Raw genomic sequence first — 71,739 nt, forward strand, 5'->3', positions numbered from 1 at the left:
TGTACCATCCACCAACTGTATGAGGTGTTCAACTACACAGACCCAAAGATTTATGTGGGCAGCCTATGGACCACAGAGCAAAACCAAATAATTATACATCCTTCTTAGGGTATGTGACTTTTTGTTTCCCTTCTCTCAACTGTGAGTGTTAGCTTGCTTCCTCCCCGGTAGTTCTGTATGCTGAAGTAATTTACTATTGTGTAGTATCCTTTCTATGCCAATAGATCCAGTTGCAGTACTTGTCTTTGATACAGACCTACTTAACCATGACATGACGATCAAATACTTTTCCTTTGCCTTCAGATACCATTCTCTAATTCTGTCTTTTTATCCGACAACATTTCAGCCTGGACAGAAAGAGGTATGAATCTCTGGAGTCGCTGGCTGTGAAGGTCCTTTCTGATTGGAAAAGGGCTTTTCTGCTTACTGTAGTCCTACCTGGATGAAGATCAGTAGTCATTACCTATTAGTGTTGTGATAAACTGAGTTTATAGATGATATGGCCACACATTGATTAATTCACCTGCGTGCAGCTAACTAGGGGGGAACTGCACAGGTGCGCGTAGGACAGGATAGGAAACCCAGTTCTCTGGTTTTGGGAGCAATTGCCTTGTGGACGCTGCAAGGAGAACTCCTTCGTTGTGGTAAAGCTACAGCAAGAGCTGTTACCAGTATTGTTGGGCGGAGCCCAAAGAACAGTGGGTGTATCGATGCACAGACTAAAAGGCAGGGTAAGTTAGGGAAAACGTAAGGGTACTGGGATGTCTGTTCATGGGTTCTGCTAGCTCTGCTGGGTAATTGGTTGATATTCTATGTGTTTAATAAATGGATTACTGTGAACTACAAACTGTGTTGTATCCAATGCACACTGTTATGTTTGTGCTTTTCTAATGACCAATTTCTGTGTTCTATATTTGTGCTGTTCTAATAACCAATTTCTGTGTTCATGCAAGTGACTGATTGAACGTGCCTGGGAGGAATTCTCACTATCAGTACAGCACTTTGGTAGTACGCCCAGAACCTTGTTTTGAGAACGCAAGGGATATCTCAGTTTCAAGGTCTCAGCTTGGAGAGGAAGCCTTGTGAGGTATTGGTCGGTCACATGCATGAACCAAACGTTAATGATGAATTAATTATGAATGATGAATAAGCTAAATCGTGCAAATATAACTTGTCTGTGTAAGCAGTATATAAGAGAACTAACGGGACTGCCCCGGGAGAGTTAACTTCAGACCGGTACTTTATGCATCTAAGTTTGACTGTGACCTCTTCAGCATGCTGTTAATGAACAATGATCCATTTAAGTGTGGATATCAAGTGTCCCTGTGTAGAATTTCCAAGAAAACTGCGTAGTAGGTTTAACTATAGAATGAATCATAAAGAGAGGGGAATCTCTAAGGGCACACTGTTGAGTGTATCTTTCCACTTATTTGGAAACTCTAGTTTCTAGTGAATGAGTGATCTTTACATCTTTCTTTCCATGGGAATCACGATTTGCTTTATATCCTGCAGGAATCGGTGAGTGGTATAAAATTACTAAAAGCACAGCATTCCATGTCATTGAAAATGTCAACTTTATTTCGAAAAATAACTTTTGAATAATGATACATTACACATATTGAGATATTCCATCCATGTACAACTTACTGTGACTCTACAATATACAGATATCACAATCTTTAGTCTTTAGATCCCAGTCCTGACAAAACATGTAGGCCCATCATGCATATTGACAGCATTTACTGCCTCTCAAGTTGCAACAGATGTATTTTCTACTTGATTAGAGTATTTAGAAGTACATGAATTCCGTATGATACAGCTACAGCTGTGCTACATGTACAGTACTACAGAGTCCATTATTATTTTAATAGGAGTACATGTTGACCATGATGAATAACTCATTGGTGTTGTACTATACTGTTGTTCACATTGCTGAAATACATACTGGATAACTAACTGTTTTGTTCTTTCTGTGGGATTAGTATTTTCAAAAAATGTGACGACCTCCATTCCTGTTGTAAACAACGCTGGACAGTTTTGAGCATTTGGAATTGACTTCTGCTGTATTTGAATTAGATGTCAAGGCTTTGAAGCCATTTTAATCATCCTTTTCAAAGTTTCTGTGTTGAACTTTGCTTCTGTAGTTACCCAGTGAGATTTCCAAGGTACCATGGCACTTGCCTGTCTGTTATCAAAGGAAGCTCATGGTGACGTAACTAAGGTTGCAAAATTCCAGTAGCTTTCCCAGAATTCCCAATTTTTCAAGGAAGCCTGTTGGGAAGATTCATGGCATTACGAGGGAAAAGCAGGAAATACGGGAATATTCCAACCAGGATTTCTGGAAAACCGGAGAATGTAACCGTGATGTAGAAAAGCTAAAATCACCGTTAGCTTGTCAAACCAGACTTGCATGTCTCAATAAATAAAAAAATGTCTTGAAGATGAACATATGCAACAGCAGCCTCTGAAAAAATACTGTACATGTTGCAGTGATGCGAAATTATTGTTTTTTTTCTTTGCTGTTTTTTGTTTTTACATAAATGTTTGAGAGGAACATTAAAAAACCTTGCGGCAATGCATCACAAACGTTTTCTAGCATCCTCAAAGTGTTTTTTTTTTATCATAAGGGATCTGGAACCCCTATCTCCAAAAAGTATACATTTCCATCATATAAACATAGGAATTTACAGAGGCATAACTCCCCTCCTGTACATACACAGTGACTGTACACAATTAACATTTGTTATATACAGCACATTCACACAACATCACCACGATCTACTATCCCTGTATAGTGCATGCACACACAGCCTCTTAGGCCTACACTCAAAACAAGAAGAGAATTCATACAAAATGTGTTGAATAGTTAAGTACAATTCTCAAATATGTATGATATGTGTATGTTTCACATTTGTTCAAGGGGGCATGATAACCAAAGCGATAGTTCACCCAAACACAAAATTACATATTGGTTTCCTTACCCTGTCATGGGACCGAAATTAGTATTTTTCAAGCATCATGTTCAAATAATCTATGCGACTTTGTTGAGTTTGACAAGCGACTTTAGATACTTTCGAATTATTTTTACATTTACATTTTCATTTTAGTCATTTAGCAGACGCTCTTATCTAGAATTTAAATCATGTATTGATTTGGGCATGATGCGCGAATAATATCGGTCCCATGACTTGAATGGGATTTGTGCCACAAATGCTAAAATGCTAGCATGTTGAAACAGTGGCAGGGAAACTAAACCAAAGGATGCATTGCTGCCATAGCTTGTCCATAGACGGCTTACAGTGTAAGGAAACCAATGTCATTTTGTAATTTGGGTGAACTATCCCTTTAATTTCACCCCAGAATATTGTCTAGGCTATTTCTTAGTTGGAACAACCATGTCAAAGAGTTGTTGTTTTCTCCATCAACACATAGTACTGAAATGTCACTAACATAACACATATTTAGAGAAAGCATTACAATATGAATTGAATAGAAAAACGATTATAGTACAAGATGAAATCATTTGTATCGTATTCATGTACATTGTGGAGTACATGCATGTCTGTTCTCATATAAATACCAATGTTCCCTTATCTGAAACAATACAATCCCTTAGTTAGAATTGTATCTCAAGAGAGATGTCTATGACCATCCCTCTTTTTGTTTTCTTTTCACTCCTCACTCAACGTTTTGTCATCCATCACAAGTGTTATTTCTCACATCCCTCCTTTCACACTACTCTCTCAGTCCAGTCGAGAATCTGTGCAACTTCACCTTCCGGGCATTCTCTTCCCACTTCGGGCCGTCTGTTTCATATCTGGGTAGAAAACAAAGACGTTCAGTGTGGGCAGTGTTACAAAAGTGTTGCCTCTTCACCTCTATGGATATCTTTATTACACATGTACGCTGAGAATAGATCGCACAACAGCTGCTAAATCAGTTGTGCTTGTACATGCACAGCATGCTTCCAACATGTTTCACTACGCTTTAGCAATATTTTGCGTCAGAACTTTCTGTACCAACAATGGTTATCTGGGCCACTGGAAGTCCAGTTTGTTCTGATGGCCCAAGGCGATCATGGAGTTCCTGTTTCTTCCTGGTAGGTCCACTGGTCCCAGGTCAGGGCTGGAGGGAAATGGGTTATTGTTATTGGTGTGCTCCAATGCTATTACAATGAGCAATGCATTAGTTTACACAACGCTTGAGAACAGTATGGTTTTTCCACATACATTTCTTTCCAAGAGAGGGTCTCCCTTTTGATAAATTCTGCATATCTCTATATATCATTGGACCACTCTGAAATACATGTGGAATTCTCCAACTCCTCCTTGCATACCTCAAACCTGACACTGCAACCCCTCCGCTATTAGTCTGGGTCCGTGCCCAGCTCCCTCACTCTGAGGAGTGCCCATCCAAGTTGTGGAATACGTTGAAGGGCACAACAAATAGCTGTTCTTTCCTCAAGCTCTTCAACTCCCACCAGATCCTTATGTTCTACAACCCTCAAACAGAATAATACCACAATTCATCCACTGACACAGCCATCTCGCATGAACAAAATAAAATAAAATCTTGAAGTGCCAAGAACCTGTCATAGTTTGGTATTCGTCTAAAGTCGCTAAGGCTGTCAATACTTTCTAACCCAAAATGTCCACGTCTTTTTGTCTACTCCAAATATGTTGGCGTAGATTCCTGCTTGCAAAAAAAGCTGACACTGTTAGAGGGGGCGAAATGTGTTTTGTTTAACAAATGTGGGAGGTTGGTTTGTTTTCAGTGGTTTTGAGCTTAGGCCATTTAAACCCAGCAGTGCTAGTCACCATTTACCACCAGTGGAGAGAGCCAGTGAACTTGGGAAGTATAATTTTACAAACTTGTACTCAGATAAAAACACTTAAGCTTGTCATATTTGCATTAGTCATATTGAAATAAACGGTGCGTAGTCGCTCCCTGACACTGAAGAGTGCATCTGCTTCATTTTGACATTTTCGGGACGCTATTTAAGATAGATTCCAGTGGTCGTGGGCTAAGTTCTCCATGGCGTATGCTGAATGTTGTAAAATAAAACATTAAAGCCGTGGTTATTACTCAAGATAATTTGCCAAGGCACATACTTCTGACAGTTGTGTTGACTGAGTAACAATATATTCTGGTTAGTGGTACATTTTATTCTCAAAATCAATTTGATTTTGACGTGTTTAGCTTGGCTGATAATTTGTCACAGGGGAAAGTTAAATCGCTACTTACAAGTGATGTGTTATAACTGCATTTTAAATAGCAATATAAAAGTAATTTAATTTAAGTAATTTTCTCTAAATGGTAAGATGATATGAGTCGGTTGGGCATTTTCAGTATTTTCAGTGTCCATATTCTTCCTAGGAAGCAGTTGAATCATTCTGCAAACACAACCCATGACCTACTGCCAAAGACAGTCTTAACTCCTCTTTCTGCGAAGACTAAATTATCTAGAAATAATAGGCACCTACAAAATATGAAACTAAAGCGAGCTGTGATTAATTACAACTTAACCTCTCCTTCCTTGTAGCATGATTAGCTCAAGATTTTCAAAAATCCTTGAAGGAGCAACAAGTTCCAACTGTTCTTTTTAATTTTATGAAGTTAAAGGAAATCCTAGTGTTAGGTGCGTGTTTGTTTACATATACTGTAGTAAGAGATACAGTATTTAGAGTAGACTGAGTGTTTCCTTCATGAGAGAGCGAGAGAGCGGGGGTGGGTGGTGGGGAGTGGGGGGTGGGTGGGTGGGTGGGGAGTGTCCTCACCGGTAAAGCTGTGGACAGGATCTCTTGAGGGAGGTGGATGTTTGTCCCAGTCTGCTCTGGTTCCTCAGCTTGGTCTTCTTCACCAGATCCTTCACTCTGCCCCACGTGTAGTTCTCACTCAGCTACACAACCAAACACACATCTCTCAGCATTAACGAATAGGCGCTTTACCCACTGTTTGGTCGGGTAACATCGAGTTGCGCTGATGTAGATATTTGCACAGTAAACAGGGGTTGAGGGTATTGTGCAGAGCCAGTGAGTCAGAGGAGGGATGTTAGAGTGACTCACCCGTCTGTGTGGGGCAGAGAGACCCTCTGTACTGTCAGAGAGATAGGAGCGTGTATCTCCCTCTGTGTAGCTCATCCGATTCAGGCCCCTCTTCCAAAGGGGCACCAGGGGCTGGCATCCACCCTGGTCACTCTCTATAGAGAGAGAGAATAAATGAATCAGAAGATCTGTTTATACCTGGTTCTAGCATGCATACTTTGTTCTGATCTTGTCCACATTCTGATTGTGCCCACATTTTCAGACCGGTGTAGACTGGAGATGATTAAAATACGCATTGTGATCTGATTGTGATTTTTCTGACCACCTACGAAGGTAGTCCGGTACGCATTGTGTCTGGAAACCTTACAAGTGTAGACGGATCTGGACAGTGAAACCGTTTAATGCAAACACAGTGAGACATATTTTAATACCATGTGTAGACATATTTCTGAAAATGTGGGCACAATCAGAATGTGGGCAAGATCAGGACAAAGGACGCATGTTAGCACCAGGTATAAATGAGGCTAGAGTCACAAGGGTTGGAACCACTCGCTGCTCATAGTGGGGGGAATCTGTTATGACACATGGTGATGTGAATCAGCAGTCCCAGAGGAACCCCTTCTTTCAACCTGCCGCCACTGCCCACTCAACCTCCCCACGTCCTCAATCTGTTATCGCAGTACCATTCGCCATCCTCCTACTCCCCAGCTCCAATTTCCTGAATCCTGCTTATCGGAAGAGCAAGAAATTCCTGAATCCATGGGACTCTATATGTTCCCTCCATTTAACTACCTCATCAGTATGTTTTTTTTAAACATTAGATCTTTATCAATCCAAACGCACAGATATTTGTAGGCTGGAACCCGCTCGATGAGAGAGCTGTCCAATGAGTGAATATGTAGCCCTTTCGAGATTTTTTTTTGTGAATTAAAGAACAACATATATTTAGTTTTGCCCGCATTAAGTAAACGTTTTAAATCAACGAGGGATTTCTGTAATGCAACAAAATCAGATTGCAGCTCTGAACATAGCTCGGGCAACACTCAGTGCAATGGCATACATAACCGTATTGTCTGCATAGTGATGAATATTACAGGATTGCATAGACCAATATTATTTATATAAATAGTGAAGAGAACAGGTCCCAATACCGACCCTTGCGGTACACCTTTCATAATATAGTGGCAACTAGACTTGACACCATGAGAGAGCACACATTGTGTCCTGTCGCAGTGTTCGTTAACTCTTGAGGTCCAGCTTGTATTCAGAAAGTTTAGTAAATCTGCCTTTAGTTTTAACGCACCACAGTTACGGAATATCTTACAAAACAAATTACACCTGGATTCCCTGGTGCCTATAAGGAAGTTTAAAACTCTGTTGTTAAATTGGTTTACTGAAGTGTGCAATCATTTCAATGGACTATTATAACTTGTTGTAATAACCTGATGTAATGTATTTATAGCTATCTTGTGTCTTATCTTTTGTTGTTGTGTTGATGGAATCTCTGTCCTCAGGTCACCATTACAAATGAGACACTGGTTTCTATTGGTCTTCCCTGAATAAATAAAAGTAGATAATAATAGTCAGCCCACCTGAGGGAACGTGAGCCACTCCGAAAACAGGAGAGTAAAAACATGATGAAAAGGTGAACATTGGGCGAGATCACACCTGGGGTCGTCGCCCGGTCACATTTTGAAAACCCCTAATGATTTTTAAATAAACCCAGAAAATCCATTTCAGGAAAACTTTGGGCAAACATTACTATAAATTGGTCTTGTGACTGAATGATTACCGCAGGAGCAGGTTATCAAGTGCTAATCTACCTGCCAATGAAATAATACACTATGGTTTTCCGAGGGAAACAAAAGGATTGGGCTGGAAACATCTGATGAGATTACAGTCAAACTGGGACAAAATTACTTTTGGAGAATGTGTGGAATATCCATTGGATTTTGCGTGAGGAGAGATGCCCGGATGTAGATTATGGGTTGTTATCATGTTATTAAGTAGTTAACTGACCTCCCCTGGCTGTGAGTCCTGTGTGGTGTGTGACCTCAGGGATGGTGGAGAGGTCAGAGAGGGTGCCGCTCACGGAGGTGGTCAGGAACTCACTCCTAGAGTGTCTTTTCTGTTCATGGAAGGCCAGGCCGGCCGTTCCACAGCTACAGTGCTGCAGGAAGAAGTCCTGGGGGACAGACAGGAAGAAAAGGTACAGGACTGTGAGTAGGAGGCATATGAAATGTATTTTACAATATCCAAATCTAGTTTTGTTGTTTTTCTCACTCGTTGGTCAAGAATGGCCCTCCAATACTGCATACTTGGCTCAGCCAGCAACCATCTGTTACAAATTCAGGAGAGTGAAAATGTGTTATGGCCATCACACTCTTGTATTTCTTGGCCTTATATGCTACCACATTTTTTACAAGAGTCTTTGGGATATCTGAGTTTATTGTTATTGTTTTAAACCTACTTCAACTTAATAACTTACTTTAATTATTGTTTTCATACATAGTGTGTATTTACTATTTCTTTTCCAGATTGAGTTGGGTTTATGCTGACCTAACCTCAAAGATAAACTTCTGAACTCAACATTAACTTGTCCAAAGTAGGCCTTCCAATCTATGTGCCATGCCGATACATGTATGGTGATTCAAAGAACAATGAGAGACACTTTCCGAGTCATTGTGTAAAGTTGGAATTTGTCAGGAAAATGTTCACATCCGTTTATCCCAGCTGAGGAAACTCTGGATGTCACATCCACGCTAACGTTTAAAAAAATCACATTTATAACTCAAACAACGCAGGCACCCAGCAGTAGGATAAACGGAATGAGATGAAAGCCTGGAGATGAGTGTTGTTTTTTCCTGCTTCATAGTTAACATTTAAACGTGCAGTGTCACTTCTACAGTAGGGGGATTTTTCATCATGTGAAGGTGACACACTCGCCACTTGCACAACTTCAGAACCCAGGACCGATACTCAGGAGGCTCATTAGGGGAAGTCACTTCCTAATCTTGTGCAAAATAATTTCCTTCTCCGCACTGAAGTTACCTCTAACCTGGACACAAGGTGCAAACTCTACACTAGAATAGAATCATCTCTGGGCAGTGCTCTCTTCCAGAATTCCTTGTTGGAACTCTGATTAGCCTGTTACGAAACCACTGGATGTTTAAACATAAAAAGGGGTAAATAGCATGATGAATGACCACTGAAGTCACACTCCATGGCTTTGTTTTTGTCTCACGGGACTTTGACCATAGTCTGCCTTCCCCGCTGGAACCACGACCACACTCTCCCCTCGGTGAAGACACTGCCTCTACTGAGAAGGGGCTAGGCCCAGGCTCCTGGCCCTGGTTCCATGGGCGAAAACAGTGTGGTCTTTGCACTCTCCAAGGACCTACCCCATCTGTGTGTGCTTAGCCCTTAGAAGGAGGCAGCCCACATTTGGGGACTCAGAGGGCCGGCCACACCAGGCCTTTGACCTCTGACCTCTGAGAAGAGGATTAAACTGTTAAAGGCATTATGCCCCTGTGCACTCGGGAAAAGGGAAGGTCCAGAAGACTCCGGCCCTGGAATGTTCCCTCCATCAAATCCCGTTCCTCAACAACCCAGGGACAGCCTGCAGATGGCTCCATTGTCTGAGGTAGTACTGCTTTGAGGATAGGGAAAGGGGGAGCTTGAGTCCGTAAGAGTGAGCTCATGTTCATTGCTCACATTAGAAACTTGATTACAAGTCATCGTCCACTCTAGTATTGACTCTTGCATCTCAGTTCATCACGAGAAACCCCAAAGCACGCGGGTCCTGGTAGAGAACAGATGAAGCTAGAAAAGAGGGCTCTATGTAGGTGGTAATTGGCCATTGTCTCATTGATCTCTGTGTTTATAGTGAGCTCAGCGGTGACCCTGGTGTTGATTTGAAAGGTGGGGTAGATGTGTGTAGGCACAGGGAACCATGGGTGTCATTCATGGAGCTTAGATGTGCCCCAGCTGACTTGCTCCTCCTTTTGATGTGTCATCTATGGGGTTCAGCTTGTGGCGTAACCATAGAAACACTCACAGCAGGGGAAAAGACCAACCACTTGGGAGGCCAGCCGGTGTGGTCCTAAAAATCTTCTTTCAAGTCAGGGTTTGGCCCAGAGAGAAATAACAACACCAAGTTATCTGGACAAATATCATAATCAAGGTGAAATCATGTCAGAATTTGATCACCTCAAAGAATAGTAAGTTCTGCTAAGAATGTTAAGAAATAGCTTTTGTAAGAGAGGATGCGTTTTCTTTGAATGATAACGTTTTGGGATCTCTCTCTCTCTCTTACTGTGCCCCTTTCCCCCTCTCTCCTTCTTTTTCTTTTCCTCTCTCACTCTCTCTCCCCTATCTATCTCTCTTTCTCCCTCTTTCTTTTTTTCTCTCTCTCTCTGTCTTTGAAGACTTTGTAGTGTATGCTCCTGCTGGGCTCACCCTTTGCTTCAGTGGAAAGCATTTCCGGCCCCCAGGCCCAAACTGACAGGGATAGTTTGGAACCAGCTCTCTCTGAAACCCCCTGAACATAGCCACTCCGGTATTGTGCCAAAGTCTCAAAAGGAAAGGGAGGCATCCACACAATGCCAAAGTACTTTTCTTTAGAAGCACAGGCAACTGTCACAAGAGAGTGGGCAAAGTTGAATACAATGCAAGGGTTGGGATAAATCTTGTGCCAATGTTGTTATTTTTCATATTCAAGGTCAGGTTTTCTTATGATGTTGAGCCGAAAACAAAAACATAAAATTGAAGTAGCTTTGGGACTCTGTGAACTCTACGAGCCTCATTTTCTATTCAAGTGTGTTAAAATGCCACCCATGTGCCCATGTTTTACCATACTGATGTTTTTTAAATGACAACAATGCCACAACTTTTAAAAATCCATAAATAATTAAAAAAAATGTCTCTCTGGCGTTGGTAAGATAACATTCAGAGCAACGCATTCATCCTGTTTGGGAACGGAAAGTGAGCGCAGGGAGAGCTGGCCTGGGGATTTTATAGGTTACACATTGTTAACTGAGCAGAATTGTAGTTATTTTATGAGAGTTTACTGGAATACTACTCTAAAATGGTGCTTACTACAGAAAAACAAGAAAGGTAATTTGCCCTATTTTACTGCTGACATTGTGCTTGCATTTGTACATTTTCATAGACAAAGGTTTAACAAACAAATGTGGCTATCTAATTTTGGACAGCTGTGAGAAAGTGATGTTACAGATACAGTACATGGTTAGCAAACATGGAGTTATTTCAGATATAAACAGATTATTCTTTTTTATTTAAACCAATTCTGGTAAACCGTCTCGTTTGCACGATGTTGTTTGGGTTCAGATGTAGATTTTTCAGGTTATCATCATGAATGATGCATCATTGGCCCAGCCACAGACTAACTTCTCTGCTGTCTCTAAACAGGTGACTGGAAAGCCCCTGATGTCTGTTATTAATAAACATAAACATACACGTGCCCCTTTGCCATAATACAACAACCCCTTTACCGTGCTATAAGGACCACTTTCCCGTGCTACAACAACCCCTTTACCGTGCTATAAGGACCACTTTCCCGTGCTATATCGACCCCTTTACCGTGCTATAAGGACCACTTTACCATGCTATAACGACACCTTTACCGTGCTACAACAACCCCTTTACCGTGCTATAAGGACCACTTTCCCGTGCTATAACGACCCCTTTACCGTGCTATAAGGACCACTTTACCATGCTATAACGACACCTTTATCGTGCTATAAGGACCACTTTACCATGCTATAACGACACCTTTACCGTGCTATAAGGACCACTTTACCATGCTATAACGACACCTTTACCGTGCTATAAGGACCACTTTACCATGCTACAACAACCCCTTTACCGTGCTATAAGGACCACTTTACCGTGCTATAAGGACCACGTTACCGTGCTATAAGGACCACTTTACCGTGCTATAAGGACCACGTTACCATGCTACAACAACCCCTTTACCAGGCTATAAGGACCACTTTACCGTGCTACAACAACCCCTTTACCGTGCTATAAGGACCACTTTACCGTGCTACAACAACCCCTTTACCGTGCTACAACAACCCCTTTGCCGTGCTATAACGACCCCTTTACCGTGCTACAACGACCCCTTTGCCGTGCTATAACGACCCCTTTGCCGTGCTACAACGACCCCTTTACCGTGCTATAACGACCCCTTTACCGTGCTATAACGACCCCTTTGCCGTGCTATAACGACCCCTTTGCCGTGCTATTAGGACAACTTTACCGTGCTATTAGGACAACTTTACCGTGCTACAACGACCCCTTTGCCGTGCTACAACGACCCCTTTGCCGTGCTACAACGACCCCTTTGCCGTGCTACAACGACCCCTTTGCCGTGCTATAAGGACCACTTTGCCGTGCTATAAGGACCACTTTGCCGTGCTATAAGGACCACTTTGCCGTGCTATAACGACCCCTTTGCCGTGCTACAACGACCCCTTTGCCGTGCTACAACGACCCCTTTGCCGTGCTATTAGGACCACTTTACCGTGCTACAACGACCCCTTTGCCGTGCTATAACGACCCCTTTACCGTGCTACAACGACCCTTTGCCGTGCTATAGGACCCCTTTACCGTGCTATATGGACAACTTTACCGTGCTATTAGGACAACTTTACCGTGCTACAACGACCCCTTTGCCGTGCTACAACGACCCCTTTGCCGTGCTACAACGACCCCTTTGCCGTGCTACAACGACCCCTTTGCCGTGCTATAAGGACCACTTTGCCGTGCTATAAGGACCACTTTGCCGTGCTATAAGGACCACTTTGCCGTGCTATAACGACCCCTTTGCCGTGCTACAACGACCCCTTTGCCGTGCTACAACGACCCCTTTGCCGTGCTATTAGGACCACTTTACCGTGCTACAACGACCCCTTTGCCGTGCTATAACGACCCCTTTACCGTGCTACAACGACCCCTTTGCCGTGCTATAGGACCCCTTTACCGTGCTATATGGACAACTTTACCGTGCTATTAGGACCACTTTACCGTGCTATATGGACAACTTTACCGTGCTATAGGACAACTTTACCGTGCTATATGGACAACTTTACCGTGCTATAACGACCCCTTTGCCGTGCTATAACGACCCCTTTGCCGTGCTACAACGACCCCTTTACCGTGCTATAACGACCCCTTTGCCGTGCTACAACGACCCCTTTACCGTGCTATATGGACAACTTTACCGTGCTATAAGGACCACTTTACCGTGCTATAACGACCCCTTTGCCGTGCTATTAGGACCACTTTACCGTGCTATAACGACCCCTTTGCCGTGCTATAACGACCCCTTTGCCGTGCTACAACGACCCCTTTACCGTGCTATAACGACCCCTTTGCCGTGCTACAACGACCCCTTTGCCGTGCTATAACGACCCCTTTGCCGTGCTATAACGACCCGTTGCCGTGCTATAAGGACCACTTTACCGTGCTATAACGACCCCTTTGCCGTGCTATAACGACCCGTTGCCGTGCTATAAGGACCACTTTACCGTGCTACAACGACCCCTTTGCCGTGCTATAACGACCCCTTTACCGTGCTATAACGACCCCTTTGCCGTGCTACAACGACCCCTTTGCCGTGCTATAACGACCCGTTGCCGTGCTATAACGACCCGTTGCCGTGCTACAACAACCCCTTTGCCGTGCTATAAGGACGTTACTAAATGTGTGCCCCATATGTGTTCCGGGCGGCAGGTAGCTTAGTGGCTAGAGCGTTGGGCTAGTAACCGAAAGGTTGGTCGATCGAATCCCTGAGCTGACAAGGTACAAAATCTGCCGTTCTGCCCCTGAACAAGGCAGTTAACCCACTGTTCCTAGGCCGTCATTGTAAATAAGAGTTTGTTCTTAACTGACTTGCCTTGTGAAAATAAAGGTAAAAAAAAAAAAAAAAATGTTTGAAGACTGCAGTGGGCTGGACCCAGCTGTTCTATTTATTAAGTACAATACTCCTCCAGCATGATTTACAGCTCCTACTACCGTTCTGAAACCGCTGGATTAGCACTGGGACCTAATGGTGAGTAATCAGTCACTTCAAGGCATGGCTATCTCTGCACCACCTGGACAGCAGTCAGCTGCAAATCAAAGATCAATGGTCTTAGGTCTGTGCCCTGCACGACATACAGCTACGTTCACAATGTTTTTACAACATTTGTAGGAGCTTTGTATCGCTGACAAATTAGCTAGTAACTGAGATAAATCATAATACCGCAACATTAGAATATTCACACGGTTAAGGACCCCTTTGTTTGCTATAACTCATTGAGAGAGAGATGGTTTGACCATAAGCAGGCTTTGTCTCAGTACTTACTCTCTTTGCCCTCCCTGATCTGACAAGACTAGATATGTCGTGCAAAAGCTACGTGGCAGAAGCCTATCTTTGATAAGTCCAATCCGCACAAGTCCAATCCAGATGTTTTAACCTGGGATTCTTCCCAGGGTGCTCACCAATGACCAGCAGACACACTCACTGTGTGAGTATGCTGATGAGGATGATAGCGTATAGTATGTGTCTGTATGTGACTCACCTCTTTGGTCTTGGTCATCCTTCCATCCTTTTGCAGCCCACAGATTTGCTTCTGCAGCCTGAGGTTGTGTTCCTGGAGCTGACCAATCTTCTCAATGAGCTGGCAGATGTGCTCCAGGTAGCCCAGTCCGGAGCCAAGGGGGTTGGAGCTGGCCTGGTGGATCTGAGGAAATAGAGACCATTTGGTTGGTGAGTTTAGTCATTAGGGCTCTGTAGGGCTACAAAAATGAAACTTTACTGCTGAGAACTAGTGGTCAAAGGTATTTGGTCAAATGATTCCAGAGGTTTATATCACCATGTCATTCCTGATAACCAGATTAAAGAAAGGGCTACTGATTTACTGATCCCTAATCCACAAAATGTTCCTGTGTGATAAAAATATCTTTACGTCCTCTGAAATTCTTGGGTCCAGATATAACATCGACCTTAATGGTGACCCATATATCGGTGGATTTAACAAGGTGACGTTTGATGAATGGTGTAACCTGCCAGGCAGGTTCTCCATCCACTCTGATATTCAACACATTTTCATTTTATTCCATTTTTATCATAGTCCTGTTTTTTTGTGGGATATTTTTTTGACTTACAAAACACTGTTACATGTGAACCATGTAGACGGAGTCTGTTTTACTACTCCGAATCATTGTTCAGACTCGTAAATACATTCCCCCGCTGCCGCGTGGGCCACTCGTCTTCACCTAGCTTCCTGTCATCGTTGACCGGGAGGAGACGAGTCAGAAAGTCTGAAAGGGATTACGTGCGACTCATATGAATTCATCTTAGGGTCTCGCCTCATCGTGACGGTGTTGCATAATCTATCGACATACCGTAGTGGCAGTGCATACGTTTCTAATCGTCTGATGGATGGTAACGGCGGGTGGTGGTTTTATTCCCATGGTAGTTATGAAGATGTTCAAATTTAAACATCAAATTGCCATTGGCTGGAGATGGGTAGGGGAAAGGTCTGCGATGACAATGTGAGATATAGTGCCTTTGGAGGGGTGGAACAGAGGTTAAGTCATTGCCTTTGGTGTGGGAACACAAAGTCAGGTGTGTGCCATTTATTTGTTTGTTTGTTTTATGGTGTGACCTTTAGCCCGAGAGGCGCAGATGCTCACGTTTGCAGAAATATGAAAATGACATTTTGAGCAAATATTTATACAATCGTCCACCATTCCACAGTGTCCAAACAAAAGCAGGAAGTAAGCTCAGGTCGAAGCCTTTCTCCACCCAGAAGGCTTTTCCGTGCCACTTCTGTGAAACTCCAGTAAGGGCCGTGTCCACTAATGGAAACGCAGGCCAAACAATGGGACAAAAAGTCATAACAGTCAGGAGAACTGACATCACTCATTTCCTCCGACGGAGAAATTAACCTTCTACCCATGACACACGGTCTTGACTTACTACTCATTTCCCAGACAGTGGTTTTGAAGCATTACTTTTTGTCAATGGCTCATGGAGACGTCCAGTACTGTCCTAGCTCTCCCCTTATCTCCCCAGATATGCAGGTGTCTGGCCAGGGCCTCAGCGATGATATGTCGGGTGGACAGTGAATTGGTGCCTGTTCCTGGAGCCTGTAGCCTGGCCATCCCAGCTCTGTTTTACAGGGGTTCAATTAAGATAAGGAGGAGATTCCTCCTAACACACAGTAAGTCATGGGCAGAGGATATGAGACAGGCAGTCATTAGCAGTCTTCCTGGCAGAGGCGGTGATGGAAGCAGGTTGGGACTGATCTTATCACCCCTCCATGGCCCTCCTGGTCCCCCGTGGGTCAGGGAAGGGGACTAGAGGGGAAAAGAGAGAGGGAAGATATGCCCCCACTCCCTTCCTCAGAACTTCCTCTGGCCCCTTATGTTGTGAGGAGGTAACAATGTTTCAGACGTGGGAATCGCTGACGTGTGGAGGAAATGCCAGGCTTTGGCCTAGTTAGTGAATTACTTTTCACTTGGCTCTTTCCTTTAATGTTGTGAGAGTGTGAAATAGAGAGAAAGGAGAGGTGCATGTGTTAAAATGGCATTTATGGGCAGGTCCATTTTCCAAAGCAAATACACAAGACCATCCATTGCCTTGACAATGAGAAACATATATGAAAAAAATAACTGTGGATTATTTTTCTATTTTTCATATCATACAGTATCTAATGATTTTATTAATTTAGCAGACATTTATCCCAAGCGTCAGCATACATGGGAATCAAACTCACAACCCCGGCGTCGCAAGTGCCATGCCCTACCAAGTGAGCCAGACGCAACATAGAAAATATGAGCATGATATGCCAACATATCAAAGTTGTGGAAAACTGAGACTCTCCTCGGGTCTTGGTTCTGGACATTCCACTGCGTCTACTGCATCAAAAAATACTTTCCTAAACAGGACAGCGTTGGAAAGGAATTAGCCGTCAGATGTGGGATGCACACAGAGATAGATTGAAAGACAGAGATTGGGAGAAAGACAGAGAGAGGGAGAAAAGTATGTGCTGTACACGTTTACTCGTTTTCTATCCAGAAAGCCCCATTCATTTTCAGCACATACAGTCTGGGGAGAGAGTTGAGATAATATTCTTGCCTCTCTGCTTCGTTGTTTATCTCCCAAGCCACTCTCTGGGGAACACTATGTGTGTCAGTGCTGGCTCTGTCAAACTTTGACAGGAAAAGGGGATCTTGAGGATTTACAGAGAGACAGAATGTATGACGTAATTCCGATAAGGTAAAAATGCCGACAAGGTAAAAATCTGTCGTTCGGCCCCTGAACAAGGCAGTTGACCCACTGTTCCCTGGTAGGCCGTCATTATAAATAAGAATTTGTTCTTAACTGACTTGCCTAGTTAAATAAAGTTGAAATAAAAACATTTGATGGGTGGTGAGATTAACAACCCTAATGATGCTAGCTACCTGTCTCAATTAGCCACCAACCACACCTTACCAAAACGCTGGTCTACCTCAGTAGCTCTTACTACCTGCCAACAATAACCAGAATAAGTCCTTGGGTGTCTTGCATCAATTCAGGAGCTATACGTCTCATGTACTCTACAGATGCCTTGAGCCAAAGGGCATAAAGGAACGAGCACCACAATACACACAGACCGGCTCATCATGAACAGATGAATCAGTGGAATGCATCTGAAGCCCCTAGGAAGTGTGCTTGGTACTGTACATTATGTGCATGTTTATGGGCTGCAGCTGGGGAATTCGACAGGACCACCATTTTAATTAACCCGGAGTTGCCGTCTTCCCCGGTCTTCATTATTTTATGACACCATATTCCACAGTGTTCCACACATCCTTCAACGGAGGGGAAAATATGCTTTGAATACCCTGTGGTTCCTCCTTTGGATAGAGGCACGCTGAAGATCAGACGGATAGCTAAACACATCCATATGATAAACCTCTTCTCCTCATGGTGAAATGTGTCTGCGCTGCACTCTGCACTGCCCTGCAGCCCTGTCGCTATAGTAGAAGGCACTGTTATTGGTTACTAACTTACATTACTGTTTTCATGTTCAGCATGCGTAGGGAATGATGTTCTTTTCAAAACATTTGATTGACAGACCATCTTGAGGCCATCATACCACTTACAACTATAAAACAGGGGCAGAGGGAGAGAGAGAGAGTCTTTGATGTTTTTGACTGAGGGTGGGGTGGGGGGGCTTCCAATATCTAAATTCCTGGGGCCACAGAGCCCCATTTGGCAGGCAAAGGAATGGCATTATTAGCTGTGGTGACAAGTGATGATGATGATGATGAAGAGGTTTACCGCCGGACTGCCTGTCAGCAATACACCTCTAAAGTAAGCCACGGAAGGGCCCCCAAAAATAACCGCCACCCGCTGGTAGCCGGCTGTTCCCTTAAAGGGGCCCTAGAGGCTATCAAAGGGGCTTTATCTAGGTAAATATGTGAGTAATTTGAGCAATTTGACACCTGTTTGATGCGTCCAGGTAGACCGTCCATCTCTGGGCCCAGGGAGCGGCAAGACCCAGATGAGAGAGAGAGAGAGAGAGAGAGAGAGAGAAGGGAGCTGGCTGGCTGGCTGGTTCTCCAGGACAATATCACCACAGTCATCTGCACAGTCACTCAGCACAGATGAACAGGTGCTGTTTGACATGCGGCAGCATGAAATAGGCCCCCGCACTGTAACACATGCCCTCTCCACCTTTCCTTTCAGTCTGTAAGCTACTAGGCCCTGTGTTAAGATTCCCCTGCTGTATGCCATAATACAGCCTTGTCTTCACTGGGTCTTTGAACGTGACATTGTTGTGAAAGGTCTTTGAGGGAGAGATGGGGAAGTATGTGTTAAGAGGTGCCGGCTTTGAAGTATGGCCTAGTTTTTCTAATTTGGCCACCTCAAATTCTTGAAAAGATTAGTTTGCTCATTAATATTGGATTGTTGAACATTTTGTGTATCGTGTAAAGGATGTGAGATCAACTAACAGCTCGTGTGTCATCCAAGATAGGATCTGAGGAGATACCCATCTGTGTCCTGGGAAATTGTCAAAAGGTCACAGATGTCATGGGCATCACTTTCACCTTGCCTTGCTTGACACAGCACACCAAACTGTCCACGGTAAACTTTTATAGCTCACGTATCCCTTATTGCCTAAATAAATGGATGACTAGGCTACTTACAGTGAAATAAATGTTACGCAGATTTTTGGGGGAGAAGATCAAAGCATCTCAGACGAAACGCTCATCTTCAGTCAAAACCAAAATCGACCAGACATTCAGATGAGAGAGCATTTGACACCGTATCAAAGACAGAGCTGAGAGCTGATAGTGATGTGTACAGCAGCGCGTCAAACAGGTTATTATCGGTTGGCAATCCTCTACAGCTGTCAGGTGCAGCTCTACAAGACAACACTGTTTTCTCGTTTGGAACATGAAAAATAAGATATACATTTTTTCCAAACATGAATGAAAGCACAGCTGTCATTCACAAGCTTTCATTAGGGAACGTGCCTCTACTGGTCCTTTTGAACGGGTAAAGTAGCTTTTTGTTGCTCAACTATCTCACTAAGGACAAGTTGAGGTCATAGCTATCTTTTTATTTGTACCTTTATTTAATGAGGCAAGTCAGTTAAGAACAAATTCTTATTTTCAATGACGGCCTAGGAACAGTGAGTTAACTGCCTTGTTCAGGGGCAGAACAACAGATTTGTACCTTGTCAGCTCGGGGATTCAATCTTGCAACCTTTCGGTTACTAGTCCAACGCTCTAATCACTAGGCTACCTGCCGCCCCTATAATGGAGGTTCAGTATGAGAATACTGTATTTATTAATTTTTTACCCATAATTAGAGATTTAAGCTGTGCTGTTTGTAAAATCAACAAGCACTTATGTTATAACAGCGTGATGTTATCTTATTGCAATAATGTGATGAGGTGGTCTAATCTAGCACCTACTTGTAAACGCAAAGACAAAGTTTAGTCATTTCTCTCGAAATACACCCAAATTCCCTGAAATACTCTCCTGCCCATAGAGATACTTTCCTAGAGCCGTGTTCTCGTTAGAGGTTCCATGATTAGCTGCTGACATAGAGACTGGGAAGGGTTGGTAATCAGGGATAATTAGGGAGCGTAAAGATCTTTGTTGTCCACCACCCAAAATCCATCAAACTACTGAGGGCATCATGTTTAAATTAGTGAGAAGTCACTAAAGTATCCCTGGTTTGAATCATTTTAAGAGATGTGTGTTTTTCATATGAATGAAAAATGAGGTCCTTGATTCTGTTCAAGTAGCCAACACACTTAATGCTGCAGATGAAAGTACAGAGATGGCATAGCTACAACACATTTCCCCATCAATAAACCTTCATCTTTTATACATAAAACAGAATATAAAACATTGGGAGTAAATACCAAGTGTGGGGGGCGGGGATATCTTTACCTCACTCAGTCTACAGCATTCCTCCATATACTCCTCTAGGCTGTCGCTCGTCGTGCTTTTCCTCAGAGGACGCTGCTCAAAGTTAACTCCTGTCATATCATCACAGGCCCCTGTAGAGCACTGGCTCTTGGACCTTGTGTTCTCTGAGTTGATCCCGTCAGTCACAGCCCTGTTCTCACCCAGCGCCTCTGAAACCTTGTCACTGTCCTCAGCAGTGTCCTTCAAGGCCCTGTGTTGGGCCCTCTCCATATGTATGTCCTTCTTAGTTATATGAAGGTCTACCCTCTCAACCTCTGTGTTGAGTTCAGCCCCCAACTCCACAGTATTACACTCCAGCACAGCATTGTCTACAGTCGTACATGGTGTGTCTCTTATATCCTCTTTTTGTTTGGTGTCAGAGCATTGTTCAATGGTGAGGAGTGGACCTGGGGTAGGGACAGGAGTATTGAGGTTACAGGAGTCATAGGAGGGTTCCCGGCTGTGGACCACAAAGCTCTGCTCTGAGCCGGTGGGTGTGGACGGAGAGTTGGTTCCACTGGGCAGTTCCACTCCAGAGTCCTCCGACTCAAACTTGTACAGCATGGGAAGCTTAGAGTCTGAGAAAATGTCAGAGAGGTAGCCTGAGTTTGACTCCATCAGGGGCTTTCCAGGCATGTTATCCAGATCAGCATTCCCCTTCAAGCCTTTGACAGGCTCTGAGATGTCCTGCTCAGATACTGACATGGAGATAGTGGATGAAGAATCATCAGCGTTGTTGAGGAGCTTCTCATGGAAGTTGTTGAAGAGCTTCATCTTGGTCAAGACAACCTCATTATCCAGCACATTGTCCCCCTTCCCTGTGAATAATGAAAAGCACAATTAGTAAAGCAGTTTTTTTTTTGCGCATTTACCCGAGTTGCCTATTTCGAGTGTTCCCACAAGTGACTTGAATTTCACTCACAATTATCCCCAATGAAATAAAAATGTATGTGAGTGTACGCCAGTTTTCAAGTGTTGCATAGCAGTCCACTCTAAGGGCTACAACAATACCATATGCCAGAAAGCTTCAGGTGCACTGAAGGGACGGTGAAGCAAAAAGTGAACTCTTTCAGATTACAAAATGTACTTTTCTTGACCAGAGACATAGAATACCTGAGAACGCCACTAACATCTAATTACAACATCTCTTTCTTAAGGACAGTGGATGTCAAGAGTAAATGTAAGACTGGAGCCGCTCAGGTATTTGAAATAATCTCTTTTCTTGTGTAAGCAGGAGGATGGTGTTTTTGTTCCAAAGGACTCACAGTTGCATGTCCAATTCCTTTGACCATGAATGACAGATGTACTCTCAAAATATACATCTAAGAGGTATTTGAGGATCTTCCAATGAAACCTGAAGGTTTTACACAAACCAGCATTCTTTAACCTGGGCGTACACAGGACACACACTATTTAAACGTGCCCCACACTGGACTGTCCAGCTTGTCCAGTTTAATACTATGATGGGGTGCATTCATATGTGACATCTCCTCTTTCTCGACACGGGCAATCTGATACTCCTCTGTGTCAATCAAACATTTCCCCCCCTTACTTTGAATTCCAAAACAACAAACTTACATAACACCATCTCCTAGAGGTCTTCATGGGTCCACACTAACCCGAATACCCGAGACCCAACCCGAGCTGGTCCAAAATTCTAACTTTTCCTTCCAGTCAATGTCGGGTCCTGTTTGATTGTCATTGGGTCTATGTAACTACAGCTGATAGACCTGAATAGCCCCGAATGAACCCGAACACGGCTCTGCATAGCCTATAGCATATTTATTTGACGCTAATAGGGTGAATGTATTGTTGTATAAAAGGCTTAGCCAACATATTGTTACGTTCCCCAGTTTCTGTGTTGTGGTTTGTGTATTTGTATGTATTTCAGGAAATGGCTTCCTGGAAACCCCCAAGCAGCTGATTGGTCGACCTCATGGCTAATTGGAGCTGACCCCGCCCCCCGTCAGGATACATTAGACTCATTCTACAGCTATAAAAGCCAATGTTCTGTTGCTCAGAAAAGGAGGTGATTGCTGAGCGAAGAGAGATGAGGGTGATATCATGTGTTGGTTGTTGTTAGGAGAGCGATGAGTAGTGTGTCCTGTGTTGGTTGAGAGAGAGAGCTGATTGGTTATGTCTGTTATGTGTCAATAGGATGCAGTGTTTTGATTATTGAAATTGTTTTTGTTATTCTGTTTTTGTTCCCAGGGGGGAAGGGGAAGGCACCTAGGGAGTGCTTAGGCAAGAGGCCTGCGGGCATACATAACCCGTAGTAGTTCACTGTCTATGCACACTAGGTAAGACCTGGGTGGACCAGCCCTTGTATTTTGGTTAGTACACCAGGTGGTGCTAGTTAGGTAAGTAGTGGGTAGGCAGGTAAGGTAGGAGAAGGGGCTTTGATATTTACTTTCTTTGCTTAGGTTCCGTCCAGCCCCTTTTCCCCAAAAATGACCGTGTGACGGAATAAATTCCCTGTAAATGGTCATTCTCTGCCTTTTGTCATCCTTACTCGCACCTACAGTCCCATACCTCTTTCACTCCACGGGGAGTTGAGTTGTAGCAGGGTGTTGCGTTCCCTCTTCCTAGAGGCGTACGTAACACGTTAAGACCTATTCATTAACCAGAAGAGCAACTTGGCTGATAAACATATTGTTTTTGTCACTCGGGTCTAAGTCAATGGATTATATATATATATATACTCTAGATAACTAATAGGGGCCGCTGTGTTGAAACCACCATGCCTCCATCTTGGCATACTTTTAAAGTATATTATGTGAGGTAAACATTTTTTTATTTTTTTATTTATGAAGACATTAGAGATTACTAATGTTACTGTTCCCACTACAACAAGAAAAATACTTATACATGTAATTTTGTCTTTAAAACATTTCATGGAAAATACTGTAGAATTCCATTCTTTCCCATGGAAGACTGCTCCTACTGGGGAGTGCCAATATGGCCGACCTGTGGCTTCAAAGCCTCTCAGTGAACACGTTTACATGCGCACAGTATTCTGCATAGTAGCTGGACCTTTGATATCCCACTCATGAGTTTCCCTGTATCCAAAAATAAACAGAATATTCTTAATTTAAATGAATATGGATTAAATGGAATAGTAACTGAAATTTGGACACTGACTGTAGGTCTATAACCTCTCACACGTAGCATAATATAATATTAACTCCTGCAGAATTATGCACTTCTCTCAGTAAAATGATAAATGTTCATTTTGTTTCAGGAACAGGAGTGGAGAAATATGATTTCTTTCTTTCAGTATCCCCTAAGAAAATGTGAATGCGCACATGTAAATGTGTTATCTTTGACACTGTTATGCAAGCAGACAGTATTTCAACCACATAAAATATGCACCCAAGATGAGTTGAAGTCCTATCAGAAAGGTATTTCATAGTTTTCTCAGCTTTTCATTTCCTTAAAACCGGTAAAACGTATGACATTTGGACATTTTACACAGGACCAATCTGTTTTGGAGTTATTGCGTTTTTCTCCCCGGTGCCTAAATGAAACAGTCAACTTTACAGGTGTTGACAAGATTTCTAATGCATTCATTCTATCGATGTAAGAGATTATTCTGGTGAGCACTACTTTATTTAGCCTTCTGGGTCAACAAGTTGTGACAGAAGAAAAAATGAATTTATCTAACTGTAGCTGACAATCAAATGGCCTGCCTAATGTCAGAAATTATAAATCAGAAAGTTGTCTAGATATGGGGTGAAAGTAGCCAGTAGGCTATACGGTCCAGTAAGGGAGTATCAGCAAAATAAATTATGTAATTATAGGGGATGGAACTGCGCAGGTAGCCTACTTTTTAAAGTGATTTCTTTGACAATCAGATGAAAACATCATCACACAACACCCATGATATGCGAAACTGAGCCTGCGAAAAACAACAGTAAACGAGATAAGATGTTTGCATGCCACAGTATCCCCTCTAAGATCAGTATATCCCAGGCATCTTAGCCGGGTTTCTCATAACCGGGATACAAGCTTTTTCGAGTTATTGTAAACGGGATATGCTGTTTACATGTGTCAACTCAAAAACAAAATACTTGAGTATCCCGAATAATAACAGGATATTGGTGGGCATGTAAACGTGGTCAGTGACCAATACATAGTATCAGCAAACCAGGGCAATCCATAAATCATTGGTCTAGGTTTGGTTGTCGTCGGATCCATTCGGATCCGGGTCTGATTGTTCTCGGCTTGGTTTGGTTCCGGGGTCCCACCTTTTTTGAAATTATCGAGTCCGTTCGGGTCCTGGTGTGATTGTCCTCAGGTCCCTTCGGGTTGGACCCAAGAAGACCTTCACCATCTCCTTAAGCATCTCATATGTTTTAATTAAATCTGAGTATTACTTTATTCTATTTATTTAGTCCTGTGCTGCAAATCTAACCCAAGCATCTTTCTGGTATAACGTAATAGCAGATTGTTAGATAAAACTTCAACAATAGAGGCTATTATAGAGGCTATTTAAATTGAAGATCTGGGCAAGGCAAATGTGAGATGAAAAAGGGCTTTGAAGATGTAATCCAGTGCTTTCATTCACTTTAGTGAGGGGAGTAATTGAAGGAAACATTTGTGAGAGCTAAAAGAAAAGTACAACTGAATTCATTTGAATATAAATACTAGTTGAATCCCATTACCACCTTACCTCATTACCAAACAAAACAAAACTTCCTAACATGATGCCTACTTAAATTATGCCTACTTAAGGAGTGGGCTGCAGGAATATATAAACACTTCCAGGGGAATTCCATAGCTGATTGTTAGGAAATTAGGCAGGCAGAGTTTGTGATTGGATTGGAGGGGACATGGATAGAATGATGGATGATCAAATTCACAGGAGCTCAGACTGAGTGATGATCCTAAAACCTAATTGGCAGGAAGTTGGTCACTGAGATGAGCACACAAAACTGATTGGAATAGGTGTAACCACCATGTTTTGTTATAACATTCTACTAACAAACTATTTGGAGATGGTGACGTGTCAGATTTAAAAGCAGCCAGTCAATTACATCGTAATAAATCATATTACAGTGATACTCTTCCCTCATTTTTGAAGTTGAATGAATTTTCTTAGTATGGAATTGCATTTGAATATTAGTGGGGGTTGTGAGGTGGAGATACTTCCACCCTGTTTGCTCGCCTGCTTTTTCTCACAAAACAAAACCCATTGTTTTATTATTTCACTGTGAATAACATCCACGACAATGGAGGCACACCCATGTTATCCCTGAGAAAACAATCAGTTGTGATAATACTGTTTTGGGGTTAGATAGCAGCTCCTATCAGCCTTGGTTCTGGCTCAGGTCTCTTCCCATTTAAAACAATGGCCTTGTTTTCCCAGTTCGTTTACATTTACCGATTCTGGCCAAAGCTTGTGAATCAAGATGGCGGAGCAGTTACGTGGGTGTTTCCAGACCACAACGTTGGCCTCTTGGAAATATAATAAGATTCAGAAATTCCACTGGTGGACAAATAACTTTAACATTAGTATCAGAAAGCAATACTTGCTAGCATATACAGTCTAATGTAGCCTACATGTGTTTTTCTCTTTCAAATTCTGAGTTCAATGTGTTCAACTGAAGTAGATTCAGTCAAAATTCCACTGTTTATTAAAGTAGATATCATGAATGAGTTTTAATGGACAAAATTGCATGTGGTGTACATGTGTCATTTGGTATGTCTCACTTAATTGGAATGAGATGTGTACTTTCTACATGACATTCCCGTAGTGCTAATGTTACATGTGGAAAGAATTTCACTGGCTTAACTCAAGACAGTATTCTCAAAACAAATTATTGCAGTAGAGGCAAGGGAATGTATTTCCTGTTTTCTTCAAACGCCAGGGAAAATGTAGCACAACTGTTTCCACTGTGGTCAGAGCAAAAGTACAACTACAGTGCCTTCAGAAAAAAAATCTGTGGAAAGACTTGAAGATTGCTGTTCACCGCCACTCCCCATCTAACTTAACAGAGCTTGAGAAAATGCCCAAATCCAGATGCGCAAAGCTTATACAGACATTCCTAAGATAACCCAAAGCTGTAATTGCCCCCATAGGTGCTTCTACAAAGTGTTGATTCAGGGGTGTGAATACTTATGTAAATGAGATTTCTGTATTCCATTTTCAATACATTTTCAAAAACATATTTTCACTTTGTCTTTATGGGTATTGTGTGTGGATGGGTGAGAGAGAAAAAAAATATTTAATCCGTTTTGAATTCAGGCTGTAACGAAACAAAATGTGGAATAAGTCAAGGGGTATGAATACTTTCTGAAGGCACTGTACTTCAACACTGTTTATGCCCTATTGTGTCAATGATTACCTAGCAACATCAGATGAAAGACTTGTCCAAGTGTGAGTTATGTCTGAGGTAAGTCATTCTTTAGCATGTCTCCGGAGTCTGGAGTATACAGCCTTTGATCAAATCAAATCGAATCAAATTGTATTGGTCACGTACACGTGTTTAGCAGACGTTATTGCGGGTGTAGCGAAATGCTTGTTCGTGCTTGATCTAGCCTGAGCCCTGAACAAAAGCGTATGCAGGATCACATGGTGCTTCCCTTAATAGAGGTTTCACCTGTACAAACAACAGCAAGACTGCAAACAAAAACACACATTTAACCAAGCCCTATTGCTCCCAGATGAACACATAGCATGGACACTCCTGAATCCTGAGCAGTCCAATCAGAAGTATGGGAAATGGATGTCTGGGATGGCCCTCAAGGTTATGACTGTACACTAAAGAACTAGTAAATCTCATATGTATACCCATTTACAGCAGCTCCCTAAGCCTTGATAAGGCTGTGGTCCCTTGGGGGAGATATGAGAGACTGCAGTCCATGTGTAACCCTCTCGCAGTACCGCTCTGACTTTCTCTTCATTGTCTTTATCAGGTCAGTCTATGGTCAGTCATGTGTTATCAATACGAGTGTAATGGGAACTGGTGTATCTCACACGATGGCAACAGAACAGAAGGAGTAGATAGTTAAAGAGCAACATTGAGGATCTCCTGCATAACAGCTACCAGAGCCGGTTCCATGAGCTCAGTCGAGGTCTCAACTTACTATTGAGAGTAAGAATAGTCAAATAGACCGCACAATTTAAAAATGTGGTTATGCATCAGCGTTTTTTCTCTTGCTATGTCAGTCACTGACAGTCACTCAATTAGCCACTGACAGTCACTCAATCAGCTAAACAATTTTTTATTGGTAGTTAGTCTAGCCAGCTAAATAAATGTGTAGTAATCATGGCCTGGTCCAGGGGGCCCCCAATGATTTGTTAGTCATTCTCACTCAGATATCATATTAACATGGCATAAGTCATTACAAAATGGGTAGAATTGCAAGAAATTTGCTGTACAACTGCACGTTTATTCTCTCTGCTCCATGGCAAAAGGACTAGAATTGCAGGAAATGTATTATGAAATTGCAGTTTTCTCCGCCCCCATGGCAAAATCTGCAGAATTAAAGGAAATTAACTTTAAAACAAAACATTTTCTCTCCACCATCAAGAGGGGGGGCCACAAAAATGTTTTGCCGTGAGTTGGGGAGCCCCTAACCCAATTTTGCTTAGGGCCCCAACGAGACTAGAGTCGGCCCTGACAACTAGTGTACTGCACTTCATCCTATAGACAGACACACTGCACAACATGAAGGCTGTTGTATTTTGGTTGAAAGTTACTAAATGTTTGCATCTGCTACTGTAAACTAAAGCCCCCAACTGTCCCACCAAAAATAACTAATCTGAGTTTTCTTTAACTTCTTAGGGCTAGGCCCCTTTTTTCTCAATTTCCGCCGAGTTTTCTTTAACATGCAAGCAAATTGTAAACTGCATTACCATAATGTTTATGCTAGCAGCCGAAGCTTTACTCTCACAAGGTGTGATTCGCCTTGTACTTCGAAGTTCACTGACATCCTAGGAATTGATATGCACTAGTATTTAAAGCAGTGCTGGGCTTCTAATTGAGCACAGGGATTTGCTGATGAGGGGGCATTTTTTTCTGTTGTCCTGAGAAGAAAGCAATCTGCATCCAAATCCCTTTGGATTTTCAATTAATGACCTAGAGACCTGGCTCCCTGTTCAGAGAGATCAAACAGCACCTCACCCAGCTCCAGGCAGCTTGGAATGTGACTAATGCAATACAATGTAAGTGCCCAGGAGTATGAATACAGTGGAGGTATGTGTTTTGTAAAATACAAACAAGAGAAATAGGTCAATGCCTGTGTTTGCAGAATATGTAGAGACCCTATTTCCCAATCAGTTTTCTTCCATAACCTCGACCACAAACTCTTTATTCAATACCTTATCTTTCAGCAGAAGTACTGGAATGACTTAGTTGGAGAAGTTGACCTGGTTTTGGTCAACTGGTTTTGGCTATAGGTTCTCACTCAATAGCAAACCAAAGAACTAAAGGTTTGCTGTGTTTCAGGTTGTCTACACAGAGCAAGCTTAGAGGAAATCATTTCTGAAGTCCCTTTATCCAAGCCATCTTTTTTAACAGCACCCATTGACATTTTGATGTGCAAAGTGCTCTGTGAACGCCTTAGGGCCTTAGGGCCTTAGGGCCTTAACGCCTTAGGGTCTCATGCCTTATAAAGCCAGGAAGCCCCGTCTGTGTCAGGTTTCAGAAGCCACATTTGCATAGGGAGTAACGTGTTATGTTTTCTGGCCTATCCAGACAAATAATCTATTCCCTCTGAGTGAGTGAGCCCAGCCTGGGTGAGCCCAACCTGTCACATGGGGCGGCAGGGTAGCCTAGTGGTTGGACTAGTAACCGGAAGGTTGCAAGTTCAAACCCCCGAGCTGACAAGGTACAAATCGGTTGTTCTGCCCCTGAACAGGAGGTTCCTAGACTGTCATTGAAAATAAGAATGTGTTTTTAACTGACTTGCCTGGTTAAATAAAGGTAAAATTTGAAAAAAAAAAAAAAAAAACATGAACGGTGACAGTCTAGCGATTCCACTCGTTATGGTTTCATCTGGCTGTGGGGTTGTTCCACCTCAAAAAAAAGCACAATATAGAGGATTTCGACACCCACCATCTCAAGTTGTTCTGAAATCATTTCTGTTGATAGAAACAAATAAGATAATTCCTGCAACATTATTTTGTTTAAATATAATTTGATCTCTGATAAACTAAGATAATTGATTGCACCCAAATTGGCCATTTTAATTTATAGGATTCTTTTAATATTCAATAAATATAGTACCTAACATCCGATTTGGACCAAAGTCGGAGTATTGTTTCCTCGCCATTTGTTATGTATTCTCAGTGAATTCAGTGATGTTTTTCCCACCTGTTCACAGAAATTAATCATTGAAGTTGTTAGGTCTATGTCTCATCCGACATCCTGATATGACCAGGTTCTGTCCACTAGATGGTGCTGTTCCTGCTGTTAGGTGATTTTTTTTTTAAAGACCCCCCTCAATGTTAAAGTACACCCAAATGACAAAATAACAATTTATAACTAACTATTACCAGAATGGTGAGTTCCAGACCTTTCTAAAACTATATTATTGTTTATGACCATCTCATGAAAAATAATTATGTTTGTATTTAGGAGGAAATAGAAGAGGTTTTAAGAGAAAACATATTTTTCTGGGACTGAAGAAACTAGGAACCTATTTTCAAAACCAGGAATGTGGAAATTAATAAAAGGTGGAGATTGTTAAAAACATTCATGGATTAAAGTTAATCAAGAAACTGGTTCAAGAAATTAGAAAAACAAAAATCTTGCTTTGTGATAAAAAAAACATTTGACTCTTTTCTTCTCTGTTTATGCTATCTTATCCTTACTCATAAATGCAGTAATTGCCAGCTCCTCTGAATTAGCAGCAGACAGAAATGGGACCAGATTGACATGAATCACACACTGAAGTCACCTTGCTTATTCAACCATGTAATCCAACTACTACCATTGTGATACAATCTGCTTGGCTTGATCCCTCAAATAATCTGGTATTGCACCCAGGCAAGTGTCAACATCATCCAGGTGTCATCAACGGAAAGACAAAACAGATCTGAAATCCCACACTGTAGTTGAACAGACAGCTGAGTCAGCCTGTTTTCAGTAAGGCTGAGTAACCCCACAACATATAATTAGGCTACACACTGTCCGCCCCCCTAGACTCGTCTTTAGCATCCTTTCTGTCATAAAAGACGGAGTCAGGTGTTTCCCTTAACATTCATTTCACATTCCAGACACACAGTTGATTATTGTCAATCAGCTTAGCCAACAAAAATAAGCCCCGGATAATCAACTTCACAGTGATCTCTTTAAAGGGGAGTTCAGATAAATGGATCGCCCTTCCAAATGCCTGGAGCCTCCACTCTACTGTGAGAACAACGGTTTAAGCTCCTGGATGGCTGTCACTCCCTCACAGGGAAAACACAGCCAGCCAGTTGGCAGAAGCTGGTCGGATTGGGGAGGGGCAAAAATATGTGCTGTAAGGAGGGGTAATATCCATTCCTCCCCTCTTCAGTGTGTGTGTATGTGTGTGTGTGTGTGTCCTTCATTAGATTTCACGGACCCTCCCTGAGGTGTGTTGACCTGTGTATGTGCAGACTCAACATTCCACTACTGCTCTCGCAGTAGGGTGGAAGCTGAGATCCCAACAAACAGATGATTTACAACTAGAGAATGACAGATGTTGTTAGGTTGAGCATGTACAGTATATTTCTACTGAAATGCTCCCATTAATTAAACTAGGCCAAGAAGAGTTTCAAATAAACTTTTTTTTCTACTCACTGGAAAGGGTGTTTTCCTGCTTAGTGTTTTTGGAAGTAGATTTTATCTCCCCACGCAGGTGTGCTCCTCCGAATGCTAAAAGGCGGGCTCCAGTAGCTCAGGCTCTGGGCAATGGCATGTGAAATCCCCGGGCAAAACTATTAATTCAGTTGGCCCCTTGGATCCTAAGTGGAAAGGTCATAAACAGGTTGTGACAGGCGTGCTATTTTTACGGCCGGGGGGCTTTGGAGAATGTCCGTCCCCTGTTAGCACTTTGAGTGGTTAGTTGGACTGACCATAAGTCTGCTGGTAGAACTTCATGCCCATTACTAGTCACTGTCATTAAATGTTTTTTAATACATGTTTCAACCTCAAGTTGTTATGGATGTAATGATAACTGGAGGTGGATACTTTTTATTTTTATTTATTTATTTCACCTTTATTTAACCAGGTAGGCAAGTTGAGAACAAGTTCTCATTTACAATTGCGACCTGGCCAAGATAAAGCAAAGCAGTTCGACAGATACAACGACACAGAGTTACACATGGAGTAAAACAAACATACAGTCAATAATACAGTATAAACAAGTCTATATACAATGTGAGCAAATGTGGTGAGAAGGGAGGTAAAGGCAAAAAAGGCCATGGTGGCAAAGTAAATACAATATAGCAAGTAAAACACTGGAATGGTAGTTTTGCAATGGAAGAATGTGCAAAGTAGAAATAAAAATAATGGGGTGCAAAGGAGCAAAATAAATTAATTAATTAAATACAGTTGGGAAAGAGGTAGTTGTTATGCAAGAGACACATTTATAATTCAAGGAAAACACCATTGTGATCCAATTGACCCGAAAGAAAACAAAAAAAACATATTTTCCAACATCATTTCAACTGCAGTTCAGGTGACAGAAACAAGATGCCCTGATGAGGTGTGAAATACCACGACACACCTTCCCTCTCAGCCCTTCCCCATCTCTCACCTCATCCCCCAAGGAAACCCACCAGGGCACCTCTCAGCTCCATGTCTCTATCTTTTTTCACAATTCCACCTCTTCCTTGGACGTAATGTCGACCCTAAGTAGGACTCCCAGACTGCGAGCTAGATGCTAGCAGAGACCCCGCTCCCCACTCCTCCACTATCAGACGCCATTAGGATAAGGCAAGAGTGAGCTAACTCAAGTCAAGTCTCCTTGGGGCTAGTTTCCTCCAACAGCTCAGGTCTGGAGTTTGAATCCTCCCACAATCCCCCTCACCAACCAACTCTGATGTTTCTAAATAACACATATTACTTCAACATTGAACACAAATCAACATGAATATGTTTAAATAGGCCATTCCCAATCTTGTTGGAGGTGTGATGAAGGAATCCTACATCGACACTGCTATTGGCTCTTGATTATTGTGATGATCATGAATTATTGTGGCAGGATCACACTGTAAAAAACTAGGGCATCAAGACACAGTTGAACTTCACACATAGTTGAAATAAATCTGATGTTTAACATGTAAAGTACTCCCCTTACTCCCTCCAGGTGCTCAAATTCCTCAGGATCTGAATCATACCTGTCAGCCTGTCCTCACAGGATGATTCCATTCCATATATCAGTGAATTCCACTGTGTGCCGTTCTGCCTGGTTGTTTATGAGTCAGGGTGATGAATACGGGGAGGCAAGTGGGGACTCTTTTAATTTGTTTATCGCTATAAAGTGAACATTTTAAAAAACACTGCTGATGTAATTCCTTACTATGTGCTCAGGGAAACGCTATGCACAGAGGGTGTGTTCGTAAATGCATCAGTTATTCTGCGCTCTGGCACACTCAGACCAGAGTGCTCTGAAATCGGAGTAGATAGCCAGAGTGAATGTACAAAGTAAGAGCCCAAGGATGTTTCTGAATGTTTGCTCTTTCACACCCTGATCTGTTTCACTTGTCTTGTGCTTGTCTCCACCCCCCACCAGGTGTCTCCTATTTTTCCACATTATCCCCTGTGTATTTATACCTGCGTTTTATGTTTGTCTGTTGCCAGTTCATCTTGTTTTGTCAGGTCTTACCAACATGTTTCCCATTTCGCCAGTTCTCTAGTTCTTGTTTTTTAGTCTTCCCGGTTCCGACCTTTCCTCCTGTCCTGAACCTGAGCCTGTCTGCCGTTCTGTCCCTGATTGACTCCGCCTTGGATTACAAACCTCTGCCTGCCCTCGACCTGCCCTTTGCCTGCCCCTTTGTTATAATACATATTCTGAGAACCAAACTATCCGTCTCCTGTGTCTGCATCTGGGTCATATCCTGAGTTGTGATAAACTCCTTTTCCCCAAAAAATTATTAGCGTCATTGTATTTCACCTCCTCTTGCAATCCTCGTTCTGTGAACTTAATCGGGATCGAAGACAACAATAGGGCCACACAAGAATACACCAATAAATGCCTTGCCTTGATGTACTGTACACAAAGTGAGTGTTATCTTTACAATGGTTATTTTCTTCCAACCCAAGGATCATGGCAAACAACATGATTCCTGCCAAGGGGAGTCTAAGCTCTTTCACAACTACAACAATGCTGGAAATTCTGGGTCTCAGGACAAAACAAATGGAGGATCTGAGGAAGGACAATCCTTCCCAACGTGTGTTGGTCATACTGTACATAAGCTGAGATCGTTATCTGATAGAGGCGGATTCTTGGAATGTCGACAAACCTGTAAGCTACAGAATAGTCCCATTATAAAGGAGTGGAAGGAGAATGATAAGTTACACTGTATCACAAGAGCCCCATAGATTCTGTGACTATTAACAGGTCCTAAACACAAGATGATTTCTATGTTTTTGAGTCAGGATATTTCAGACTTTTTCCCCCCTTAAAAATGCAATATGTAGCTATTATGCTTTATCAGATGTGATTTGTCAAAGCACTTGGTTTTGCATTGTCATATAATATAAAGCTTTTTGTCTGTTGATTACCATTTTTAATGTAATATGATATTCTTCAATTACCACAGACATGAGGATGTGGATTGATATGAACTTGTTTCACAGCTTTTTTCAGAACGGCTCCACAGCACCGACTATTAATGTCCCTTCCTCTTAGAGTTTGGTTATTTCATGACACTGCCGAGTTTTGAAGAGTCAACCTAATTTTTGGTGGCACGTCTGTACAATATGCTTTGCTTTAGCTTGGATCGTATATAACAAACAGATGGTACATAAATTAGAATAATAAAATAAAATAAAATGTCTCACTCCCCAATGGTATAGTAATTAAATATATTGCCATTGGAAAGCAAAAGTAATTGTTCTGTCTGGGCTCCAAATTAAAACCATGCTAGGCTATATAAGAGCATATTGTTGCTTATTCTAATCAAGAGACCATTACACTGTATCAAGTCCAGTTCTCCTCAATACATTTTATTGGGACATACAGCAGGAAAATAATCCTTCATCAACAGGAAATGCAAATTATTATGTGGATTATAAATAATGGATTTCTCTAGGGGTTGATACATTTTTCAGGAGGGCAAATGAATTGGACATTTCAAAGTGGAAATTACACATTTAGAAGACTTTAAAAAATCAAATACACTAGAAGTCTGCATTTCCTGCATTTCAGGAAAATTCTCAGCGTGATCAAATTAAGATCCTACATCTGTATTTTTTAAATATATTTTTTGGTTTAACCTTTATTTAACTAGGCAAGTCAGTTAAGAACAAATTCTTATTTACAACGACGGCCTACCCCGGCCAAACCCGGACAACACTGGGCCAATTGAGCGCCACCCTATGGGACTCCCAATCACGGCCGGATGTGATACAGCCTGGAATCGAACCAGGGACTGCAGTGACCCCTCTTGCACTGAGATGCAGTTCCTTAGACCGAGAGGCAACAATACTACTTTACTCTCATCTGTTCACTGAGAAAAAGTCCATGTGGATATGAGTCAATATATGTTTGTTTTTGTCTATGTTAGTAGTTCCCAACTCTAGTCCTCGATTAACCCCAACAGTAAAAAAAGAATATTGTAGCCCGGACAAGCATACCTGATTCAACTTGTCAACTAATCATCAGGCCCTCAATTAGTTTAATCAGGTGTTTTTTGTCTGGGGCTACAACAAAATATGTGTGCTGTTGGGGGTACTCGAGGAGTTGGGAACCGCTGGTCTATGTGATGAGACTATCAGTCTCCTAACATCCTGACACCATAACAACCCAATGCTAAAGACACCCTCTACTTTCAGACTGAAATTACACCTGTCTCAAACCACAAACACACATCCATCAGACACTCAAATTACAACATGTGCTGGCAAATCTAGCTGTTAGGATGAGACAACATGATGGCACAAGGGACAGAGACAGGTTCAACATGAAGCATACTGTACCTTTCCTCCAGGGGTTCAGGATGGCAAAGGACTTCTGCCAGCTGAATACCATGCTGGCTTTAGTCCTCCCCTGACTCATAGATGTAATTCCACAGGTTCAGCAACTACAGAAAAAGTGTGTAAAATGCCCCCTCCTCCTCAGCATAAAAAACAGCAGTCAAGAACTCCTCATCCCGTCTTGTTATTTTGTCTTATTTTCTGCTTATTCCAGCTCCACTGAGGCTCTCAAAGTAAACTTCAGTGTTCAGTTCTGTGGGAGGCATCTGTTGTCACAGAGCTGAGTCTGTCCCCTGTTTGCTTCATGGTGCCTGCCTCCTGCTTACCTGTCTGCCGGTCTGTCTGGTAGCCTGCCTGCCTGTGGCTTGTTGCGTCTGTATGTGTGTCAGTGAGCTTCACTCCTCCATCTGAGGAGAGAGAGGGGGCCGGCCTCAACCGACAACATACACCACTACCACAGGCACAGATCCACTGGGAGGAGTGGCAGCCAGCCAGAGGGAGGAGGAAGGAAAGAGAGGGAGGAGCGGGAGGAAGGGAAAAGACTAGGGAGAAGCATGGGACTCAAATTCAACCTGAGGGTGAATGTCTGAGAATAATAACAGATGGATAGAAGGAGAGAGAAAAGGGTAGAGTGGGTCAATTGCCAGATATGGTATTATTCACTGAGATATAGTCTTTGAGGATTTTTTGAGGATTTTTTTTATCCCCCTTGTCATAGGGAAAGTGAGGGGGATGGAATCTGCATCATGTGTCAATTACTCTATTGGGAAAACAGATATGTTTCACTTTTGCATCTCAGAAGAGAGACAGGGTGGAGAATGTGCTTTGCTGTCTTTCATTATAAATTCTCACATGGGCCAGGAAATACCAAAGGAAAATGGACTGGATGATCCAGTCTGCCTCACAGTAGAGTTCCTAATCTACTTTTACACCAAAATAAAATCCCCAAGTAGATTCTTGACTAGATATCTGACATTTTATCCCATTGTTAAAGCCAGACTGTATTGGCATCTGCTAACATATAACATCTCAACAAAACAATGGATCTGGAAATGTTTCACGACACTTCAAGCCTGCTACTGTACTACTGTTAATCAATGATAGCCAAAGTGAGATGTTTGAAAACATTTCAGAAACAAACGTATGTGGACACTCCTTCAAATTAGTGGATTTGGCAATGTCAGCCACACCTGTTGCTGACATGTGTCTATGTGACCAATGCAATTTGATTTGACTTGATTGGACAGGTGTATAAAATCGAGCACACCGCCATGCAATCTCCATAGACAAACATTGGAAGTAGAATGGTTCGTACTGAAGAGCTCAGTGACTTTTAACGCCACCTTTCCAACAAGTCAGTTTGTTAAATCTCTGCCTTGCTAGAGCTGCCCCAGTCAACTGTAAGTGCTGTTATTGTGAAGTGGAAACGTCTAAGAGCAACAACGGCTCATCTGTAAAGTGGTAGGCCACACAAGCTCACAGAACGGGAGTGCTGAAGTGCGCAATCTACTGTCCTCGGTTGCAACACTCACTACCAATCCCCAAACTCCCTCTGGAAGCAATGTCAGCACAATAACCGTTCGTTAGGAGCTTTATGAAATGGTTTTGCATGGCCGTGCAACCACACACAAGGTTAAGATCACCATGCACAATGCCAGGGGTCGGCTGGAGTGGTGTAAAGCTCGCCACCATTGGACTCTGGAGCAGTGGAAACATGTTTCCCTAGAGTGATGAATCACGTCTCACCATCTGGCAGTCCAACGGACAAATCTGTGTTTGGCAGATGCCAGGAGAACGCTGACTGTAAAGTTTGGTGGAGGAGGAATAATGGTCTGGGACTGTTTTTCATGGTTCGGGCTAGGCCCCTTAGTTCCAATGAAGGGAAATCTTAACGATTTAACGTACAATGCCATTCAAGACGATTCTGTGCTTCCAACTTTGTGGCAACAGTTTAGGGAAAGCCCATTCCTGTTTCAGCAGGAAGCGAGGTCCATACAGAAATGGCTTGTCAAGATCGGTGTGGAAGAACTTGACTGGCCTGCACAGAGCCCTGACCTCAACCCCACCGAACACCTTTGGGATGAATTGGAACGCTGACGGCGAGCCAGGCCTAAACGCCCAACATCAGTGCCCGACCTCACTAATGCTCTTGTGGCTAAATGGAAGCAAGTACCCGCTGCAATGTTCCAACATCTAGTGGAAAGCCTTCCCAGAAGAGTGGAGGCTGTTATAGCAGCAATGTTCTAACATCTAGTGGAAAGCCTTCCCAGAAGAGTGGAGGCTGTTATAGCAGCAAAGAGGGTGTTGTAGAAATTCTTACACAGGGACACTCAAAGTCAATATTAAATGAATTATTGTTTATTATTAGCGAGCTGACGAGGTTCCAACAAACTTAATGCACCATAGTGGCTGTCTATCAGGAGCTCCACTGGGGCAGTCCCAGCAGTTGTCTTACATACGGCTATACACAGGTTGTCATGGTTCCTCCTGGCACCAGAGGGCAACAAAGACCGACCTAGACACTTGTATTGGACTCAGGTGTGTCTTATTATTTCATGAGTGTGTCCCTGTTAACCTCTTAAGTCGACCCTCTACTTTTTTGAACATTCTGTTAAAAATCGCGCAACATTTCAGCGCCCTGCTACTCATGCCAGGAATATAGTATATGCATTTGCTTAGTCTGTGTGGATAGAAAACACTCAGACGTTTATAAAACTGGTTAAATCACTGCTGTGGCTTTACCAGAACGGCATTTACATCGAAAAGCACAGGAAAAACTGATCACTGAAAATGGGAAAATATATCCATGCGCTACTTGAACCCATTGATAAAGGTGAACCACAATTAATTGACTGAGGTTGCAGTACCTACAGCTTCCACACGGTGTCTAGAGTCTTGTCATTTCCCTTCGAGTTTTTTCTTGGTCAAACACATGCAGGGCACCGTATCTCCTCCGGTCTAGGACCGGATATTTTCGTTGAGTTTCTAGCCGGACATTTTTCCAGACGGACAGCTAATGATCTTTACATCGCCACCTGATGAATTTTATCGCTTATTAACGTTTACTAATACCTAAAGTTGCATTACAAACGTATTTCGAAGTGTTTTGTGAAAGTTTATCATCGACTTTTTGAATTTTAAAAAATGACGTTACGTTTTGAAACGTTTATCACACAGTCTACATATAACGATATCTAGGCTTTATATGGACCGATTTAATCGAAATAAAGACCCAAATAGGGTTTATGGGACATCTAGGAGTGCCAACAAAGAAGATGGTGAAAGGTAATGAATGTTTTCTATTTTATTGTGCGGTTTGTGTAACGCCGAAATGCTAATTATTTTGTTTACGTCCCCTGTGGGTCTTTTGGGGTGTTACATGCTATCAGATAATAGCTTCTCATGCTTTCGCCGAAAAGCATTTTAAAAATCTGACTTGTTGCCTGGATTCACAACGAGTGTAGCTTTAATTCGATACCCTGCATGTGTATTTTAATGAACTTTTGAGTTTTAACTAATACTATTAGCATTTAGCGTAGCGCATTTGCATTTCCAGAGCTCTAGTTGGGACGCAAGCGTCCCGAGTAGAAGCAACAGGTTAAAAGAGGTGTGTTTTCTGGGCCTCCCGGGTGGTGCAGTGGTCTAAGGCACTGCATTACAGTGCTAGCTCAGGAGTCGCTAGTGCTCTCATCACGCACTAGCGACTCCTGTGGTGGGCCGGGCGCAGTGCACGCTGACCAGACAGCTAGGTGCACAGTGTTTCCTCCGACACATTGGTTGGCTTCTGGGTTGGATGTGCGCTGTGTTAAGAAGCAGTGCGGCTTGGCTTGGTTGGGTTGTGTTTCGGAGGACGCATGACTCTCGACCTTCGTCTCTCCCGAGCCCGTATGGAAGTTGTAGCGACAAGACAGTAATAATTTCTTGAAATAAATACATTTCTTAAAAAAGAGGTGTGTTTTCTGTGGTCCTTTGCAGAAGCTTGAATTGTTTACCGTGTGCGTTCATTTCCTGAGTTCCTGAGACTTAGTGTTTGTTGTTTTCTAGTGTACTGTGATCCTGCGGCTACTGTTTCTCAGTAAAGTATTTATGTTTATCCTTAACCACTGATTCCTCGTCTGGTCTCTTCTGCACATGGGTCCAACCTCATCACAGCAAGCTTCTGCCACAACATGGACCCAGCAGAGATCACCCAGATCAGGAATGTGGTAGTCTACCAAGGAGCACTGTTAGGACAGCAGCAAGAACAACTCTGCCAAATCTCCGGGACCCTTCAGGTACTTGCAGAGTCTGTCACATCTGCTACTGCCACACCCCCTAGTGGACATACGGTGTCTCCTTGACCTGCAGCCATTCCCCCAGTACACTCTCCCTCTCCCTCTCCCTCTCTCTCTCTCTCTCTGTGTGTGATTGTGTGGTTGGAGACAGGTGTGCTGGAGTCAGAGCAGATCCCCAACAGCTGCAATCTGTTCCATAATCAAGACCTCTACAAATAATCAGTCCTGCCACTTCCACTCTGCCAGATCGTAATCTCCGTTCAGTTAGTCATGCTTATAGCTTTTTGTTGTAATTTAAGATCCTGTATCCTGCTGTGCCTGTTTTCCTGCCTGACACTGTTTATCCTTGTGGCAGCAGGTAGCCTAGTGGTTAGAGCATTGGACTTGTAACCAAAAGGTTGCAAGATTGAATCCCCGAGCTGACAAAGTAAAAAATCTGTCATTCTGAACAAGGCAGTTAACCCACTGTTCCTAGGCTGTCATTGAAAATAAGTATTTGTTCTTAACTGACTTGCCTAGTTAAATAAAGGTCAAATAAAAATCCTCTCACTGCAGTTTTTCCACTCTGGTTCCTGTTCCACATCTCACTGCTACCCTGTTCTGGATTCAGCTCACCACCACTCCCTTGGATTCCCTTTCGGACCTGTTAACCCTGTCCCAACCCAGCTCACTCCAACCTCAGCCTCCACATCTGGTTTCCTACAACTCATACGAGCTTCCCCGGATCTGCACTCCATCTCTCCCTGTGTTACAATAAATAGCTTGGTTCATTCATCCCTGTCCGCCTAACAGGATCCCTCCAAAAACGGCAAGCCCCCAACCCAGGAGGAGCCAATGTCCAGGTCTCATCAGCCAGTGCTACAGATGCCGTCGTGGTTCTACACCGGTAGTCCAAGATCCCAGCCCCCGAGCGGTAAGACGGCCACCCAGGAGGATGCAAGGAGTTTATCACTCAGTGTTCTCTGGTGTTTGAGCTACAGTCCACCTCGTTCCACACCGATCGGGCCATGATTGCCTACATCATCTCTCTACTCTCGGGCAAGGCCCTGGCGTGAGCAACGGCATTGTAGGAACAGCAGCCACTATCTTGCAGATCCATAGTAGCCTTCACTGCCAAGCTGCGACGAGTCTTCGACCACACAGTCGGTGGACGAGAAGCGACCAGCCGACTGTTCGACCTCTGCCAAGAGGCCAGACCAGTGGCTGACTTTGTCATTGAGTTTCGCACCCTCGCCGCCAAGAGTGGGTGGAATACGGAGGCACTAGTTACTGCTTTCCACCAAGGTCTGTCTAACTCCATCAAAGATGAACTGGCCACTCGGGGACTGGGAGAGGACCTTGAGTCCCTGATGACGCTGGCAATCAGGTTGACAACTGCATCTGGGAATGGGTAAGACAGCACCCTTTTGACACCACTCCATCATTCCGGTTTCCTGAGTACCCCAAGGCCACTGAGCCCAGCATGGAGGATCCCATGCAGCTGGGTCACACACGTCTGAGCCCACAGGAGCGTGACAGGTGCATGTGCGAAGGCTGCTTCCTCTACGGCGGAGATCTCGAAAATCTCTGCTACCCGCCCAGAGTTTACGGAATACGCCAGGGCTCGCCAGGGGAAGAAACTTACGAGCTGTGCAGTTACCTCTCAGCTACCCAGTCACCATCTGTTACTACCCGCAACCCTCCACTGGGACAACTGTCAGCACCAGATTCAAGCCTTTGTGGACTCCAGGGCTGCGGATAATTTCATTGATCAAGACTTCGCCAGAGATTTACAGAGCCCCTGCATGAAATGTCCCATCAATCTGCAGATTAAAGCCCTCGATGTATGCCCCATTGGCTCCGGTCAGGTGGAATATCAGACCAAGCCCATTCTTCTGCAGGTTGGGGTGAACCACTGAGACTCTTAGTTTTCTGTTGATCGCTGCTCCCGAGAACCTCCTTATACTAGGGTACCCCTGTGTAACAGTATAGCTTCCGTCCCACTCCTCGCCCCTACCTGGGCTCGAACCAGGGACCCTCTGCCCACATCAACAACAGCCACCCTCGAAGAATCGTTACCCATCGCGCCACAAAAGCTGTGGCCCTTGCAGAGCAAGGAGAACAACTACTTCAAGGCCTCAGAGCGAGTGACGTCACCGATTGAAACGCTATTAGCGTGCACCACCGCTAACTAGCTAGCCATTTCACATCGGTTACACTTGGCTAGCTCTACATAACCCACTAGTTTCCTGGTCCATGGGACACCTACTAGACTGGGGTATGGACTGCCAAACTAAATGTCTAAGACCCCCACCAAGAGCCTCATCGTGTCCTCCTGCATCCCTTGAAGACCAATGCTTTTTTCCTGCTCCTCGACCTCTGGGAGGCTTTAAGTAAGAGGTAGGCTGCCACCCTTCCCCTCATCGTCCTTACGACTGTGCCATAGAACTTCCCCGGGGTCATCTGTGCTCCCTTTCGACCCCTGAACCAGCAGGTATGAACAATTACACCCGGGAGTCACTGGAGGCAGGTTTCAATCGCCCCTCTACATCCCCTGCTGGTGCAGGCTTCTTCATGGGTAAGAAGAATGCAGGGCTGCGTCCCTGCATCGACAACAGAGAACTGAATCAGATTACGATCAAGAATTGTTACTCCCTACCCCTGATGTCCTCCTGCGAGTTGGTACAAGGGGCCCAATTCTTCACCAAACTGGACCTCTATAAGCGTTGCAATCTGGTGAGAATCAGGGAGGGGGATGAGTGGTAGACTGCCTTTATTTTTTTATATATTTTTTATTTCACTTTTATTTAACCAGGTAAGCTAGTCGAGAACAAGTTCTCATTTACAACTGCGACCTGGCCAAGATAAAGCAAAGCAGTGCGACAGAAACAACAACACAGAGTTACATGGAATAAACAAGTGTACAGTCAACACAATAGAAAAAAGGAAAGTCTATATACAGTGTGTGCAAATGGCATGAGGAGGCATGGCAATAAATAGGCCATAGTAGCAAAGTAATTACAATTTATCAGATTAACACTGGAGTGATAGATGAGCAGATGATTATGAGCAGATGATGGTGTGTAAGTAGTGATACTGGTGTGCAAAAGAGCAGCAAAGTAAATAAAAACAATATGGGGATGAGGTAGGTAGATTGGGTGGCATCTTGATCTTGATCTTCTCCAAGACCATTCCGGATCACACACTGCATGTCCGCCAAGTCCTGAGACGCCTCTTGCAGAGTCAACTATATCAAGATAGAGAAGTGTGAGTTCCACATATCCCAGGTTTCCTTCCTGGTCACATTACCTCTACCACAGGCATCCAAATGAACCCCGTACAAATTGAGGCAGTTGCCGACTGGCCCCTTCCCACCTCACTCAAGCAGGTCCAGCGTTCCTCGTGTTAGCCCATTTTTACAGCCGTTTTATACGCAACTTTGGTGTGGTGGCAGCGCCTCACACAGTCTAACCAGTCTCAGACCCGTTTTTGCTGTACCCCCAAGGCTGACAGGGCATTCATGGAGTTCAAGGGAAATTTCAACTCTGGACCCGTTCTCATTCATCCTGATCCGACTCATCCCATTGAGGTGGAGCAGAGGCGGTCCGTTCACTGCGGAACGAGGAGGACAAGAAACTGCACCCACGTGCCTTTCTCTCCACGATGTAGGCAACCAGGAGCTCTTGGCAGTTAAGTGGGCTCGTAACGGGTGGAGACACTAGTTGGAGGGGGCACCTCATCATTTTGTGATCCGGGGGGGGTACTGTCATTGTTCCTCTTGGCACCAGAGGGCGGCAAATACCACCCTAGAATCTTTTATTGGAGGTGTGTATTATTATGCCTAGAAGACCAGCATCCCGGAGTCAACTCTTCACTGTTGAGACTGATGTTTTGCGGGTAATATTTAATGAAGCTGCCAGTTGAGAACTTGTGAGGCGTCTGTTTCTCAAACTATACACTCTAATGTACTTGTCCTCTTACTCAGTTGTGCACTGGGGCCTCCCACTCCTCTTTCTATTCTGGTTAGAGCCAATTTGCGCTGTTCTGTGAAGGGAGCAGTACACAGCATTGTACGAGATATTCAGTTTCTTGGCAATTTCTCACGTGGAATAGCCTTCATTTCTCAGAACAAGAATAGACTGATGAGTTTCAGAAGAAAGTGCTTTGTTTCTAGCCATGTTGAGCCTGTAATCAAATCCACACATGATGATGCTCCAGATACTCAACTAGTCTAAAGAATGCCAGTTTTATTGCTTCTTTAATCAGGACAACAGTTTTCAGCTGTGCTAACATAATTGCAAAATGGTTTTCTAATGATCAATTAGCCTTTTAAAATGATAAACCTGGAGTAGCTAACACAACGTGCCATTGGAACACAGGAGTGATGGTTGCTGATAATGGGCCTCTGGACGCCTATGTAGATATTCAATAAAAAATCTGCTGTGTCCAGCTACAATAGTCATTCACTGTATTTATGATCAATTTGATGTTATTTTAATCGACAAAAAAATTGCTTTTCTTTCAAAAACAAGGACTTTTCTAAGTGACCCCAAACTTTTGAACGGTGACCCCAAACCACTCCGTATTTGGTGTGACCACCATTTGCCTCATGCGACACATCTCCTTTGCATAGAGTTGATCAGGCAGTTGATTGTGGCCTGTGGAATATTATCCCACTCCTCTTCAATGGGTACGCGAAGTTGCTGAATATTGGCGGGAACTGGAACATGCTGTCGTACACGTCGAGCCAGAGCATCCCAAACATGCTGAATGGGGGACATGTATGGTGAGTATGCAGACCATGGAAGAATTGGCACATTTTCAGCTTCCAGGAAATTTGTACAGATCCTTACGACATGGGGCTGTGCACTATCATGCTGAAACATGAGGTGATGGCGGCGGATGAATGGCACGACAATGGGCCTCAGGATCTCATCATGGTGTCTCTGTGCATTTAAATTGCCATCAGCAGTCCGGGTGGCTAGTCTTAGGCGATCCTGCAGGTGAAGAAGCTGGATGTGGAGGCCCTGAGCTGACGTGGTTACAAGTGGTCTGCGGTTGTGAAGCCATTTGGACTTATTGCTGAATTCTCAAAAATGACGTTGGAGGCGACTTATGGTTACGAAATGAACATTTCATTATCTGGCAACAGCTCTGGTGGACCTTCCTGCAGTCAACTTTCCAACTCCACGCTCCCTCATAACTTGAGACATCTGTGGTGTTGTGTGACAAAACTTCACATTTTAGAGTAGACTTTTATTGTCCCCAGCACAAGGTTCACCTGTGTAATGATACTGCTGTTTAATCCGCTTCTTGATATGCCACATCTATTAGATGGATCGATTATCTTAGAAAAGGAGAAATGCTCACTAACAGGGATGTAAACACATTTTTGCACAACATTTTAGAGAAATAGGCTTTTTGTGCATATGGCAAACTTTTGGGATCTTTTATTTCAGCTCATGAAACATGAGATCAACACTTTACATTTTGCATTGATACTTTTGTTCGGTATAGTTTTCATGCATCTAATTAGCCTATTTCTCAGCGGAGCCGACAGAGGCCCTCCTCGGCCTCCGCACCTAATTGCAGTGGTGTAAAGTACTTAAGTAAAATTACTTTTAAGTGCTACTTTAGTAGTTTTTTGAGGTATCTGTCCTTTACTTTACTATTTATATTTTTTACTACTTTTCCTTCACTACATTTCTAAAGAAAATAATGTACTTTTTACTCTATACATTTTCCCTGACAACCGAAAGTACCGGTTACATTTTTCCAACTTTTCTTTCCAATTCACTCGAGGTTGAAACCAGAGATCTGTATAAAAGGACAAGATGCTCATGTCTCTGCCCTAACAATGGGAGTCTTTGTCCCAAAGGCAGGAAGGCAGGAGACAAGCTTAGGTTTGCATATTATGCCCATAGAAACCTTTGAGCTTATTCTGGACAGAGTTTGGCAAGAGTGAGACCTCTCGTTTCGCCTCTTCCTCTCTGCTGAAACTGTGCTTGCGGATATTATTCATACCCCTTTACTTTTTCCACATTTTGTTACGTTATCGCCTTATTCCAAAATGTATTTTTTAAAAATGTCATCATAACTCTACACACAATACCCCATAATGACCAAGCAAAAACAGGTTTTTTAGACATTTTTGGCAAATGTATAAAAATAAACTGGTTCACATAGGTATTCAGACTCTTTGCTATGAGTCTCAAAATTGAGCTCAGGTGCATCCTGGTTCCATTGATCATCCTTGAGATGTTTCTACAACTTGATTGGAGTCCACCTGTGGTAAATTAAATTGATTAGACATGATTTGGAAAGGCACACACCTGTCTATATAAGGTCCCACAGTTGACAATGCATGTCAGAGGAAAAACCAAGCCATGAGGCCGATGGAATTGTCCATAGAGCTCAGAGACAGGATTGTGTCGAGACACAGATCTGGGGAAGGGTACCAAAAATTATCTACAGCATTGAAGGTCCCCAAGAATGCAGTGACATTCATAATTTTGAAATAGAAGAAGTTTGGAACCAACAAGACTCTTCAGAGAGCTGGCCGCCTGGACAAACTGAGCAATCGAGGGAGAAGGGACTTGGTCAGGGAGGTGACCAAAAACCCGATGGTCATTCTGCTGAGCTCTAGAGTTCATCTGTGGTGATGGGAGAAAATTCAAGAAGGACAACCATCTCTGCAGCACTCCACCAGCCTGTATGATACAGTGGCCAGACGGAAGCCACTCCTCAGTAAAAGGCATATGAAATCCCGCTTGGAATTTGACAGAAGGCACCTAAAGACTCTCAGACCATGATAAACAAGATCCTCTGGTCTGATGAAACCAAGATTGAACTCTTTGGCCTGAATGCCAAGCATCACGTCTGGAGGAAACCTGACACCATCCGTACGGTGAAGAATAGCGGTTGCATCATCGTTCTGTGGGGATGTTTTTCAGCAGTACAGACTGGGAGACTAGTCAGGATCGAGGGAAAGATGAACGAAGCAAAGTAAAGAGAGATCCTTGATGAAAACCTGCTCCAGAGTGCTCAGGACTTCAGACTGGGGTGACGGTTCACCTTCCAACAGGACAACGACCCTAAGCACACAGCCAAGTCAACGCAGGAGTGGCTTCGGGACAAGTCTCTGAATGTCCTTGAGTGGCCCAGCCAGAGCCCAGACTTGAACCCGATCGAACATCTCTGGAGAGATCTGAAAACTCCCCAAATACAGGGTTGCCAAGCTTGAAGTGTCATACCCTAGAAGACTCAAGACTTTAATTGCTGTTAAAGGTACTTTAACAAAGTACTGAGTCTGAATACTTATGTAAATGTGTTATTTCAGTTATGTATTTGTTATAAATGTGCAACATTTTCTAAAAACCTGTTTTTGCATTGTCGTTATGGGGTATTGAGTGTCAATCGTAAAAACAAATTTTAGAGTACTTCTGCAACATAACAAAATGTGGAAAAAGTCAAGGGGTCTGAATACTTCCCGAATGCACTGTATGTATCACAACCAGCCGTGATCGGGAGTCCCATAGGGTGGCACACAATTGGCCCAGCGTCATCCGGGTTAGGGTAGGCCGGGGTAGGCCGTCATTGTAAAATAAGAATTTCTTCTTAACTGACTTGCCTAGTTAAATAAAGTTTAAATAAAATAAAAACGTCACCGGAAAAAGCATCAGAGCAAGCAAAACAGCGCCATTCTATATCTAGCCCATGTATCTGATGCTGTCTGGACAGATATAGTATGACATGACATACTCTTTTGATCCAGATAGCATCAGATACATGGTCTACAGATACTGAGACAAAGGACGGGCATGGACATGCGGTATGGTGGGCCGGGCCCCCTAGGATTCGCCCATAATGCCGGACCTGCCAATGTTGAATTTAAATAGGCTACCAGCTAAATACTGTATATAGCTAGGCTAGACTGCATTGTCTACATAATGAAACAATCCATTTTGGTTTGACGGTGGACTTTGTCACGTGCCGAATACAACAGGTGTAGTAGACTTTACTGTGAAATGCTTACTTACATGCCCTTAACCAACAATGCAGAGTTCTTCTTTTAAGTAAGAAAATATTTGCAAAATATGACCTGAAGATCACTGACGTCATGATATTACCTAGTTTTATCTCCTCCAAGTTCCCAATTGTCTTGAAAGCAACATGACCATCATTCCTACAGAACTGTTTTTATTAGCTTAATGTTACATTTTTTAAGACATGTTTTTTAAAATGTTATTTAAAAAAAAATCTGAGCGGTAGATCTTGGCTTGCTTTTTGACTGTGAAAGTGATCTTGACTCAGAAAAGGTTGGTGACCACTGCAGTAGGGGGTAGATCTTTTAGTTGTATCAGCTTGAACATTTTGAGTAACTCCACTAAACCACACTTCCACTATAATTTCCCAGTGTGCCTTGCCTTTGAGTGAATTGTAGTTACCACCCATGACTCTATTTGTTAGTGATAGAAACATGGTTGTTGAATTAATTCATTTTCAGTTCTGTGGCCTTCACCAAGTGAGTTCCTAAGGCAGTGTTTCCCAAACTTGGTCCTCGGGACCCAAAGGGGTGCACGTTTTGGATTTGCCCTAGAGTTACACAGCTGATTATAATGATTAAAGCTTGATGATGAGTTGGTTATTTGAATCAGCTGTGAAGTGCTCGGGCAAAAAAACAATTTCGGGAAACCCTGATATAGAGAGCAGCTGTTGCTTCATGACGTATCTCTACCTGAAAATACATGATCTAAGTGATTGATAGTTGGTATTAGGCAGTCATAAAAGTATGCTTATTTACTTTAAAGAACTATAAAATAGCGATTTTGTCAGACAGCATAGGCAGCAGATCTATAGAGATGAGATGATGACTTGGAATAAAATAATAGTCATCAAATAAAACAAATGTCATATACACAACTGAAATATTTTCGTAAAGTAATATATTAGAGTAAAAAAATTAAGTATGGCTAATAAGCGATAAGCATTAATGGGCAGTCACTACCATCATGGGACGTTCATTAACTGTTTTATTCTGTGTAGTTGGAGCATTCAACCCACAAAATGCATCGTGTAAAATAAAATAATCTTGAAATTGAAAACTGTGATTATTTTTAAAATAATCTAACCGAAACTGAACCGACCTCAAAAACCACTCAACACTGTAAGGTATTCGCTCCCCTTGACTTTTTCTAAAGGTTGTTGTGTTACAGCCTGAATTAAATATATATATATTCAGTGAATTATGTTTTTCATTTTTTTTAAACAAATTATTTAAAAATTAAAAGCTGAAATGTCTTGAGTAAATAAATATTCAACACCTTTGTTATGGAAAGCCTAAATATGTTCAGGAGTAAACATTTGATTAACAAGTCACATAATAAGTTACATGGACTGTGTGCAATAATAGTGTCTGTACCCAACACATACAATTAGCTGAAAGGTCCCTCAGGTGAGCAGTAAAATGTCAAACACAGATTCAACCACAAAGACCAGGGAGATTTTCCAATGCCTCGCAAAGAAGGGCACCTATGGTGGATGGGTAAAAAAAGTTATTAATTACACTTTGGATGGTGTATCAATACTCCCAGTCACTACAAAGACACAGGCATCCTTCATAACTTAGTTGCTGGAGAGGAAGCAAACCGCTCAAGGATTTCACCATGAGGCCAATTGTGACTTTTAAAACAGTTACAGAGTTTAATGGCTATGATAGGAGAAAATTGAGGATGGATCAACATTATAGTTACTCCACTATACTAACCTAAATGATAGAGTGAAACGAAGAAAGCTGGTACAGAATAAAAAATATGCAATAAGATAGAAAATAGAATAAAAAATATGCAATAAGGCATTAAAGTAAAACTGCAAAAAATGACGCAAAGAATTTAACTTTATGTCCTGAATACAAAGTGTTATGTTTGGGGCAAATCCAACACAACACATCACTGCGTACCACTCTTCATATTTTCATGGTGGTGGCTGCATCATGTTATGGGTATGCTTGTAAATTGGCAAGGACTATGGAGTTAAAAAATAAATAAATCTAAATGTAGCAAAGCACAGGAAAAATCCTAGAGGTAAACCTGGTTTTGTCTGCTTTCCAACAGACACTGGGATACAAATTGCTTACCAAGACGACATTGAATGTTCCTTAGTGGCCTAGTTACAGTTTTGACTTAAATCGTCTTGAAAATCTATGGCAAGACTTGAACATGTCTGTCTAGCAATGATCAACAACCAACTTGACAGAGCTTGAAGAATTTGAAAAAGAATAATGAGCAAATATTGTACAATCCAGGAGTGTAAAGTTCTTTGAGAATTACCCAGAACAACTCACAGCTGTAATTGCTGCCAAAGATTATTCAAACATGTATTGACTTGTTGTGTTAGTATTTATGTAAATACAAAATATTTCTGTATTTAATTTTTTTAAATGTATTTATCTAAAAACATTTTTTCATTTTGTCATCATGAGGTATTTTGTGTAAATGGGTGCAATTATTTGTTTTAATCCATTTTGAATTCAGGATGTAACACAACAAAATGTTCGCTACACCAGACCTTCGGCTGCACTTTCCATCACAAGCAAAGAGCCGTCCCCCCACCTGATCCACAAGCTTTTGTCTTGATTTCATTTGATTGAAAGAGTTTGACAAAGACATCAATGGAACAGACCCAAAATGAAAGCATAAGGGCACACTCATCCACCTACACTTATACAGAAGCCATTGGCTTCACCATACCCACATCTAAGCCTTTAATTTAGTCACTAACTGACTAACCTAAGAATAACCCAATTTAGGGTCATTTGATTCTGGTGGTCAGAAGATCAGAAAGAAGGGCAGTTGAGGTTTTATTAAGCCCCAAATATAGTAAGTTGAGATGGGGGGGTCGTTTTATTTCAGATCAAGCTCTCTCTCGAGGAGGGAGATGACCTCAGCAATCTGATTACTGTCTGTGTTATCATAAAGCATTCTGACTCCTTTTGAGTAAATCTTACTGTGTGTCTGCAATGGTGCTGCTGCTAAACAAACATATGAGGTGTTCCTGAACTTTAGTCAAGTTATATAGACTGAATGCACCGGGGTGCACCTTTAACCCGAAGCAATAAGATAGGGACATATTATTTAAGATGTCAGTCTAATATGTGACAATTATTTGTGAAGATAATGGTACTGGCAAATCATCTCTAAAGAGTTATGACTAACATGTTAATCAAGGCAGAAACCTGTCAATATTAATCAGACAATATACTGAATGTTGTTTGATGAATAATTGTACGCTAACAACAACTGTGGTCATAACAGTGCCCACATTAGTAGAAATGAAAGAGCATGCACGTCCAGTTTCTTTTTTTCTTTTTGTCAGCAAACTTGGAATGAAGTTGTACATTCCTTTTCAATGCTGACACTTCAAAACCCATTGATAAAAGTGTGTGTTCATTTGGAATTCCTGCCATTCCGGTGTGAAAACCATAACAGGTTCTTAAAACCAATTTAAGTTCTGATCCAGCCCCTTTTTCCTCTTGAACTTTAAAGGGCATGTTGAACTACATTTGGCCTTAATGAGATTAGTTTATGCACACATGATAATGATTATAAATCAGAACAAATGTCAGAATGGTTTTATTAATTGTTAAGGCATGTGGGATTTGCGCTGTGTCTTTCACAGTACTTAAAATACAGTGTTTTCGACATGCAGCACGTGGACAGTTGCAATGTATCATTATCATGTTAACACTGGAAAATAATTGATGTTTTGACACCCATAAAAAGTCCTCAGCACCATAAAAGTATGTCAACGTAAAGAATTTGGCCTACAATACAATTTAACACTTCACTTTAAAAGCTAAGCACTGTTACACTTTTTGATTAATATGTTTGTTTTGTTCTGCTTGTGTGAGATAACAACAACAATATGACCTGTGGGCGAACAAGCTTGAGAAATGCTTCAACATGGACATATTTCAGGAGATATCGCAAGAGAAACACAAACAGTAACTGACGAAGCAAATGTAATGAGTCTTTGCACCAGGGCACACCAAGATCAACCATCCTGAATCACACTGTAAGACACTGGCAGGGAGTCCTCTCTAATACTGCCATGTATAGGTTACAGTGTATTTACATTTACAGCTCACGCCTTGACTACCACATCACAACAAGCCTGCTTGACTCTCAATCAGTGTGTAAGTCTATACTTACCGATGTTGACTCGATGGAGGAGGCTTGCCTTTAGCCTCTAGATCTATGATGAGGTGGGATGGCCTTGATGTGTCCACAACAGAAAACCCAGACAAGTCGTTCCTTGCACGTTGCTCTCTTGGTTGAGGGTACAGTGAGAATGACGATGTAAAAAGGAATGAACAATCGGGCTTTGATGAAAGTCATTGCAAATGAAGGGTGGTGGGGAACTTGGTGTTAACGACATTTGTTTCTATTTGGAACATTAAAGCAGAGGAACAGTAGCCCTATAAAGTCTCAAGGGGTATAGGAACATGCACAGGCCTTTTTAGAATAACGTACAAAGCTTCCTACACTATGGGACACAAATAAAACAGAGTTGATGAGCCTTTTGCTAAACTAACAGACGCAGCGATGCAATGAAGGAAATTTTTACATTTACATTTAAGTCATTTAGCAGACGCTCTTATCCAGAGCGACTTACAAATTGGTGCGTTCACCTTAAGACATCCAGTGGAACAGCCACTTTACAATAGTGCATCTAAATCTTTTAAGGGGGGAGGGGGTGAGAAAGATTACTTTATCCTATCCTAGGTATTCCTGAAAGAGGTGGGGTTTCAGGTGTCTCCGGAAGGTGGTGATTGACTCCGCTGTCCTGGCGTCGTGAGGGAGTTTGTTCCACCATTGGGGGGCCAGAGCAGCGAACAGTTTTGACTGGGCTGCGCGGGAACTGTACTTCCTCAGTGGTAGGGAGGCGAGCAGGCCAGAGATGGATGAACGCAGTGCCCTTGTTTGGGTGTAGGGCCTGATCAGAGCCTGGAGGTACTGAGGTGCCGTTCCCCTCACAGCTCCGTAGGCAAGCACCATGGTCTTGTAGCGGATGCGAGCTTCAACTGGAAGCCAGTGGAGAGAGCGGAGGAGCGGGGTGACGTGAGAGAGAACTTGGGAAGGTTGAACACCAGACGGGCTGCGGCGTTCTGGATGAGTTGTAGGGGTTTAATGGCACAGGCAGGGAGCCCAGCCAACAGCGAGTTGCAGTAATCCAGACGGGAGATGACAAGTGCCTGGATTAGGACCTGCGCTGCTTCCTGTGTGAGGCAGGGTCGTACTCTGCGGATGTTGTAGAGCATGAACCTACAAGAACGGGCCACCGCCTTGATGTTAGTTGAGAACGACAGGGTGTTGTCCAGGATCACGCCAAGTTTCTTAGCGCTCTGGGAGGAGGACACAATGGAGTTGTCAACCGTGATGGCGAGATCATGGAACGGGCAGTCCTTCCCCGGGAGGAAGAGCAGCTCCGTCTTGCCGAGTTCAGCTTGAGGTGGTGATCCGTCATCCACACTGATATGTCTGCCAGACATGCAGAGATGCGATTCGCCACCTGGTCATCAGAAGGGGGAAAGGAGAAGATTAATTGTGTGTCGTCTGCATAGCAATGATAGGAGAGACCATGTGAGGTTATGACAGAGCCAAGTGACTTGGTGTATAGCGAGAATAGGAGAGGGCCTAGAACAGAGCCCTGGGGGACGCCAGTGGTGAGAGCGCGTGGTGAGGAGACAGATTCTCACCACGCCACCTGGTAGGAGCGACCTGTCAGGTAGGACGCAATCCAAGCGTGGGCCGCGCCGGAGATGCCCAACTCGGAGAGGGTGGAGAGGAGGATCTGATGGTTCACAGTATCGAAGGCAGCCGATAGGTCTAGAAGGATGAGAGCAGAGGAGAGAGAGTTAGCTTTAGCAGTGCGGAGGGCCTCCGTGATACAGAGAAGAGCAGAAATGGTGTTAATGGGTCGTTTCCATACATTTACAGCTAGCAGTCTCGTTGATAACCTCACAGATAACCCGGGCATATTTCTCTCCACCCCCAGCATGTGGGCCCAAAGCCTGCACACGCTGACTGAACAAAGAGCATATTTACCAGCCCAATGGCTGCTCCTTAGCATGGGGTTTGCAGTCTAAAACTGGCAAGTCATCCTGGGGTTACAGTATTGTTTCAGTTTTTTTGTTATCCTCGTCACACACTGGCATGACTCAGTCCTGTGAAATGAATATAGGCCAGGGTGTGATGTGGGGGATTGTGTATTTTCTGATATCTTACCAAAGGTCAATTTGTGGTTGAATGGGGTTCCCATTGCGTCGATAGACCATGAACCGCAGTAAATAATGCAGAGCCCATGTAAAATGACTTTATTCCTTTATGTACTTTTCTTTCTGTTGGATAACAGATAATCAATGTTGTTTTTTTTAAACAATCTTTTTCAAGCACCTCCTTGATTGAGCAACATCCGTGATTGTAAAAACATATGGGCACACAAAACGTTGCTCTTCAGGACATCTTTGCCACAGATATCCACAACATGGTTAGCTAAGCCTGGGCAAAACAACCCAGGAATGCAAGAGGCACACAGCAGCAGATAGTTTACACCCTCTACAAGTTTCCAAATACACACTGTCTCCCTGACAAGAAGCCTATCACATGCGGTCTAAATGTCTACGTTTGAACAATCAATATGATTTGATTGGTGTAGTCTCTCAATCTTGTGTTATGGTAAAATAACCAAAAAGTAATTACCTAAGGCAAAAAGCAGGATCACAAAGAGAGGGCCACAGAAAAGGGCTCAGAAAAGGAGAGGGCGAACTTAGGATGGGGACAAGCTGAACTGAAATGTGACACAGATCACTCACTTGCCATGGGAGAAGATAAGATGGTATAGGGGAGAGGGGGGCAAGAGCCTTGTCCCTGGACCAAAAGTTGTTTTGTAAAATGATCCATTGTTATCAAGCATGAAGAATTCTAGAAGTGCTTTGGACTCAGCCTTTTTGCTTGTGGCAGTGGTCTCTGGAGCCATGTCTGTACTGCATTAAAAATACAAAAAGAAAACCCCACACCAGGAAGGCTTTGAGTCAAGCATTGCTACAGTACAACATCCTGAGACTTCAAAGCTTTGATTCCTATAGGAACAATTTAATATCATAAAGATGAAATCGGGGGAAACCACAGCACAGGATCCAACTTCCATTAATAAGTACAGGGTTTCCAGCACACCATGTATACACGCAGTGGGAAGTCTCTGCATTCACAGTAGTCTTTGTTGCATGAGACTTTGTCTCAGTTCATTATTTCAGAGTCAGCACTATATGATCATGGCTTGAACCAAAGACAATAACCTTATTGTCTAATCTATGCTATATATACAGTGCCTTCAGAAAGTATTCACACCCATTGGTTTTTCCCCACATTTTGTTGTGTCACAGCCTGAATATAAATGGATTCAATTGAGGTTGTGTGCCACTGGCCTATACACAATACCTCATAATGTCAAAGATGAATTATGTTTTTTGAAAAGAAAATGAAAAGTTGAAATGTCTTGAGTCAAGTATTCAGCCCTTTGTTATGACATGTCTAAATAAGTCTAGGGGTACAAATGTGCTTAACAAGTCACATAATATGCTGCATGGACTCACTTTGTGCAATAATAGTGTTTAACGTGATTTTTGAATGACTACCAAACAATAACTCAACCACAAAGGCCAGAGTTTTTCCAATGCCTGGTGAAGAAGGGCACCTATTGGTAGATGGGAAAAAAATGTAATAATCTGACACTGAATATCCCTTTGAGCGTGGTGAAGTTATTAATTACACTTTGGAGTGTGTATCAATACACCCTGCCACTACATTATACAGGTGTCCTTCCTAACTCAGTTGCCGGAGAGGAAGGGAACTGCTCACGAATTTCACCATACAGTTTTAAAACTTTAAAACAGTTGAAGAGTTTGACTGTGATAGAAAACTGAGGATGTAGTAACCCCATAATACTAGCCTAAATGACAGAGTGAGAAGGAAGCCTGTACATAATAAAAAAATATTCAAAAACATGCATTCTATTTGCAATAAGGCATTAAAGTAAAACTGCAAAAAATGTGTCAAAGAAATTAACATTATGTCCTGAATACAGTGTTATGTTTGGGGCAAACACAACACATCGCTGAGCACCACTCTTCATATTTTCAAGCATGGTGGTGGCTGCATCATGTAATGAGTATGCTTGTCATTGGCAAGGACTAGGGAGATTGAAGAATCCAGGTGTGTAAAGCTCTTCAATAATTACCCAGAAAAGCTCACAGTGTAATCACTGCCAAAGGTGATTCTAACATGTATTGACTTAGGGGTGTGAATACTTATGTAAATGAGATATTTCTGTATTTTATTTTCAATACATTTAAAAAAAATAATCCTAAAACATGTTTTCACTTTGTTATTATGGGGTATTGTGTGTAGATGGATGAGAAGAAAAAAAACGTAATCCATTTTGAATTCAGGCTATGAATAATTTCTGCAGGCACTGTAGCTGAAAGCCACTAAAACCATGTGTCCTTTAGTACATATACAGTAAATTACAATATACAATAATAATATTTATTGGCACTTTATGTTATGGTACAGAAATTACCAGGGATTCTCTAATATATATATATATATATATATATATATATATATATATGGTAAAATATGGTAAAATATGGTATATGGTAAAATTATAATTACATAGTAGTAACCTCTGAATTACATATTTGTTGGGATTAGATGAATCAGGCACCACTAGGGACTATTTGTCAGTCCATCTGTAATTTGCATGTCTTGTATTCATGGAGTATGTAAAATTAACTATGCAAAACTAGCTAGTCTAAATCCCAGCATATTCAAATATTCTGAGGAACAAGATTTCTAAGGTCCGCTCTCTAAAAGTATTTTCGACATAATCATGTTGAATGTATTGTTTGTAGCTTATAGATTCTTATACTATTGTGCGCACACACATCTAAACATCTGAGTAGAGCGTTTGTCCATTGTGGTCCTCCCAGGTGACACACACCCTAGGTCTGTAGGCCATCCTAGTGACATCCAGCTCAGGTTTACACTGGAACCATGTTTGAAGCAGTTGATCCATCTGTTCCTGCTTGGTGATCCCATGGAGTCTCTCCTCCTCTTCATCCACCATGTCTTCTTCCCCCCTGTACCTGACTTCGGGTGAGAGAGGCAGTCTGAGTACTGCGTCTTCCCGCATGCCCTCGAAGAACTGCACAACGCACTTGCGGGCAAAATCGCGGCAGTGAAGCACGCAGGTCTCATCGAAGAGCTTCTGCTCGATGTCCAGGTAGTTGCTCCAGTAGCGCGTCTGGAGGTTGGTGGCGTGGTCGTCGAAACAGGGCTTGATGAGACGGCCCAGCGCACCCAAGAGAATGAAGAAGAGGAGGATAGACCAGCCAATCGCCTGTCAGGAAATACAGTACAAAGCAATGGCATTCTCGAATGGAGAGTGGAGGACATCAGTCATCAGGGTGATAGTTTCTGACACACCCCGGTTAAGGAATGGGATTTGACTGTACAAATAATGAACAAAAGCCAGCCTACCTAAGTAAGGGCAACAACATTTTTAAAAATCCCTTTGAATACTAAACCCATCAACTCAAATACGCAAAGTAAAGACATGCGTTTCAGAGGTATTTAAAAACGGGAGTGCACTCACTTGGGAGTAGCAGCGCACGTAGCGTGAAACAGCTTTACGAAATGTGCTGTTCCTGAAGATCATATCCTCCTTGCAGGGCACCTTGGCCATGAGCTTGATCAGGTCAAGGCCGGTATTGTTGGGCATGCCTGTGAAAGTATAGAGTACAACTAAAGTTTTTGTTTGAGTCCAAGTTCAAATGTTATAGTAGACAAGACTACACTATTTTGACTCTGGGTGAGGGTTTGGGTGAAAATCAGTTAGTTACAGGGCTATGAGTTAAGGTTATGATTGACAGGTGTTTCGGGCTATAGCTACCTGAGAAAGGCTTGGGGTCTACACTCATGCTGAAAGCACAGATGAAGATCTTCCCATCCAGCAGAGTGACCAGAATCCACACCATGGGCGCCAGTAGAGCCCTCTGCAACATGGCAGAGAACATGTACCTGCAGAGGGTTAGGAATAACATCACAATTAATTACAGGAAGCAGTAGTCGTTTTTTGGAAGAAAAGCTGTGATGGTAGTGGTCGTAAACACAGGAGCATGAGGTGGTTTTGACAGCAGCACTTGACAACTCACTTGACAATGGCAGGATTTTTGCTTCTCTTCCCAATGGGTCTCAACCATTCTTCCATCATGACCCCTGTGTGTCGATTGACCAAGATTCCCAGGAAGAAGAATATTAAAGGCGGGACAAACATCACCCCCAGTGCGTAGAGTTTGTTGTATTGTGGAATACAGGGGCAGTTGAAGTCAAAGCTGGTGTAGAGCTTCACACTGATCAGGGCCAGTACAATACAGATTCCATTTGATATGGACTCGGAATTGGACTGAAAATACTGTAAAACTAACTTCAGACGGTCCATGGTTTAGTGAGACCGAAAACTTACGACACACACGTGATAATGACCCGGTAAAGTGGTCAGACTAGGTTAACACACTGTACAAAAGTAACCGCAAACACCTTCGTTTTAAAGAACAAGATTTTCCCTACCGCAAAATAGTCCTCAATGAAGAAACAACTTCATTCCATTGTTGAATAAAAAAGGTCAATACCGTACTAGTATTTTTGTTAGGTTGAGTCAAGAGTCAGAGCAGAGGTTGAAAAATGCACCAGCCAGGTTAGTGTCATCTGACCACACCCCAGTAGTACGTGTGCAGGTCGGAGCACACTGACAGAGGCTTTAGGAGAGAAAGGAGGGTGTGTTCACTAGCTCCTACTGTGTAGGTGCAACAGAGTTCAACACTGTATAACAATCACTGATCTTTGAATGACAGGTGTTTAATGACTTTGCTGTACTCTTATAAGAGCCAGAGCCTTTTCTACCTATTATTTTTTACTCTGAATAACCCCAATGTGAACTGTTCACGTCAACTTTGTGTCTCACATTGCTTCCCAACCACGACACATTGTTTTATTAAATACATGTGAAAACATGGATACTCCTTTCAAAGACAAAAGGTGCATTCACCAGTGCTGCTTACAGACTATGTAGCTCTAAGAAATAGAACTCACATGATCAGAACTACACATTCAAGTGTTGGTTTATTTTTTGAAAATGATAGGCATACAAAACAATTAAAAGGACATGGTCTCAGCATGCATAAAGTGCTTGGAGTTTTGCTCCAACATACAGTGTCAACGAACCCGTTGCGTGAACAAGATATAGGAGTTCAGCATTTACTTTAGCATGCATTGTGAAAAGTAATTGATTCCAATTCAAGTGGGGCTTATGAATGATTACTTTAAGTGATTTAATCGTCGCACCTAAAATTGGTAAATGTCCTACCAGCATCCTAATCCACAGCAAAAACCGCATAATGGCAGTTGAGATTTGTCTAAGATTTCAAAATACAGTGGACAAAACATGCTCTTTCCATGACAGACTGACCAGGTGAAAGCAATGATCACTTGATGAAACTTGTTAAATCCACTCCAATCAATTTAGATGAAGGCAGTATTTTTAAACATTGAGACATGGATTGTATGTGTGTGCCATTCAGAGGGTGAATGGGAAAAACAATAACAGGGTATGGTAGGTGCCAGATGCACTGGTTTGAGGGTCAAGAATTGCAACGCTGCTGGGTTTCACACAACAAAAATGTGTAAGTAAAATGGTCCACCACCCAAATCGACAACTGTGGGAAGCATTGGCGTCAACATGGGCCGGCATCCGTGTGGAACGCTTGACACCTTGTAGAGTCCATGCCCTGACGAATTGAAGCTGTTCCGAGCACAACTCAATATTAGGAAGGTGTTCCTAAAGTTTTGGACATTCCGTGTATATGAACACTAGCTTCTGGAAGAAAGGATTCGGTCTCCACTATAACCAACAGCATTTGACAAACTCCACAACAAAAAGTAACATTTACCATAGGCAGTAAAGACATCAAAACTTTAGTATAAACAGTAGTTTCAGGAGAATGGGTTGAGTAATTCCTCTAGTTTCTGTCTCAGTTGGTACAGTACTACAACGAACATCAGAGCAGTGGACCCTTAGGATCCAGCTCTAGCTTAAGGTTACGCCATTATGAGCATCACATCTGCGCCTTTCAAATTTAGGTCAAGCTGATCTCCGATGATTCTTTGGCTTCGATCACCTTGAAAACGCCAACCTTCTGTTTGGAGCTCCTCTTGGCCTTGTCTGGAAAGAGACAAACTGGTTACATTACACACAATACAACAGAGGCCAAACAAAAGCAAGGTTTCATCAGGTGACCATGTTACGGGGAGAGGCACTGGTGCTCTGCAGTGGTAAAGCATCCTGACAAAGGCCGAGGACTTTAGTATATTGTGACGCAGGTATGATCAACACCATTCATGATAACAGTAGTTGTGAATTGAATAGAACCCACAGCTTAACTCACCCAGAAGGTCACTGCGGTCCAGCAGAGCCTCCAGGTCCTTGTCACTAATGACCTTCCCCTTGGTGCTTTTCACTTCCCTGAAAAAGACAAGAAACAATCATTAGATAACCATAGACTTCTGACCAACCTAATATAAAATATTTCTGAGTTTCATAATGAAAATACAATATGAAAATTGATCAAGGGGGTTGGGAAATAACACAAAAAAAACGAGTACTTCTCGTAATCTCTGGTGTTGAGAAGATCCATCAACTCAGACACGTCGACGCAGCTCTTGGTCTGTTTGAGCTCAGCCTTTCCTCCTTTGAATTTTTCTAATAAAAATAAATAAACGGTACAGTCAGTCTGAATTTAGAGAATTAAATTGTCACATTAATTCCAAGAATTCTATTAAATATTATCCCCAACAATTCCCTCAAGCTGATCATGTCACTGTTCAGACAGCCTAGCTATACAGGAAATCTAGTTTTGATAGTGCATTAGTAAAATTGTCTCAAAGTCTAAACCGTTGGGGGGTTTCTACTGGGCTAATATATTGAATGGTTAAGATGGTCATACCATGGATAATTTAGTCATTTGATTGAGTTTTAGGTACACTTTATTTGATAAAATATTGAATTTGGCCTTTACTACTATAGCCCATAGAAGCACACTGCACACTCATAAATGTATCATAAGGAATACGGTTTTAAAGTGTCTGTCCTATATCTAGGAGATAAGGATTTTTTATTTTTTTAAAACAGATTTACAAAATTTTATCAAAATTTAAAACCTAATTTTTGTTGGCAAAAAATAACCTACATTCATTTGTATGGATTACCTTCAAACAAGTCCTGTGACACTTGTGGGGGATTGTACAGCAAAACAGAGAACACCATCGTGTTTGTGAGAGTCATCTTACCAGAGTGGACAGTTTGTAGGGCAAACCATTCAGACATTTGGGAAAAAAAAATACTGATTTTCAGGATGTCTCACGGTCTGGCAAACGCAGGCCATGCAATAAAACTGTTCTCTATCTAAAACGTACGGATTTTGATGGGGATGTTTTGTATTATGTCACTTAAATAGACACGGGTGAATTCAAGAATTGAATTGGAATTTCAAATGAACACCAGACAGGAGTTCAAATACCACTTCAAATATCTCAATTACTTTCAAAGTAAGTATTCAGATATATTTTATTTGAGAAGACAAGACAAGTAGTTGAATATTTAAATATATTTGGAAATCCACTTGGAAAGGTTGTTTTTTTGTCCTGGATCAAAAAGGGGCTTAGGTGGTTGGCGTGGCAGGGAGCATGGTCGGCCATCTTGGCGGTATAGAGACATGTAAGTACATTCCCTGTAATTCTATACATTTCTCCATGGAGCCAAGATACAATTTATGACCCCACCCTCAGAGAGTGGGGCCACGGCCAGGAATCAGCCATTATTGGCGCGACCGTGGAGCAATTACAGATAAGTGCCTTGCTTTCACCTTGTCGGCTGGGGATTTGAACTACTGACTCAACGCTCTAACCGATAAGCTACCTGCCACAACCATGTTTCAAACTATTAGGAATGCATTTAAAATGTACTGAAAAAAAATATTTGAAACGCAACAACTTAATTGATTTTACATAAGAGGAAATCAGTTTAAATAAATAAATTAGGCCCTAATCTATGGACTTCAAATGACTGGGAATACAGATCTGCATCTGTTGGTCAGATAAATTAGAGAATCCTCACAATGGGCCTCAGGATCTCGTCACAGTATTTTTGTACGTTCAAATTGCCATCGATAAAATACAAATTGGGTTTGTTGTCCGTAGCTTATGCCTGCCCATACCCCCACCATGGGACCATGGGGAACTCTGTTCACAATGTCGACATCAGCAAATTGCTCGCTCACACGACGCCATACAAGTGGTCTGTGGTTGTGAGGCCGTTTGGACATACTGCCAATTTCTCTAAAACGACTTCGGAGGCAGCTTATGAAAATAACATTACTTTATTCCAGTTCATGACACATGGGACCAACACTTTACATGTTGCGTTTATATTTCTGTTCAGTGTAAATATTTGATAAAAATACATGTTATGCGCCGTGAATATACGACACTCAAATACACATGCAATTGAATCCAGGTCTGGAACACACGCGCCACAATAGTTTTCTATTCGGACATACTTAGCAGCTCTTCCATGCACCTTCTATTCAGGTGGGTTTCACATTTACCTCAATGTAATCATAGTTTCGATGTGTCCTGGATGTGAGAGGAGTGGTACTCTACTCACTCTTGTGAATGACCATCTTCTCCAGCTTCCTCTTGGCTGACGCTCTCTCCAGGATCTTCTGGTCAATGGTATTGGCAGTGACCAGTCGGTACACCACCACGGGTTTTGTCTGTCCGATACGGTGGCATCTGTCCTGGGCCTGCAGGTCAGCCTGAGGGTTCTGACAGAAGAAGAGTCCATTAATAATCGGTGTGGCTCTAGAAAAATCAGTACCAGACATGTAGCAGTAAGCAACAGTTAAGCTCAACCTGAGGGCATGAGTTCTACACCTACCCAGTCACTGTCAAAGATGATGACCGTGTCAGCAGCAGTCAGGTTGATGCCCAGGCCACCTGCTCTGGTGCTCAGTAGGAAGAGAAACACCTCTGGGTCAGAAGAGAACTTTGTCATCTGCAACAACAAAAAAATATGATGGAAGGATAAGCTCACAGCACAAGAAATAGTGAGGGAGAAAGACTGCTACATGATTATAAGTAGAGCTGCATGATATGGGCAAATGCAAATTGAGCAAACATTAGGATTTATTTGCAATATTATTCTAACTCGATGGTTTGAATATAGTGGGCAACTCGAATAGTGTTGTTAGCATGACGAGTGAAAAAGCCAGGTAGGAGTGTGGATCAGAAAACCAGTCATCTAGTGCGACCATTTTTGCCTCATGCAGTGCGACGACGTCTCCTTAGCAAAGAGTTGATTGGGTTTTGATTGTGGCCTGTGGAATGTTATCCCTCTCCTCTTCAATGGATGTGCGAAGTTGCTGGATATTGGCGGGAACTGGAACACACTGTCGTACACGTCGATCCAGAGGATCCCAAACAGGCTGAATGGGTGACATGTCTGGTGAGTATGCAGGCAATGGAAGAACTGGGATATTTACAGCTTCCAGGAATTGTATACAGATCCTGCCGTGCATTATCATGCTGAAACATGAGGTGATGGCGGCGGATGAATGGCACGACAATGGGCCTCAAGATCTCATCAAATTCAAATTGCCATCGATAACATGCAATTGTGTTCGTAGCCTACAGTGGGGCAAAAAAGTATTTAGTCAGCCACCAATTGCGCAAGTTCTCCCACTTAAAAAGGTGAGGCCTGTAATTTATCTATGACAGACATAAGAAAAATCCAGAAAATCACATTGTAGGATTTTTAATGAATTTATTTGCAAATTATGGTGGAAAATAAGTATTTGGTCAATAACAAAAGTTTATCAATACTTTGTTAGATACCCTTTGTTGGCAATGACAGAGGTCAAACGTTTTCTGTACGTCTTCACAAGGTTTTCACACTGTTGCTGGTATTTTGGCCCATTCCTCCATGCAGATCTCTTCTAGAGCAGTGATGTTTTGGGGCTGTTGCTGGGCAACAGACTTTCAACTCCCTCCAAAGATTTTCTATGGGGTTGAGATCTGGAGACTGGCTAGGCCACTCCAGGACCTTTAAATGCTTCTTACGAAGTCACTCCTTCGCTGCCCGGGCGGTGTGTTTGGGATCACTGTCATGCTGAAAGACCCAGCCACATTTCATCATCAATGCCCTTGCTGATGGGAGGTTTTCACTCAAAATCTCACGATACATGGCCCATTCATTCTTTCCTTTACACGGATCAGTCGTCCTGGTCCCTTTGCAGAAAAACAGCCCCAAAGCATGATGTTTCCACCCCCATTCTTCACAGTAGGTATCCTTTGTCCTCCAAACACAACGAGTTGAGTTTTTACCAAAAAGTTATATTTTGGTTTCATCTGACATTCTCCCAATCTTCTTCTGGATCATCCAAATGCGCTCTAGCAAACTTCAGACGGGCCTGGACATGTACTGGCTTAAGCAGGGGGACACGTCTGGCACCGAAGGATTTAAGTCCCTGTCGGCGTAGTGTGTTACTGATGGTAGGCTTTGTTACTTTGGTCCCAGCTCTCTGCAGGTCATTCACTAGGTCCCCCCGTGTGGTTCTGGGATTTTTGCTCACTGTTCTTGTGATCATTTTGACCCCACGTGTAGAGATCTTGCGTGGAGCCCCAGATCGAGGGAGATTATCAGTGGTCTTGTACGTCTTCCATTTCCTAATAAATGCTCCCACAGTTCATTTCTTCAAACCAAGCTGCTTACCTATTGCAGATTCAGTCTTCCCAGCCTGGTGCAGGTCTACAATTTTGTTTCTGATGTCCTTTGACAGCTCTTTGGTCTTGGCCATAGTAGAGTTTGGAGTGTGACTGTTTGAGATTGTGGACAGGTGTCTTTTATACTGATAACAAGTTCAAAACAGGTGCCATTAATACAGGTAACAAGTGGAGGACAGAGGAGCCTCTTAAAGAAGTAGTTACAGGTCTGTGAGAGCCAGAAACCTTGCTTGTTTGTAGGTGACCAAATACTTATTTTCCACCATCATTTGCAAATAAATTCATAAAAAATTCCTACAATGTGATTTTCTGGATTTTTTCCTTCTCATTTTGTCTGTCATAGTTTAAGTGTACCTATGATGAAAATGACAGGCCTCTCATCTTTTTAAGTGGGAGAACTTGCACTTGAACTTTTTTGCCCCACTGTATGTCTGCCCATACCATAACCCCACCACTACCATTGGGCACTCTTCACAACATTGACATCAGCAAATCGCTCACCCACACAACATACAGTTGAAACCGGGATTCATCTGTGAAAAGCACACGTCAGCATGCCAGTGGCCATCGAAGGTGAGCATTGTCTACTGAAGATGTTACAACGCCGAACTGCACTTGGGTCAAAACCCTGGTGAGGCCGACGAGCACGCAGATGAGGTTCCCCGAGATGGTTTCTGACATTTTGTGAATAAATGATTTGGTTGTGCAAGGCCACAGTTTCATCAGTTGTCCGGGTGGCTGGTCTCAGACCATCGAGCAGGTGAAAATGCCGGATGAGGTGGTCCTGGGCTGTCGAGGTTACACATGGTCTGTGGTTGAGGCCGGATGGACCTACTGCGAAATTCTTTAAAACAACGCTTGAAGGGGCTTATACTGTTCAGAGAACTGAACAGTATATTCTCTGGCAACAACTCTGGTAGACATTCCTGCAGTCAGCATGTCAATTGCACACTCCCTCAACTTCAGACATCTGTGGCATTGTTGTGTGACAGCTGCACATTTTAGAGGGGCCTTTTATTGCCCCCAGCACAAGGTGCACCTGTGTAATGATCATACTGTTAAATTGGCTTCTTGATATGCCACACCTGTCAGGTGGATGGATTATCTTGGCAAAGGTGAAATGCTCACTAACAGGGTTGTAAAAAGATTTGTACACAATTTGAGAGAAATAATTTGGACAATTTCTGGGATCTTTTATTTCAGCTCATGAATTCAACACTTCACATGACGCGTTTATATGTTTTGTTCCGTCTAGATATGACATCAATCATAAGGTAAAGAAAAATATAACATTCATGCTTCACCTATTCCTCTGACATACCGTTGCACAAACAATATGCTGATGTAGTCCTACAGCACCATAAGCCTGACAACTCATTACATTCTCCCGCTGCTCTGTCTTTCGCTACATACTTTGGCCATCATTGAAGTAGTTTGTGGTGACGAGGGGCATTGTACAAAAAATGAAGACATCAGCGACTGGGTCGCCTCTAATCAATCAGAGTATCAAAGCCAATAACGAATTTTCAACTGCCGCTTTACCTACCTGTGTTCAGGCTCAACCCATCGGTCGACCGATTATGATTTTTCAACGCCGATACCGATTATTGGAGGACCAAAAAAGGCAATAAAAAAAAAAAGGTATTTGTAATAATGACAATTACAACAATACTGAATTAACACTTATTTTAACTTAATATAATACATCAATAAAAATCAATGTATCCTCAAGTAGATAATGAAACGTTCAATTTGGTTTAAATAATGCAAAAACAAAGTGTTGGAGAAGAACGTAAAAGTGCAATATGTGCTATGTAGAAAGCTAACGTTTAAGTTCCTTGCTCAGAACATGAGAACACATGAAAGCTGGTGGTTCCTTTTACATGAGTCTTCAATATTCCCAGGTAAGAAGTTTTAGGTTGCAGTTATTATAGGACTATTTCCCTCTATACCATCTGTATTTCATTAACCTTTGACTATTGGATGTTCTTATAGGCACTTTAGTATTGCCAGTGTAACAGTATAGCTTCCGTCTCTCTCCTCGCTCCTCCTTGGGCTCACACCAGCAACACAACGACAACAGCCGCCACATCGAAGCAGCATTACCCATGCAGAGCAAGGGAAACAACCACCACAAGGCTCAGAGCGAGTGAAGTTTGAAACTCTATTAGCGCGCGCTAACTAGCCAGCCATTTCACTTTGGTCACACCAGCCTCATCTCGGGAGTTGATAGGTTTGAAGTCATAAACAGCGCAATGCTTGATGCACAACGAAGAGCTGCTGGCAAAACGCACGAAAGTGCTGTTTGAATTCATGTTTACACGCCTGCTTCTGCCTACCACCGCGCAAATCAGATACTTAGATACTTGTATGCTCAGTCAAATTATATGCAACACAGGACACGCTAGACAATATCTAGTACTATCAACCATGTGTAGTCAACTAGTGATTATGATTGATTGTTTTTTATAAGATAAGTTTAATGCTAGCTAGCAACTTACCTTGGCTTACTGCATTTGCGTAACAGGCAGGCTCCTTGTGGAGTGCAACGAGAGGCAGGTCATTATTGCATTGGACTAGTTAACTGTAAGGTTGCAAGATTTGATCCCCCGAGCTGACAAGGTGAAAATCTGTCGTTCTGCCCCTGAACGAGGCAGTTAACCCACCGTTCCTAGGCAGTCATTAAAAATAAGAATGTGTTAACTGACTAGCCTAGTTAAAGATTAAATAAAGTTAATTTTTTAATTTTTTTAAATAAATAAAAATAGCAAATCGGCGCCCAAAAATACCGATTTCCGATTGTTATGAAAACTTGAAATCGGCCCTTCCGATTAATCGGTCGACCTCTAGTCTGGGTAGCCAGGTAAACCACAACAGTGGTATCAGACTGTACTAGCTAGCTACGTTTGCGCTGGCTCAATGCCTTTAGCTAACTAGCGATTAGCTGCTAACACAGATTATTTTGGCCCCAACCTGCTTAGACTAACTAGCTGTTTGCAGTGAGTTCTATACACAAAGTAATAGCAGAATTATAAAAAAAAAATGTGGATTTATATTAAGATGCAAAGTGGAAAGCAGCATCTTTGTCATTAAGATTTTGTTTTTCGTTGACCATGAGCGAACTTGGAAGGAACATCAAGTGGGTAAGGCGAGCAACTGCGCTCCTTGAGTGACGGGCCGGGGCTTGGTGTGCGCGTGCAGCGGGAGAGACGGCTCAAGTAGCAAACTATAAAATCGGACGTTAAACACCATGGAGAGGAGCTTCAAAATATTGCAGACATTTACAATTTAAACATTGCACATGTCAATATCAAAATTATATTAATCGTGCAGTCCTAATTATAAAGTGCTTTATGACTGCTTTAAGGAGGATAATTCCATTGTGGGGAGTAGACCATGCCACTACTCACGTTCTCTTCTCTGTCGGGATAGGCCATGCTCCCATCCAGTCGGCTGTATTGGTAACCCCGCAGGTAGCAGTAGTCCATTAGGATATCCAAGATGGACGTCATCTGGCTGAAAATCAGCACCTGTCAACAAGGTACACAACAGGTCAGAAGTGGTCACAAACATCTTACAATAAATACATATTCATGGTCAAGTAAAATTTGGGGGGATTAAAAATCAATCACTTGACCGAGGACATTAAGTATAACAACTGAATTTGGACAGTTACCTTGTGTCCCCTCTTCTTCAGCTCTGGCAGCATTCTGTCTAGAATGAGGAATTTCCCTGAGGTCTGGACCAGTTGCTCATCAATCTGCAATGGAAAGAGAGTCAAAGGGTGAAACAAGATCATGCATTTACACGAGCTACACCAACTGGCAGTCTAACTCCCTATACACTGACAAAGCCTCTACTTAGCAGTGCTGAGAGAAGTCATGAATGCACCCACAACATTCAATGGCCATGTCATTTCTACATAATTTGGTCACAGCCATTTCAATCCCGCAGGGCCTTTACCTTGAACTCCTGAGTGGCCGGGTCCAGTGGGTACTCTATGAGATAGGGGTGGTTACAGCACCTCTTCAGCAGCATGAGGATGTTCTGCAGTTTCAGGTTGATTTGGGAGTCCAGGGGCATCTGCACGTCCACAACCGGGGCGGGGCTGAAGAGGACCGGGACAGGCAACGAGTTAGTGAGTTGCCCCAGCAGAGGTCTCACGTGCAACTATCAACTGCAAGGCTTTAGTTCATTTATTTTAAAAAAGGGAGCACACATTAAAATGTTTAACATTCACAGAAAAAAATGAATTGGTACAATCATGTAGTTTGTCTTCATGGACACGTGTGTTTCCGATGTATCAAGTTATAACAGAAAAGATAGACTTGATAAACTATCATTGGTATGACCAGTGCACCCCCTAGTGAGTAAAGGCACAAGCATAAAAATAGAATCATCCCATTTCTATGGGCACCGCAGTGTTTGAGTCACACAGAACACTAGAAGATATTCTGACCTCTGCTCAGCCTCCTTCTGAACCCTCTCCAAGTATTTCTCCAGGTCGTAGGGCGTGTCACCATCAGTCTCTTTGTAGTCCACAGGCCTCCTGGTCCTGCGCTTAGGCCTGCCGTCGGTCGTCAGCACCACTGGAGCCTCCACCTGACACGTCAAAGTCTATTAGAAAGCTCCTTCAAACAAAGTCTGGCCTCTGAAAAGTTGGTAATACATAAATTTGCCATTCTATATAACAGCGTAGCAGTGAATTGAGGGCCTTACCTTCACCTGGCCCAGCACTTTGGCGATGGTCTTGTTCACCACAGCAGTGTAAAAAGACTCCTGTTTGACAGTGAGTGGGGCGTACACAACAATCTCCTTTTTGGGCGGCACCTCCAACGTCACATCAGACTTCAGTCTTCTCAGCAGGAATGGAGTCAGAATCTGGAGATGAAAGGTTTATAGACTACCTACAGGTTTAACCATTTGATCTTTCCCAGTGTATTGCAGAGCTAGTCAGTCAGAGGGCTTACCTGGTGGAGCATATGCAGGATGTTCTGCTCTCGTTCGTTAGCCACAACATTCTTTGCATCCGAACCAATGGTGTCGATGTCAAACCACGACTCAAAGCTGTAGAGATAGGTGAAGCGCAATTACACTTTTTTTAACAAGACAAAATAAAACATTCCATATAGTCCCATTCCAACAGTAGAAAAAGACAAGACCCCTACCTCTTGAGGTCGTCAAACACCTCAGGCAGAAGGAAGTTGAGCAGTGACCACAGCTCAGCTAGATTGTTCTGCAGTGGTGTGCCCGTCAGGAGCAGCTTATTGTCCGTGGGCAGCATCTTCAATTCCCTCACCAGTCGGCAGTTCAGGTTCTTGATCCTGTGGCCCTCATCCACAATCAGGTACTTCCAGTGGAAGCGCTGGGGAGGAAAAGCAAGGGGGTTATCAGTGAGAGGCTGAATGGGTTAAATAGGTGGCACAACTTGTAGTACGCATGCATAACTCAACTTTTACGCAAATTTACCTTTGATATCAATGCATTATTTGCACGAAAAGGAAAGTTATGCTCATGCCTTTCAAAAGATAAGAGCTCAGTATCGTAAGTTCCAACCAACATCTACATCAGAATACCAAGTACAGAAAAAGAACATGTAACTTCTACAGCCTACATAGAATGATAGGAGTAGGCGAGTTGGGCCTACCTGCAGAAACTTCCTGTCTATCATGGCAATCTCAAAGGAGGTGACCACCACAGGTAACATGTTGTGAGGTCCCTGGGGCTTACGAATCTGCTTTAACAACGCCATCCTATCCTTAGCAGGTCCATGGTACAGCTGCACTGACACCTTACAACACAAGATGAACAAAGACAATTTAACAGTGAATTCCGTAATTGGCATTGGTGATACAATTTTCACATCATGTGTATCAATAGCACAACTTCTGTAATACCTGGAATGCTTATTTTTAGCAAGGAGTGTTTTTTTGTACCTCTGGAGTGAAGCGCTTGAACTCATTGATCCAGTTGGGCAGAGTGGACAGGGGGGCCACTACCAGGAAGGGACCCATCACCTTTCTCTCCAACATCATGGCCACGTGGGCGATGCACTGGATTGTCTTCCCCAGACCCATCTCATCTGCCAGGATCCCATTGATACCATTCTCCCACAACATCTGGAGAAAACAAAATACAAACACACCAAGGATATGAAATACTGCATCTGTGATCAAACAAAGAAAATGTGCATAACGAACAGTCCACACTCACCCTGAGCCACTCCACACCCTCTATTTGGTAAGACCTCATGACTCCCCCAGTGAAGAGCAAGGGCTGCTGGGCGGGCACAGCCTGCCCGTTCACCTTCCTGTCTGGGTCCAGTAGATGCTTGGCATTGTCTCTCACAGTCTCCGACAGACGGCCCTTGATGTCAGCATTGGAGTCACTCATCTTTTCGATGTCCTCTGCTTCTAGCTTCTTCATCCCAGGGACCTCCTGTTATTCATGTAGACATATATTGACATTTGGAGGTACGGTACATCTAAAACACCCTCCAAGTTCTTGACTCTAAGAGTAAATCAGTCCAAAAATGTCCCTTGCAGTGAATAAACAAAAGTCCTTTACCTCTTCCTCCACTTTACATTTCTTGGCCTTGGACATAATTTCCTGAAACAAAAACATGGCCAAAAAATAACATGTTAAAAAATGTCAAATAGAGTGAAATAGGCCTTGATTTATATGTTGAGAGACACAGTTTACCTCTTTAGACATGACATCAGCAATTTTATAGTCTTCCTCCCTCTTCCTTTTATTTTTTTCAACTGAAAAAACAAAGAAACTTAAGTCGGAAATTGACACTATAGACTGTTTCCACATCAACTATAGAGGGGAACTCAATTGTCATGGATGCAAAGTAACGGAACACAAGCGCTACATACCTCTCCCA

At 42.7% G+C, this 71,739-nt stretch overlaps 3 protein-coding genes across 5 annotated transcripts in view; all 3 read right to left on the bottom strand.

The window, feature by feature from the left end:
- Nucleotides 1-1,557: 1,557 nt before the first annotated feature.
- Nucleotides 1,558-36,065, bottom strand: LOC115113269 (uncharacterized). 2 transcript variants are annotated; one of them, XM_029640766.2, is made up of 8 exons: nucleotides 35,645-36,065; nucleotides 20,511-21,346; nucleotides 14,633-14,794; nucleotides 8,064-8,229; nucleotides 6,066-6,199; nucleotides 5,778-5,899; nucleotides 4,024-4,125; nucleotides 1,558-3,817 (listed from the first exon to the last, which is right to left on the bottom strand). In XM_029640766.2, exons 1-7 carry the CDS (start codon nucleotides 35,721-35,723, stop codon nucleotides 4,029-4,031), a joined length of 1,596 nt encoding a protein of 531 aa, XP_029496626.2. In that variant the 5' UTR covers nucleotides 35,724-36,065; the 3' UTR covers nucleotides 1,558-3,817; nucleotides 4,024-4,028. The 2 variants fall into 2 exon arrangements, with proteins under 2 accessions (XP_029496626.2, XP_029496624.2); XM_029640764.2 differs by having other exon boundaries at nucleotides 4,020-4,125.
- Nucleotides 36,066-54,253: 18,188 nt separating this feature from the next.
- Nucleotides 54,254-58,769, bottom strand: LOC115113271 (calcium homeostasis modulator protein 3). Its single transcript, XM_029640769.2, has 4 exons — nucleotides 58,169-58,769; nucleotides 57,907-58,034; nucleotides 57,610-57,737; nucleotides 54,254-57,354 (listed from the first exon to the last, which is right to left on the bottom strand). Exons 1-4 carry the CDS (start codon nucleotides 58,453-58,455, stop codon nucleotides 56,902-56,904), a joined length of 996 nt encoding a protein of 331 aa, XP_029496629.1. The 5' UTR covers nucleotides 58,456-58,769; the 3' UTR covers nucleotides 54,254-56,901.
- A 340-nt stretch (nucleotides 58,770-59,109) lies between these two features.
- Nucleotides 59,110-71,739, bottom strand: part of LOC115113270 (lymphocyte-specific helicase-like) — a 17,387-nt gene continuing 4,757 nt past the window's right edge. For both annotated transcript variants that reach the window (XM_029640768.2, XM_029640767.2), the window contains exons 6-23: nucleotides 71,732-71,739; nucleotides 71,553-71,614; nucleotides 71,418-71,459; nucleotides 71,064-71,288; nucleotides 70,787-70,969; nucleotides 70,498-70,641; nucleotides 70,019-70,215; nucleotides 69,821-69,917; nucleotides 69,570-69,731; nucleotides 69,310-69,452; nucleotides 68,814-68,958; nucleotides 68,527-68,610; nucleotides 68,261-68,380; nucleotides 63,007-63,123; nucleotides 62,734-62,893; nucleotides 60,675-60,771; nucleotides 60,458-60,534; nucleotides 59,110-60,234 (exon numbers count right to left, since the gene is read on the bottom strand). The exon at nucleotides 71,732-71,739 is cut by the window's right edge and continues 17 nt beyond it. In XM_029640768.2, the coding sequence (XP_029496628.1) occupies nucleotides 60,149-60,234; nucleotides 60,458-60,534; nucleotides 60,675-60,771; nucleotides 62,734-62,893; nucleotides 63,007-63,123; nucleotides 68,261-68,380; nucleotides 68,527-68,610; nucleotides 68,814-68,958; nucleotides 69,310-69,452; nucleotides 69,570-69,731; nucleotides 69,821-69,917; nucleotides 70,019-70,215; nucleotides 70,498-70,641; nucleotides 70,787-70,969; nucleotides 71,064-71,288; nucleotides 71,418-71,459; nucleotides 71,553-71,614; nucleotides 71,732-71,739 (2,149 nt within the window). In that variant the 3' untranslated portion in view covers nucleotides 59,110-60,148. The remainder of the gene's footprint in view (nucleotides 60,235-60,457; nucleotides 60,535-60,674; nucleotides 60,772-62,733; nucleotides 62,894-63,006; nucleotides 63,124-68,260; nucleotides 68,381-68,526; nucleotides 68,611-68,813; nucleotides 68,959-69,309; nucleotides 69,453-69,569; nucleotides 69,732-69,820; nucleotides 69,918-70,018; nucleotides 70,216-70,497; nucleotides 70,642-70,786; nucleotides 70,970-71,063; nucleotides 71,289-71,417; nucleotides 71,460-71,552; nucleotides 71,615-71,731) is intronic.

Source organism: Oncorhynchus nerka, linkage group LG28 (genome assembly GCF_034236695.1).
Source record: "Oncorhynchus nerka isolate Pitt River linkage group LG28, Oner_Uvic_2.0, whole genome shotgun sequence".
Taxonomy (NCBI): domain Eukaryota; kingdom Metazoa; phylum Chordata; class Actinopteri; order Salmoniformes; family Salmonidae; genus Oncorhynchus; species Oncorhynchus nerka.

Bases quoted from the DNA above. Each gene is read 5' to 3' on its own strand.
- LOC115113271 (XM_029640769.2), bottom strand. From the start codon at position 58,455: ATGGACCGTCTGAAGTTAGTTTTACAGTATTTTCAGTCCAATTCCGAG. The intron at 58,035-58,168 runs GTGAGTTGTCAA...AACCCTCTGCAG, and splicing joins AAAAATCCTGCCATTGTCAA to GTACATGTTCTCTGCCATGT. The intron at 57,738-57,906 runs GTAGCTATAGCC...ATACTTTCACAG, and splicing joins AGACCCCAAGCCTTTCTCAG to GCATGCCCAACAATACCGGC.
- LOC115113269 (XM_029640766.2), bottom strand. From the start codon at position 35,723: ATGAGTCAGGGGAGGACTAAAGCCAGCATGGTATTCAGCTGGCAGAAG. The intron at 21,347-35,644 runs GTACAGTATGCT...CATTATTCACAG, and splicing joins CCTGAACCCCTGGAGGAAAG to GGAAGGGGGACAATGTGCTG. The intron at 6,200-8,063 runs GTCAGTTAACTA...CTCTCTCTATAG, and splicing joins AGGACTCACAGCCAGGGGAG to AGAGTGACCAGGGTGGATGC.